The sequence below is a fragment of the Populus nigra genome, chromosome 7 (assembly GCF_951802175.1).
Source record: "Populus nigra chromosome 7, ddPopNigr1.1, whole genome shotgun sequence".
NCBI lineage: Eukaryota > Viridiplantae > Streptophyta > Magnoliopsida > Malpighiales > Salicaceae > Populus > Populus nigra.
In genome coordinates, this window is record NC_084858.1 from 6,619,348 (window position 1) to 6,680,442 (window position 61,095).

The 61,095-nt window shown below is 34.9% G+C and overlaps 6 protein-coding genes across 6 annotated transcripts; 4 read left to right on the forward strand and 2 right to left on the reverse strand.

Annotated features, from left to right (window-relative positions):
• The first annotated feature begins 12,379 nt into the window (after window positions 1-12,379).
• Window positions 12,380-15,978, forward strand: LOC133698428 (probable receptor-like serine/threonine-protein kinase At4g34500). The gene is made up of 7 exons (XM_062121338.1): window positions 12,380-13,131; window positions 13,834-13,938; window positions 14,042-14,164; window positions 14,640-14,810; window positions 14,922-15,051; window positions 15,148-15,357; window positions 15,729-15,978. Exons 1-7 carry the CDS (start codon window positions 12,539-12,541, stop codon window positions 15,849-15,851), a joined length of 1,455 nt encoding a protein of 484 aa, XP_061977322.1. The 5' UTR covers window positions 12,380-12,538; the 3' UTR covers window positions 15,852-15,978.
• A 6,514-nt stretch (window positions 15,979-22,492) lies between these two features.
• Window positions 22,493-26,417, forward strand: LOC133699915 (cyclase-associated protein 1-like). Its single transcript, XM_062123434.1, has 10 exons — window positions 22,493-23,133; window positions 23,720-23,888; window positions 23,994-24,058; window positions 24,498-24,789; window positions 24,875-25,022; window positions 25,127-25,236; window positions 25,357-25,412; window positions 25,514-25,570; window positions 25,708-25,851; window positions 26,093-26,417. The coding sequence occupies exons 1-10, from the start codon at window positions 22,861-22,863 to the stop codon at window positions 26,177-26,179; spliced, it is 1,401 nt and encodes a 466-aa protein (XP_061979418.1). The 5' UTR covers window positions 22,493-22,860; the 3' UTR covers window positions 26,180-26,417.
• Window positions 26,418-28,256: 1,839 nt separating this feature from the next.
• LOC133698239 (glucan endo-1,3-beta-glucosidase 7-like) lies at window positions 28,257-32,374 on the forward strand. The gene is made up of 6 exons (XM_062121101.1): window positions 28,257-28,546; window positions 28,659-28,954; window positions 29,126-29,494; window positions 30,620-30,943; window positions 31,302-31,590; window positions 32,057-32,374. Exons 1-6 carry the CDS (start codon window positions 28,492-28,494, stop codon window positions 32,092-32,094), a joined length of 1,371 nt encoding a protein of 456 aa, XP_061977085.1. The 5' UTR covers window positions 28,257-28,491; the 3' UTR covers window positions 32,095-32,374.
• A 2,907-nt stretch (window positions 32,375-35,281) lies between these two features.
• Window positions 35,282-39,567, forward strand: LOC133699851 (guanine nucleotide-binding protein subunit beta-2-like). Its single transcript, XM_062123344.1, has 6 exons — window positions 35,282-35,716; window positions 35,824-35,918; window positions 36,885-37,309; window positions 37,677-38,034; window positions 38,597-38,710; window positions 39,230-39,567. The coding sequence occupies exons 1-6, from the start codon at window positions 35,611-35,613 to the stop codon at window positions 39,263-39,265; spliced, it is 1,134 nt and encodes a 377-aa protein (XP_061979328.1). The 5' UTR covers window positions 35,282-35,610; the 3' UTR covers window positions 39,266-39,567.
• Window positions 39,568-40,164: 597 nt separating this feature from the next.
• Window positions 40,165-42,639, reverse strand: LOC133699852 (putative proline-rich receptor-like protein kinase PERK6). The gene is given in 8 exon segments (XM_062123345.1): window positions 40,165-40,725; window positions 41,104-41,265; window positions 41,365-41,509; window positions 41,627-41,703; window positions 41,773-41,843; window positions 41,931-41,970; window positions 41,972-42,021; window positions 42,124-42,639. Coding segments are annotated over 8 exon segments (1,215 nt in total). The 5' UTR covers window positions 42,524-42,639; the 3' UTR covers window positions 40,165-40,455.
• Window positions 42,640-42,743: 104 nt separating this feature from the next.
• Window positions 42,744-43,792, reverse strand: LOC133699432 (proline-rich receptor-like protein kinase PERK9). The gene is made up of 2 exons (XM_062122672.1): window positions 43,113-43,792; window positions 42,744-42,807 (listed from the first exon to the last, which is right to left on the reverse strand). The coding sequence occupies exons 1-2, from the start codon at window positions 43,733-43,735 to the stop codon at window positions 42,744-42,746; spliced, it is 687 nt and encodes a 228-aa protein (XP_061978656.1). The 5' UTR covers window positions 43,736-43,792.
• Window positions 43,793-61,095: the final 17,303 nt, after the last annotated feature.

The following is a 61,095-nucleotide window of genomic DNA, read 5'->3' on the forward strand; positions in this document are numbered from 1 at the left end:
TATCCAACCACAACAAATTGGTCTTCTTCTTGTTTGAATTTCAAGACTAGCCCAAGATTCAATTTGTCAACCAATGTAAACAACTAGAAATATGGTTCCTCGTGCTTAAAACTGTAATCTAGGGCAGCGATAAAAATAGTCAAGACAACCATATGTTTCACTTTATGATGATATATGGCCAATATAGTTTTCAAGAAACCCAAGGTTTCTTAAAAGTCTTTGTTAGTTGGCACTTCAAGTTCTTCCATATTAGTTGTAACTCCGCTAGATATATTAAAGTCTATTTTCTTCTTATCACCATTAAAACACAGAATAACTTCTTGTATGGTCATTGGGATTTCCAAGTTCTACAAGGTAATTATTTTTTGGTGAACTACATTATTCATTTCTTGAAATGTTATGAAGCTTGGAAGGTTGGCCTTCAATGGGTAACAACTCATGGCCTTAAAGGTTCTGATCTTCAATTCGAGAGGATGCTCGCTTTTAAGGAATTGTATTATAGGGATTTTGGAGGTTTCTTTTGTGAAAAAAAGGTTTCTTGATATAATATCAAAGACAAAATTGTTTGTGTTAGAACGAATTACTTTTATTTTATTTAAAAAAAAACTTAAAAATATATCTTAATTTATTTATCCAAAAGGTGGGGGTATTCTTAACTCTCTTTTTTTTATAACCAAGTAAAACTATAAATGCAAATTAAAAAATTTATATATATATATATATTTAATAAAATAAATTAAAAATTATATCTGTTAATAAATCATAATAATTTTTTATTTTAATAAAAAATTGAGTCAGATAATTAAGAAAAAATAATATTTTTTAGAATAAAATAAAGAGGCTGAATATTGTTTTAGTTTGAAACTAATTTCCTAAAGTTTTAATATAAAATAAAATTTTATTTTATTAAATTCAACTCAACTTAAAAAAAAAATTATTAAATATTTGTTACCGGTGTGTTCCAGACACACCAGGCACTCTTCCTATACTCGTTCAATCTAGTTGCTGATTTGGCCAAAATGTTGTCATTTCACTTCTGGTGCTGTTTTTTACACTTCCCCAGCCGCAAAGAGAATGGATGACTCGTTGAGTTAAAGGGTCTGGTAATGTCATTCGTTGATTTAATCGTTTGAAGTCCTTCAAGCGGCATAAGGCATTGATAAGACCTTTTTTCCCCAAATTATTTGGCATTCCTTGTGTCATTGGATTCGGGAAACAATTTTTTGACGCCTGTGTAGATGGGAAGTCTCCGATGTAGCTCAAATTACCTGTTTTTTCCCGTTTGCAAGTGTTGTGTCATTCCCGTTTGGCCCAATAAATCCTCCGACTGGGCTTCTTCTAGGGCACCCAGTTGCGCTTTGGCGTTTATAACTTCTGTACTGTCACAACTCAATCTTTGAAACTTTTCGTTGCACATCTCAGTAGTTTGTTTCTCCTCCTCTTAGCTCTGGTGCGTGCGTGATGCCTGGATAAGGTTACCCTTGTGAGACGACACTTGAGCCCTATCTCAAATGCTTCATATGTTGTGGTTCTGCTGTTGTGGCTACAGCATGAAACTTATACTTGTGTGCGGGAATGATCACAGTAGTGTTTGTCATCCTTAAGTTTTCTTCTCCTAAAACCATAGATTAAGTCATTTGATGATTAATTCATTGGATGAGGACTCAAATTGGGGGTAGCATGGATGATTGATTGGTCCTTAGAGACGCTTATGCTGAATTCTACAGCATCCAATAGAGAATACAAATGCAATTCCATGACAAAAAAATGACAAACCATTTCATTTCATATTTATTCCTTTCATCCGGTAGGAGGAGATCACCCTATTACATTATTGTTCACTTTCTCCTCTCAAATCGGAATTGTCTTTGCCTTGCGGTATTTCTATTTGGATTTTTTGTTTTTATCGAGCTAGACTAGAGGTAGTTTTCTATTTTTGCATAGATAAGAAATTATTTAATATAAAAAAAAGGTGGTGTGTGGGGCTAACACAAGCGGATGTGGGTTCTCTCGTTGTTTTCAGACAATGCTTATGACACCTTACAGAGGCCAAACTCTGGCTTTTACGACAGCATTTTAATCCTCATGGCTTGACCTCTACTCTTGGGTGGCACGTGTGACCAAAATATATCAGGTTTTGCACTAGTAGCTGTTTTCTTTCTTTTTTTCTTTTCTCTTTCCTTCTCAGTTTCAGAGCCAACCTTACACATTTTCAAAGTAGTCATTCAATTTATTTTTCTTTTGAATTTTATTCATGTTGTTTTTAATACTATTTATTTTATTTTAGATTATCCATAGAATTTTTTTTTTCAATTTATTTCTCCTTTAGTTTTTTCACCTTTTAGATTTAGTCCCATTTCTTTTACTTTTGGTTTTTTTAAATTATTTTCTTAATTACATTATCTTTTCAATTACATTCCTCAATATTTTATATCATTTTATTAATCGGATAAATTTTTGAATTGCATCCCTCAATATTTTTATATCATTCTCTTAATTCTTTTTAAAATTGCTTCCCTCAATATTTTATATTATTCTTTTAATTGAATTTTATCTTCAATTGCATCCCTCAATATTTTAGTTCATTTTATTTTATGTCATACTTGGTTCTTATTTTTTTTATTGTTATTTGTTTTGTTCTTAATCCTTTTTTATCGGAACTTTTATTTTTTTATTTTAACCTTCAATATTTTATTAATCGGGTTTTGTTAAACTTTCAGGTCATCGGTTTGAAAGATTGAACCAGATTGACTTAGATTTTTTTAGGTTCTCTTTTACAAATGATTTTTGTTGATATCATCGTTCTATAAAATTATCACTATATTATCACTATCTCATATGTCAGACCACGAGTTTTATGTGTTAACCCAGCTTTGACCCGAACAATACTTTTTAAATTTTATTTGTTATTGTTGTTACTGCAGCTACTGTTGTCTAATTTTTTTATTATATTATCAAATTAAACAATTTTTAGCCCAATTATCAAATTTTGTCTTATTTTAAAAAAAAACACAACCGTCTCCTAATTTATTTATTTTTTCTTTCGAGTTGAAGAACATTTAATACAATTCACGGCTCGATCTAATATATGACTAAGGGCACACTTTTTTTTTCATATATGGAAATGAGACATATGTGTTTACTAGTCTTGCTGACGTTACGGACATGCAAGTTATTTTAGGCTAAACTAGGTGGATTGTCTTGCAACTCGGTGACTCATTCTTAATCCTAAGGTTCACAAAAAAAAAAAAAACCATCAACCCTGCCACCGAATTCACAGAGAAAAAAATCACATTAGTGTAATTTATTTGGTAGAGAAGTTATTTTAGGCACATGCCTTGGTTTATCTCTCTTTTGTTTTAGATAACTCACTTATAAGGAATTTGTTTTATATAAAATATTTTTTAAGAAGTATTTTTCTATGTTTTTTAATATTCTATAATTAATTTTTAGATTTAGTTCATTCATAAAAAGAATTTCAACTCCTAAAATATTTCACAAAAATAATAATAATAATAATAATAATAATAATATAATTCAACAACCTCCATCGATCATCATTATTGTTGCCATAATCGTGACTGCCATCAAGACTATCATTGTGTCATCACCCCACCCTCATCTTATATCTACCATCATTTTTATTTTATCATTGTAACACATTATCATTAATATTATATATTTTTTACTTTATTATTTATTAAATATCACAAAATATTTTTATAAATGCAAATCTTTTACTCAAAATAATAAAATATTTTTGCGTACGTAAAATACTTAACTCAAAACAAACACCCCTTAGCGATTGAAGTTTTTGTCTTTTAAGAATACACCAATATTGCTTGTTTCTACACAAACGTACGTGTGTTAAAACTAAATTTAAAATTGATTTTTTTTATTGAAATAATATTTCTTTTGTTAATCTAATCAATGTCAATGTGTTATTGATTTATAATTTTTTTTAAATCTGCGATAAGTTATTTATAGATTTTGTTTGAAATTTTACGTCAAGTAATAGTGAAAACATCGACTATCAATTGCAAAAAATCATTAAATTTAGAGATAGTCAAGATGATAGTTATTCCAACGGTTTCTATTTATCGTTATCATCATAACACAATGCTTTTTCCACATTCCGAGCTGTTAGAATTTCTTATTTTCTAGATGTAATAGAGTTGCTCAACATGAAAATTCTTTTGCTTCAAAAAATTATTACTCATAATTTATTTTTTATTAATATGGGTGTTCGGGTCAGTTTACGCGTATCTCGACTAATCTCACAGACCCTAAAATTAATAATTATATAAATTTTTAGTGGTTTTAATAAGATTCGAACTCATAATTATTGTAGAGCTATCGTAAAACCTGACCAATTATGAGAGTTAATTATCACCCATGATTGCTGACACACATTGATGGTACCCAAAAAAAATTCATGTACTTTTTTTTTCAGTTAAGAGGAGTCATAATAGGGCATATTTATAATTACAAACTTTTAGATAGAACAAGCATAACATTTATATAAATAATCGTAACGCAACATGCATAACATTCTATGTAAATCAAGCTCATTTGTTCTCGATCAATGACTTTTTTTAGTTAATGAGTCGCTGACATTCACTAACCTCTCCTCTAATGACAATGCGAGGCACTACAGATAATGGCAGTACTAATTTTTTTACCAATCAACTATTCTACAACATCCCAAAATGAGCTAACATGATTTAAGTATATAAATATCTTGAGTTATGAGATAAATAATAAGTTATCATATTAAATATTTTAAATTTCATGCTTTAAATTTCAGTTAAAAACAATGTCATATGAAGAAGATATAATTTTTTAAATATGATAACTGAATTCTGTTAATAAACAGGTTTCGTGAAGAAACGAGTCCAAATTACGTTCCGAAGCTTCTAAACTAATATCCAAGTTTTTAATTCAGCAATTTAGTTTTTCTAAATCAAAACTTGAAGATTTCATGCAATTTATATATTTTTTCAATATATTTTCTCTCTCGTACATTAATTTCCTCTTAATGATACGTGAGAATTTGAGATAAGAAGAATTAATAGAGGGAGAGAGGAAGCTGTTATGGTGTTTTAATTCTCCATATCTTATTGAACTCATTTTGGCCATATATATAGCCTTACAACTGATAGGAAATAACAGGAAGATCATGAATGCTGGAAAATAAGTAAAAGACCCATTAGGCCACCTCTAAACTTTTTTATTAACAACTCTATAAATTAGACCAAGTCTTATATAACTAACTCAACAAATCAAGACTAGCAAACTAGACCAAGTCACACGATGTCTTTCTTGCTTTTGTGCTTCTGCCTTGCAAGACTTTGCTTAGCTTGCATGTTCTATTTTAAATAGCTTAATCCCAATTGTGGGATTAGATGATGCCCTCGGTATCACTAAGGCTGGTATAGAATGTATTGGCTAGTGGGGTTTTTTGTAGCTGGTTTCTTTCCTTAATTAGTCTAGCCACTCCTATTATATCACAGCCAAGTTAATGGCTTGTTTGATTTTGACATCTAGGCGAATGTCATCTTGAAGCTCTGCAATGAAACAACCAGTTAAGAAACTCTCAAGCAAGCCATCAACTTGGTGTGAGAGCCTTTCAAAAGCTTCTTGGTAAGCTGACACGATAGTATTTTGTATAAGACGAGTCAAAGATTCTGATGGGTTGTCATAGTCGATTGGACCAAATCGGAGTCGCGTAGCCTTGGTGAATTCATCCCATGTGAGTGGTCCATGAGATTTTGAATTCATCTCTTGATGAACTAAAAGTATTATTCTACCTTGTAGATCTACCCAGTTAAATCATTTCCATTGAAATTTTAAGAAGGATAACTTGAGGTGTTGATGGGAATGGTTAGTAACAGGATTCAATTGAGTTGTATTTTGGTGCAAAGACTCTTCATGAGCAAAAAAGTTGATGTCAGAGGTGCTAGTGTTTGGGTTGCGTGTGGTTCAGAGAGCTTGAAGCTCTGTCAACACTGCTTGTAAGGCAACGTTCACCTTATCAAAGCTTGATTTATGTCGTGCCAAGATTTTGTTGACTTCATTGTTGAACTCCATAGTTGTTTTGCCATGAGTGTCCACGATTGGAACTAGGCTCTGATGCCACTGTTACATGAGAATTTAAGATAAGAAGAAGAAGAAGAAGAATTAATAGATGGAGAAAGGAAGCTTTTTCGGTGATTTAATTCTCCATATATCTTATTGAACTCATTTTGGCCATATATATAGCCTTCCACTTGATAGGAAATAACAAAAAGATTAAGAATGCTGGAAAATAAGAAAAAGATCCATCATGCCACCTCTAAGCTTATTTAATAACAACGCAACAAATTAGACCAAATCTTATATAACTAGCTCAAAAAATCAAGACTAACAAACTAGACCAAGTCACACGATGTCTTCAAGCCCAGGTTTTTCACGACTCCATCACACACACAGAGGAGCCAGGACAAAAAGGCGAGTGTGTGGTAAAGAATAAAGGGCAAGCTCATCCAAGCATTGCCCTTTTAATCTTAGCTGGTGAAATTGTTTCTTGTCCTTGGTGCAGTCAGGGTTAAGGATTTGATTGGATCTATCTAAACTCTAAATGACGAGGCAAGTAGATGAGAGGCCATGTGTAATACGCATAAACAAGTTTATTTACAGTGCTCGATTAACTAATACAATTGCAGATTGGATCCATAACTGCGGGAACAGATTTCAAATCCATGATTAATAATACATGTGTGTGTATCTACACATGATACGTGCAGCATATACACTACTTAAAAAAAAAACCACAGAGTTTAGACCCTTAATGCAATGTCTACTGGGGTTCCATGGAACTGAACTAATGATGATGTGTCTCGATTGAAACTTTTTTTGAGGATGAAGGCAATGTGTTGGTTGATCGGTTGAAGAGAATGTATGATGCGTGAGTTTCAATATCAGAGTTTTGAAAGTTGAAGACTGTTGATTTACGTGGTGTCAAATGGAGAGCATAAAAGTGAGAGTAAGTTGCCTGACTGCGAGATCACTGTCTTCTCAACGTCACTTGCCGATATCTTTATCAGATTCACGGCACTTCTGGCTGGCTTCCATTCTTTAGAGCCCTTGTTTTTCATTCTAAATCTCTGCTTTCGGTTTAAAAAGGTCCAAATTTGAAATGGTCCTATGTCTATTCTATGGGCTCGATGTTTGTCCAACCCAGCAGTAAATGCTTGGGTCCTCAAGAACTCTGTTGGCAAGTCGAAATCTTGGCCGAAAAGCAACATTTGCCGAACAAAATCAATTCGGTTGAGTAAGAGATTAGTTGAGCTGTGTAAGAAAAACTCAACGCATTCAGGTAGTTGAAACAAAGAATGTGATCATGGCATACCAAACTCAATGTGACAGAGCCCAAAAAAAAAACGATGGCAGGTATCTTCTTTACATGCCATGGCACCTACTAATTGTGCAGAAACCAAAAAAAGCAATACCATGGCTCGAGGGCAGGGCATAAGCATTCTAAAATCATCATTTAGTGGCCACATTTTGTTGAAACAGATCAAGTGTGGATGGTGTTAAACCCTTTTTTTGGGTCCACTTGAAAACAATGTCGAATAAATAGACAAGGCCCATGACAACGTGTGCCTGGATATCCACCTTGTACACAGGAAAGCAACTACCAGGGGACAAAGTTGACGGGCCTTCCAATGTCTCCCGTGCAGAAGCACTGCATAGCTGCATCTGCTATGGGTAATGAGCATGGTCCCATATTCAACGGCCTCGGGTCCCGTTGTCAGATTAAACAGTCTGGTTGATGGCTCGAAACTCTGTTGCAGGAGGGAAGCAGTCATTGTCTAGCCTGGAATTTCAACTATCGCTGTGAACCTTCGCTGTCTAGCAAGTCTTGAGCGTTAACGCGGTTGTAGCCGGTTTCAAAAAATTTAAAAATTATTTTTTTTATTTTTTATTAAAAATTAATTTTTTTATATTTTTATAATTTTAATATGCTGAGTTTAAAAATAATTTTTAAAAAATAAAAAAATATTATTATAATATATTTCAATATAAAATATAATTTAAAAAACAATTGTAACCACACCAAGCCAAGCTTACTGTTTGAGTTGCGCTTGCTTCTTGTACAAATAACTGAGATTAAATACCCACCCAAAAATAATGATTATAAATTGAATAATTGCATCGTCGGCAGGCGTTTGACATTTCATCTCCTAGCAAATTCTACCATGCTCTGTCGGATCATTCCGAGAGCAAATGAATTATTTTCGAATTGTTAACGCATTTTCAACACAGATCTTACAAAGATTTTGAATCAACACACGAAAACTCGCTCACATGTTATGGATAATTTTTTAAACAAGATATTGCATTTTTCACTATTTCTGGAATAGATTTTTCGACACCCATTGTATAGTTTTTCAAGCCATGACCGAATGGAGCTGTGCTATAAAACATGAATAAATAAATAACGAATTTCTCAACGAATACACTCAAATAGCAGATCTTTGATGTTACCAAACTCGCATGGCTTATACTTCTCCCATAATTTTTTTTTTTTTTTTTAGATTTGAGGAAACCCCACCCCCGGAAAGCGCACTTTGTGGGCTCAGGTGAGTGAGTAAACCCCGGCTGTCCCAGGCTTTTACAAGAGGTGCATGCCCTGACTCGAACTCGAGATCTGCTGTGCAGATCTCAAACCCTTTGCCACCACGCTACACTTGTTGGGCAACTTCTCCCACAATCGTGACTGTGTTCACTGTGTTTATCATTTCTCGACCGAATGTTTCTAGTTGTTGCTGAATGTGTTAACTTCTAGTCATGCCATGACCGACAGACACCACAGATGCCATCGACCAGTTTAAAAATTTGAATTCAGCCAAGGGATCTTGGCCCCATAAAGGGCCATTGGTATTACTGTGGCGCTCCTTCCTTGAATCAATACAGTACAACTCGTATAACTCCGGTGGCATGTAAAACTCACGATTTTTCTCCTATGAACATTAATGTTTACCCAATGGGTCCCTTGCCCCCACTCTTCCTTGTCCACTGATTATGTTGGCTGTTTGCAAGAGATACCCCTCTGGAAAACGTAATATACAAAAATCGCCTCCATTGGCCTCCAAATTTACAAGCCAGCCAATCTTTGCCAGCAAGTTTTTGAATAAACTGTAGCTGTTCCTATTGGACCTTCACGAATTACTAAATGACGTTAGCTGATCTGAAGTGCAAAAAAACCATATCATAGGAGTGACAATGATTCAAAGAAATAAAGAATGTCCATGGCGGGAAAATTATGTTAGATACAACACAAATAATTGGATATTCGAACATATTAATGATTTGTGTCTAAAATGCTAAACCAAGTAGGAGCGATGATGCATGCGTTTTTATTCCCTCTTAGGGTCCGAATATCCTTCCTCACCCCACATTTATTCAATGGAAATCGTTTTTGCGTAATTTTTCTTTAGATTACAGCGATACGAGAGATGAAACTAACTTGATGGCTACATGAGCCAAATATAGAAGGAATAAATGAAGTAGTGTTGGGAGAAGAGAGAATCGATTTTCACTCTATTGCTTAAGCGACCTGTGCGACCTGCCTGCTTAAAATAGGGCTGAAGCAGCAGTCTGTAAGATATTTGGGGCTATGAATAGCTAAAATCCAAGACTGGCAGGTGGAAATAACTTGTGTTTCTGGCAAGAAACGTCTGCCATTTTCGGTGCATTCACGTGGTATTGTAAGCTTTCTCCGTAGAAAGCAATAAAAGTTTCTGGCGATCCAATACTTCTGGATAAATCCCACTTAACAATTTTTCTAGTTCAAGCTCTATTTACCTACCCAAATAAAACTTGTATACTAATGGGAAAGTTGTGTTAAAATATTGACAGCTTCGTATTAAATGTTATTTAAGCAATCCTATGAGCCTTCGAGGGGGCATCGATCCGAGAATGTATTAGGTGATATGTTACATTGACACTCACGTTCGACCTGGTTAAGACAAATGATGTGGGATTCGGTTGAAATTCATGAGAATTTCTTGATTTAATTTGTGCTCTACGTAAAGGCCTCATTGGCCATGGTCAACAGAAAGTTTGTTGAAACTTGTAACCAACCTCGGATGGCATCCCCAGGTTGTCTCAACTAAGTTCGACAGTACCATTCTGAATCTTTGTTCCAAATTAAGGAACTTCGAAACAAAGAGATTCATAAGTTTTCCAGTCCTAATGATTTTCTCAAGATGGAGACTTGGGTTCTAAAGGGTTCTGTGCTCATTTTTTGCACTGCAAGCACCCACTAACAAGCATGTTCTGCAGTGATTCGAATGGTTCGTTGACTTCAACTTTCGAATTCAAGCTTCATTTTTCTTTGACTTCCATGCACGATGCTCGCTCTAATAATTCCTCCTTCTAGACTGCTAGTTAGCCAGAGTGCTAATTTATTGCTAATTTATCAATTAACACACAAACTTTGACCAAATTAAGGCTGGAGATCTTGGTGATAACACCGAGTTGAATATGGTAATATTTAGTCTATAAATATGAAAATAAAATTTGTCCAGTTTATTCTATCAAGAACAGACACCGTGGATGCACAAACCAGGATATATCTATAATTGTATCTCTAAGAAAGTTGATAATTATAAGGTGTCACGAGTGTCTTGGATGAAATGAATATCTCATTCCATGCCAAAGGAGGGGGCATAATCCCAAAGTAGTTGACATAATCTTTTCATATTCTACAGTCACAATACATGCTTTGCTATGACGCATACCAGAATATAGAATACAAGGATTGTTACTATTCAAAATCTTTCAAGATCAAGAACACGTAAATATAAAAAGACTTTTACAATATTCAATTTTATTATTGTTTGACTTGGTTTTGGGAGAATAAACCATGCACATGCTTGGTTAATCATGAGTTCTCTGAAGATTTTACTAGTAACTCGTAGAAATAACTCTATTTTATATTTATATAGATGATTTCACTGAAAATTAAACACTATTTATATAGAAAATAAAACTTATTGACATCTTTTTAATTACAAACTAGCACTATTCTCAGATTACCAAAAAAAATAAACTTGTTTTGTAGGACTACATAATTGCAAATAACTTTATTATAGGTCAAAATCCTCAAAGGTTAATAACATCATAAATATAAAAAGATTTTTAAAAGACTTAATTTTATTCTTCGTACTTTTACCTTGTCAAAAAGCTATTGTAATCTTTTATAAAAAAATAAAAAATAAAACTCTAATAATAAAGTAAAATATATATATATATATTTTTTATTCAAATAAAAAAATCTAGAAAAACATCATCATAATAATAAAAACAAAATAATAAAATTAACTAATAAAAATATCTATTTTAAAAAAAAAAAACTATTACATCACCATCGCATGATGCGACGAAGTTTGGCATTGATGAAATATAAAAGCATGCATTATTAGATGCATCCAATCTTGTTCTACAAGGGAAGAGAAAAAACAGACCAGCAGTTAGCTGAAAGAAATAACCAGAAAACAAACAAGTTGCAATCACGCCATTCATTAATCCACTTCTTGTAATCTCTCCTCCTAATTTCATATCAAAGTATGAATGCACCTTTTAATACAAAATTAAATCGTGTCCTTTTCAACCTAGGGTTTGGGTTTTGTCTCGTTTTTTTTTTTTTTTCGCTTTCCTTCGGATTCGGTTGGCGTTGAGTTAAGTATTGTATAACCCTGTAATTTGTTGGATCAAAAACTGTGTCCTATTTTGAAAAAAAAATTTATAAATTTTTTTTTATTTTAAATATTTTTTAAACATTTTAGATTATTTTGATATATTTATATTAAAAATAAATATAATATTTAATATATTTTTAAATAAAAAATACTTTAAAAAATAATAATTATTATAATACAAATAGGTTCTTAATAGATTGGATTAAGATGGTGTTAGTTTTACTAGAACATTGTTTGTTTTTTAATGAAATTTATTTTTATTTTAAATTAAATTTTTTATATTTTTAAGGTTATTTAGATGTGATATATGAAAGTAAATTTTAAAAATAAAAAATATAATTTTGATGATTTTTTTAAAAAAATAATTTAAAAATAAAACACTAATTTCTTTGACTTTTATACAATTTGCTATTCGTATAGCTATTTTCTATTAAAGTATATATAGTGGAAAAAAAATTATTTATACTATTTAAAATGTAATTTTATAGATTTAGCTCTTCAAAATGTCTCCTGCCCGTAATCTGTCATCAGTGGCATTATCGTGATAAAACCCTTTACCCAGCCCAAAAGTTATCGGCTAATCACTTAACGTCTCTCTCCTTTGCCTTTCACTTTTTCTAGTCTGTATCCGTTAAAACACCACACTGTCGTCTTCTATCCTCACTCTCTCTCTCCCTCTCTCCCCTCTCTCTTACAGCACCAAGAAGTAAACTCTCAAATTTTCCTCAATTTTCCCAGCAACCAAACACCAACGTTTTCTTTCTTTAACATTCCCTAGAAATTTTAAATCAATGTCGGATTTCGACACTGAAACAAAAACCAACACCACCACCACCAACTACAATCTCCCTCACAAACTAACCTCAACAACGCCATTTTTGAATCTTAAACTCTATGTTTTAATTGCAATTCTCTTAATATGTCTCCTCTTAGTTTCATTCTTAATATTTCTCTGTGTTCACCTACGCCGCGCCTCTAGAAAACGCAACAAGATGCGAGTGAAACACAGTTCGGGATCTATCCCTTTAGTGTCTAAAGAAATTGTGGAGATTAAAGATTTGGATTTTAAGGAAAACAAAGAGAGAGACAAGGGCAATGTAGTGACTGTGGGTTTTGTAAAGATGGAGAGTGGTGGTGGTGGTGGTGGTGGTGATGTGGAGATGGGAAAGAAGAGTGGAGAGAGTAGCAGTACTATTAGTGACGACATTTCGTCGGTGGAGGAAAATATAGGGTGGGGTCGATGGTATAGTTTGAAAGAGCTCGAGATTGCGACACGTGGATTTTCTGAAGAAAATGTGATCGGTGAAGGAGGGTATGGTGTTGTCTACAGAGGAGTTTTGCAAGATGGGTCTGTCGTTGCTGTCAAGAATTTACTTAATAATAAGTGAGTTTTCAGTTTTGTTTTAATTATTTCTAAGGTTCTGTGTGTTTTGCTTTAATTGTTATAGTTTTTGTTTTCCTTTTTGTTTTTTACTGTTTCGTTTATGATGGCAATTAAAGTTTTGGTCTATTAATTATGGGATTAAAGTAGAGGGTTACTTTGTTCCTTTATTCTTTTTCATTTTAATTGTTTAATGCTTTGTTCTTCTTCCTTAACATTATCCTCATACCTTTGAGCTTAGGTGGGGTTTTTTTTGTTTGACCTTTCTCTTTCTGTCCCCCTTTGATTTATGAATGGGAAGGCTTTATTTTCTTTTTGAGATGTCGAAGGATTGATCTCATTAAACTATATTTTTAGCGTTTAATTCCTTTTTCTTTTTTTTATTTCTGATTTTCACTGGATTTGGGAGTTGCAAAAGCGATGCACCGCCCCCCGGCGCCCCCCCCCCCCCCCCCCCCCCGCTGTTGGGAAAACTGGAAAGATAAGAAATCCTGAAAAATGGCTTGTGATGAAATCAATGTTTAAATACACACTATTGCCCTGATTCGTTACAGAGGACTTTTGAGAATTCTTTTACTTATTATTGTTACAGCGTGCTGGGATTAGTTTATGAAAATTCCCATCAAAAGCTCAAGTCTTTGAATATTTGTGCACTAAAATATTTATCTGGATGGACTTAACATGCTGCGAACTTTGTATTTCTAGGGGTCAGGCGGAGAAGGAGTTTAAGGTAGAAGTTGAAGCAATTGGAAAAGTAAGACATAAGAACTTGGTGCGCCTAATTGGATATTGCGCAGATGGTTCTAGCAGGTATTTGTCATATCCAGTCCAACCCGTTTATGAGAAGTTGAAGGAAGGAAATACCTCTTGTTCTTTTGCTTTTTGCTCATTTGAACTGTTACTGGCCTTGCAGGATGCTTGTTTATGAATATGTTGACAACGGAAATTTGGAGCAATGGTTACATGGTGATGTAGGTCCTGTTAGTCCTATGACCTGGGATATCCGAATGAATATTGCAATTGGGACAGCAAAAGGGTGCGGTACTCTAGGCTCTAGTTTCATGAGTATTAATCTTCTTGCCGGTGATTGGTGATTGATTGGTGAAAAATGAACCTAATTACTTACTGTTCTTTCATGGTTATTGATTTTAATAAGTTGCATCTCTTCATATCTAAGCACCTATATAAGTGTTCTTTCATGGTTAATTGATTTTAATCAGTTGCATCTCTTCTTTATCTAAGCACCTATAAAGTTCAGACCACAGAATTGCAGTCATTTTTATCATTGTTGAAATTTAACGAGCGGGAATACACATTTAAGTCTAAATGACTGGGTTTCTAATATTGGTTTTTCCCTGAGAAAAGGTTCAGAAATTGTAGTGATTGTGAACTGACAAGAACATCAGAGCCCAGACTTTAAATCTCTATGAACTCTATTGTTTTATTTTTTCTAATTGAAAGATGCTTGTGATTTTTGTGTTTAATTTTTATGGTTCCTCCCTACGCTGCAGGCTGGCCTATTTACATGAAGGTTTAGAACCTAAAGTTGTTCATCGAGATGTAAAATCCAGTAACATACTTCTGGATAGAAAATGGAACCCCAAGGTCTCAGACTTTGGATTGGCCAAACTCTTGGGTTCTGAAGCAAGCTATGTGACCACACGTGTTATGGGGACATTTGGGTGCGTATCTTTTCAAATATTAAAGCTATAAATTTCAAATTAACTTAAATGTGGATGACTTTCATGTGTTCACTTTTCACTTACACCTCTCCTTATTGTCATCTGCTTCAGATATGTATCACCTGATTATGCAAGTACAGGCATGCTTAATGAGGGGAGTGATGTATACAGTTTTGGTGTTCTTCTTATGGAGATGATTACTGGAAGGAGTCCCATTGATTACTCCAGACCAGCCGGAGAGGTAAAAATTAACCCCCCACCCCCCCCCCCCAACCGTAGCATCTGTATTAAAGATTATATTAACTATCATAACACTGCTTCAACGGAATTTTGTCAGATGAACTTGGTTGATTGGTTCAAAGGAATGGTAGCAAGCCGTCGTGGAGAGGAGCTTGTAGATCCCCTCATTGAAGTTCAACCTGCTCCAAGGTCTTTGAAACGAACATTGCTGGTTTGCCTCCGATGTATTGATTTGGATGCCAGTAAGCGACCAAAAATGGGGCAAATTGTCCATATGCTTGAGGCAGATGAATTTCCTTTCCGGGCGGTAAGTCCCCCCCATGCATGCTATTTTCCATGTATCATTTTCATCTAAACTGCTTGATGTTATATCCAAGATGTTATATCCAACTAATGTTACTTGTAATTAAATGAACACTCGGTATTGCTTACATAAGCAATACAGTTAGCAATTAGCATATTCTGCAGATTAGATTTTGCCAGCCTAATTGGCAAATAAATCATCGAGATTCTAGAAATTTAGAACAACATATTTTTTGGACCAACTACAAGGCAGAAAGGATGTTTATATGAATTTTAGATTGGCTAAACATATTTATTTGCCAACAAGAAATTGCAAGAATTTCCAAATTCTTGTTTTTTCTTTCAACTGCTTCAAGTTGCTATTTGTTTGTGCAGGAACTTCGAACAGTTCGCGAGAAAGATCCTCCTCCTTCCCATGCTGTTATCTCCAACAAACTTCAACATCCAACCAAGCATGCTGGCAGTGGTGCTGATGTTGAGATATCAAGGCGAAGATGATTGTTCGCAACCTGAAGCTTATTGTGCTGGATTCAGATTATTTTGTAGCATAATTTTCCACATGTATACGAAAGAAGTGATTACATCTTCAATGTGCATATATCATATTTACACGTTTTCTCCTCCACCTTCTGGGTCGTCCATGTTCGCTGATATATTGAGGCAAGTTCCATTTAAGTGAGCGTTGTAAATACTGACTCGGATTCGAATATGTGAAAAAAATATGAATGGCATCTTGGAATGGGTGCGGGATGGTTTGGCTCAAACGTGGCCTGTTTTTAACTCGTTTGGGTCCTTTAGATTCAATTAGAGATTATCGACTTCGCTAATTATGTTAAAATCCTTAATGCGGACATTAATCTTCAAATTACTTGCGCTGGAAGATGCCTCTGAGTCGAGGAATCTGAGGATTGTGAACTTGGTCCGGTGGTGACAGGTTTAACAAAGAACAAAACCTGATGCCCCCAAGTTGAACCTGTCAGCTGTGGCTCAATTGCCAAATCCCATGCTTAGAGAATGAAACCATCACGGTTATTTGTTGATCAAATTTATCACAAGTTGACCTGTAAAAAGTTAATATTTATTTAGTATGTAAAATTAGACTCAGAAAAAATAAGGAAAATTAAATCATATAATTTTAGAAGTTAATAAACATGATCGAGATTATTATTTTACTAAATTTGACTTGACTTTTAGTTATAAAAAAATTATTATTTCTTTTTACAATAGTTACAAATATTAAAAAAAAAGACTCATTTAAACCAAACAATTTATATCATTTCTATTCTTGCCTACATTTTTTATTTTCTATCATTCGACATGTAATTTTAATTCTAAAATAATAAATTACATTAAATTTAAAATATTATTAAATTAGATCTTAGTATTTTTTTTTAAAAAAAAAAGACATTTAGCCTATAAGACATTAAATTATTTATTTCGTTTAAGAAACTCTTCTTATTAAAGAAAACCTATGTTAAACGATATCATAAAATTTTTATGTTTATATTTTTTATATTTTCTATATAATTATTAAAAAGATATAATTATATTACAATTCACCTAACATAGATAAATATCAAACTAAATATAAGAAATGTTTAAAGATATGAGAAAAATCTTGAGTTTTATGGAGTTATATTGTGTGCTTCTTTTTAAATTTAGGTTTCATTTAACTTGAAGCTTATTAATTGGAAGCTTATTGTGATGGAAATAATTAAATTGTCACTAAATTTTTTTGTATTTTTTATCATTAAGTGATTTTCTTTGAAAATTTTATTCTTATTCATATTATTTTTATTTCATTTTATTTAAATCATTTATTAATTATAATATTATTAACTTTTTTTATTTAATTTTATAAGTGTAGTTGTCGATATATAATTAATTAAAAAATATACTTATAATTTTATAATTCAAATTTATATTATATTTTCCATGTGTTCCCGGTCACCATCATCATGGTAGCAATTATGTTGTTTTCATCCTTTTCTGGCAGTCACAGTGTTGTAGTTTTTATGGTTGTTGTCAAGTCTTCCAGAGCTGCAATTGCCCACTTCTGCTACAAGAAACCGCGCCGCGGTAATTTGCGCGTGCTGGAATGGTCCATGGGCGGTGCTGAATCGGAGTTGCAGTGGGATTCAAATTGGAACCAGGCCGAAGGTGGTCTTCATGCTGTGAGCCCAGACAAAGAACAAAAGGCAGATCTAATCCACCATAGAAACTCATTTCTTCAACCCAGAAACTCAGCGTTTAGTGGGTAAGTGGATTGGACATGGCGAGACTTGACGGGACATGATTATCTGTGAGAGAAACTGGGATACAGAGATCCTATATTTTACACGGCTGTTTGGTTGCTGAAATTTAATTTTTTTTAAAAAAATAAATTTTAAAAAAATAAATTATTTTTTGATATTTGATAGTGTAATGAAAAATAAATTGAAAAATATTTTTCAGTATTTGGTTATATCATGGAAAATAAGTTGGAAAATAACTTATTAATGTTTTATTTTTTAAAAGTTTATTAAAATAATAAGAACAAATCTTACAGATTAAAAAGTTGAATGAGAATGAAATTGAAAAAAAAATATAATTTCATAAATCATCTCAAATAAAATAAATAATAATCAAAATAATAGAAATTAAATCTAAAAAATAAAAAATTTAAAAGATGAAGAAATTAAAATAATAATAATTAACTTTTCATAAATTATTTCAAATAAAATAAGCAACAATCAAAAGAATGAGGATCAAATTTGATAGATAAAAAATTTCAATTAAAAAAATGATAAAGAAAAAGCAAATAATAATTATAAAAATGAAGACCAAACTTAATATAAAAATTAAAGTTTAAGGGATGAAATTGAAAAATAAATATTCAAAACAAAATATATATAGCAATCAAAAATTTAAGGATCAAATTAGATATAATCAGAAAATAATATGACATTTCTAAATTTTTCATAATTTTTTTAATGACAAATAAATATAAAAAAATTTAAAAATTAATTTTTTAAAAACCACTTTTTGATGAGAAACAAACCCTATTATTTTGTCTCGATTCTATTCTTTGGTACCGTGGGCTGCATTGTACCATATGTCTGTAATTTTATTCGCCTTGACGCCTCTACTTATATGTATATATATGTGTATATATATATATATATGTATGTATATATGTATGTATGTAAAAGTAATCTCCATCATCTTTACTGTCGCCTAGGGCAGCAAATGTTATTTCTCTTGGTTCTTGCGTTGGAATATTTGGTATTTATCACTGTTAACAAATCTTGTCCCTCCCACGCTGTAAGCATTGTTAGCAGTCCCTCTTAAGACACAAAAGAAATCAATGGCTCCCGCGTGCGGAGTGGACAAACCAATTGTAGCGAGCGGCAATGATTATGTTTCCATGTCCTCTGTCAAACGGCCGATTAGTTTTCAAACATGGAAAAAAAATACCTTTACACTTTCATCCACGCAAGATTGCATATTAAAACAGAATTCGTGATTAGTTATTGCTATATTTGTTGCTCCTGTGTTGTAGTGGGTTGAGCAAAAAAAAAAATTGTTATAAAACAAATATTAGGATAAAAAATCCAAGTTTCAAGTCATTAATTCAATTAATAATTTAAATAATATGAAATAAAAAGTAAAACAATAATAAATTAATTAACAAAGAAAACAACAAAGAAAAAAAAAGCAAACAAAATCAGACCTGAACCTATCCAAATTATTAAACAACTCAGTGTAAACTTAATATAAGGTAAACCAAAAAAACAAAGCAAAACTCTAAATTATAGAAAGTTGACTCAATAAAATAAAATCACAAATAAAAAAAGAGGATACAAATAAAAAAAATAAGCAAACTCGGACGAACCTCGTAGATCCGGTCTAATATCTAAAACCTGAACCTCGTAAATCTGGTTTAATCTTTAAAACCTGCAGCTTGTGAAATCCTGAACCTGAGTTCAATTAATAAATTTAGCTTTTAAGAAATTTAATCTTGAGAGATGAAATTGAAAAAAATATATTAATTAAAAAAATTTCAAAGGATAAAAAAACAAAAAGAATGGAGATAGAATTTAACAAAAAAAAGCGTGAGGATGAAATTTGAAAAAAAAATGATCTCATAAATGAATAGCAATTAACAGAATGAGAATAAAATTTAAAAGATTAAAAAAATATAATAAGGAGTGAAATAAAAAAAAACATCTATAATTTGATAGATAATTTATATATTAAAAAATAATATGAGTGAAATTAAAAAAACAATAGGGGGTCAACTCAAGAGAAGGCAAACCACAAAAAATACAAAACAAAACCCATAGAAAAAGAAGAATAAAAAGAAGAAAATATCATAAAAAAATCAGACAAACCTCCTAAATATGATCTAGCCTCTAAAAATTGCATTCCGTGAAATCTTGGATCCAGATTCATCCAAGAAGCTCAATCATCAACTAATTTAATTTTGAAGAATGAAATTGGTGAAAAGATATTATTAAAAAAACTTGCAGAAGCAAAGAAAAAGAGCAAAAAAAAAAATAGGGATAAAATTTGATAGAAAAAAACATCAGAGGTTGAGATTTGAGGGGAAAAAATTTAAAAAACAAATCCAAAAAAAATAACAATTAAAAGAATTAAAACTAGATTTGAAAGATAAAAAAAACCATAAGGGGGTGAAATTAAAAAAAAAACATTATAATTTCATAGATTATTCATAAATTAAAAAACGGTAGGGGTGAAATAAAAAAAATAGTAGGCAAACCACATAAAATTACAAAACAGGATAAACAAATAAAAAAAATCACCTTAAAAAACTAAAATAAAACAAGCGAGTTTAGGTGAACCTCCTAAACCTTGTCTAACATTTAAAACTCACAACTTGAGAAATCTTGGACCTCAATTTAACCAAGAATTTTAATCATTAACCAATTTATTTTTTAATGATGAAATCAATAAAGAAATATCAATAATAAAAAAAAACATCCAAATGCCAAAAAAATAGCAATAAAAAAATAAGGATACAATTTGATAGAAAAAGAATTTGAGGATGAAATTTGAAAAAATAATTAAAAATGATGTAAAACAAAACAAGTAGCAATTAAAAAAGTAAGAACCAAATTTGAAAGATTAAAAAATCTTAGTGGGTGAAATTAAAAAATATTTGTAATTTGATGGACTATTTATTTACTTAAAAATGGTAGGGGTGAAATAAAAAAAATATTTGTGATTTAAAAGATAATTTATAGATTAAAAAGTAGTAGGAGTGAAATTAAAAATTATTTATAATTTCATAGCTTATTCTAAAATAAAAAAATACTAATAAAAAGTATTGAGACCAAATGTGAAGGGGAAAAAATTGAAGGGGTTGTTCAGAACTTTTATAAAAGTTGGTACAAAATTTGAGGAGGAAAGAGAGAATAAAAGGAGAAAAAACAATCGTCAATACCAAACTAGCATTTAGAAGGCTATGAGATCTTCCAAGCTTCATCCCAAATGGCGATGTTTGGTGGTCGAATGTCCTCACACGCGCCACTTGAACGGCACGGGGCTCATCCACATGTTAGGGCGTGAAAGTCTCAATAAATAAAAGCATGTATTTCCAGTTTAAGAAGAGAGAAAGTTTAATTCCATTAGAAAAACTAGAAAAAAAAACTCTTTTATATGAATTCAACCAACTCAAAAATAGTGGCAGGAAGCATCACACCAAGAGGTGCGGGACAAACTCCTTCTTTTAAATATTACAAATATTTTTTTTAAAAAAATTATATTAAATATATGACTATTACAATATTACCCCTAAGCAACCTCAAAATCTTTAACAAAACCAGTGTAAAATGACCAAAAGTCTTTAGAAGAAGAGAGTTGCATTATTCTTGTTTTTAAGTGTGCCAAAGTAATTGCATTATTTTGAAGAAATAAAAAGAAAAAGGCACCCATGAGTCAAAGAGCATTAGAATTATTTATTCCAAGACTAAAGTTGTAATAAGGAAATGACAAAAATAACCTTATGCAATATGAAATAAATTAATGAATGTGTAGAAATGATGGATAGTAAAAGCACAAATATAAAATAAATTAATGAATGTGTAGTCGATGCAAAGTGAGTCCGTAGGCATGGAAATGGACTCAAAGAAATCCAAAAGGATTGATTTAAAGCATTTCCTAAGCTCATGAATAATTAGAAAAATATTTGTATGTGCTATGAATGGACATGAGGAAGAGGAATAATAAAAGGGTAATAGTTTGTATGTTTCATAATTGGACATGAAGAATATATTAAATTGAAAAATATATAAATGAGTCTAATTGGTAAAATAAGTATTGAGTTTGGAAAGAAATCTATGTTCAAGAAGCTAAAATGGTATATAATATGAGAAATTAAAATGAATATATAGTTAAAATGGAAGTAATGTTAAAGAATGAGATAAGATATAAATTAAATATGATTGCGAGATGAAAAAAATAATATTAATAAAATAAAGTTGAAATAATGATCTAATTAATTACACATATGAGGTGAAATGAATCAAATGAATTTGCATTGAGATGAACTAAAGAGTGGAATGTAAATCAAGGACTTGTTATGAAAGCAGCATAGATAGTTAATGCATGGTATGATAAAAGGAGAGTTCATCGGAGGTTGATGGGCATGTATTTATTATAAGGAAATTAACTTGGCTTTGCTGTGTTTATAAAAAAGATTAACGGAATTGTTTTGTTTATCATGGTTTTAATTTTTTTTTAAATAAAAATAATAATTTTAAAAAATCAAAACAATATCATTATCAACCGGTAGGGCCTCGTGTGGGCTGAACTAGGTGAAGCCATCGAATTATTCAAATTTATAAAAAATTCTGACCGATCACGTAATCAACTCGTTAGCCGAGTCAAATTAATAACTATAGTTTATAATCTAACCCCGAATTGACAGGCATTTAATTCTTGATTCGCTCTTCTAATAATCTTGGAATGAGATAATTTACTGCTATCAATCACGCGAGAGACAAAAATCCAAATCTCCTGACCCTGACCCTGACCCTGACCCTGACCCTGACCCGCACTGGTCATCTTCCTTACTTCAATTAACCACGACCTCTTAATCATTGAATTTGAAATAAAACACTGAGTTTTACGTAAAATTAGGTCCTTCAATATTCAATTTCCCGCAACAAAAAGTGAAGCCGTAATTCATAACTAGCAGCCTAGCAGGTCTTCCTGCTTCTTACAACGCAAAACCAGCCAAGTTGCACTCTGAAACTAACACGTGTCACTCAGATTCGCATAAACTCCCTAAAATAAAATCCGCCAAGAACTCCAAATTACCATCGCCACCCATTTTATTTGTTTTTTGTGTGTCGTTGCCTAATAGCGAAAAAGGCAAAACGAGCTCTTATTTAATTACATCCACCACCAGATCTACTCTATCTGAAACCATCACGGCGCCGTTTTATAGAGAGAAACATTTGCCAAGATTTAGAGAGAGAAAGGGGAGGATTGGGAGGGGGCGATGGAGGAGAGGCTAATGGCTAGGCTAGAATCGGCGGTGGCACGATTAGAAGCACTTTCGTTGAGAGGGGGAAGTGTGGCGGGGAGTGGCGGGGATGATGCTTCAGCGACGGATCCGTCGATTGTAGCGTTCGAAGATTTCATGGGGGCATACTTCGGTAGGGTTTCGAGCGCTGGAGAGAAGATTGGAGGACAAGTTTTAGAAGTCACGAAGATTCTAGAACAAGCTCTTAACATGCAAAAGGAACTTCTCATTAAGATCAAGCAAGCACAGGTACTAAATTTATTTAATTTATTTATGTTTTTTGAGGTTTTAATTTAAAATTAACGAAGTTGGCGCCATGACAATTCATGTGTTTGACAGGTCGATTTTGATTTAGTTTTTAAGTATTCGTTTTCTGTTGAATGGAAGGTTTGTTGAGAAAGTGTAAATGCTAATGGCCCTTTGGAATGGGAACTTGAAATGCTATGAGAATGTATGAATATTTCATGGCTGTAAGGAATTATTTGAGAAATCACTGTTAATTTCAGGTTTTTATGAAGTGTCATCTTCGGTGACAATCTAACTGAGAACGGTCATTGTTGCACGATGAAGTGAAATTCATGTTAGAATATTTAATAGGAAAAGTATATCTTCGTTATTTATGGTATCATTGTTCTCTGGTGGTCAATGTAGTTGACGTTGTAAATATTGAACGAGAACCTGAAGACGGGATAGAAATAATGGGTTAACATAGAAGCAGTGAAGGGTTCAAGATACTGGTTAGGGGCTTGCTGTCCGCTTTTGATTTCCTTAGCAATTTCCATTGATAGAGAAAATGAAATTTCGTGATGTTGAATGGCTCCTTCTATTGGTGCAGAAGCCTGATCTTGCAGGATTGGCTGAATTTCTCAAGCCATTAAATGAAGTGATCATGAAAGCAAATTCAATGACAGAGGGAAGGAGATCTGATTTCTTTAACCACCTGAAGGCAGCTGCTGACAGTTCCACAGCTTTAGCCTGGATTGCCTACACTGGAAAAGATTGTGGTATGTGAATTTCGTTGTCTATTCTATATTCTAATAGCATATAGGTCTTGATTCTTCCATGTAAAACTCTGATATTGTTTTCTTTTTTTTATTTTTTTATTTAAGGTATGAGCATGCCTATTGCGCACGTGGAAGAAAGTTGGCAAATGGCTGAATTTTACAATAATAAGGTACTTTATGATCAGCTGGATCCTTGCAACTCACTACAAGGAGCTGCCACTAAGTAGGGATGTTCTCTGTAATTGTTAGCTGTAGGAAGAAAATAGAACTGTTAGCTTGAAGAGGATGTTTCTGAACCAAAAAGGAAAGTTTTGCATTAAAAGCACACCTTGATTAATGTATAAAGCAGCGTCTTTCAAGGAGTCCTGTGACTTTCTATATTAAAAAATTAGCCACCAATCCTGCAATTTTTTTTTTTTGATTTTGCCATATGACTTTATACAAATCTTTCTTCTGTAAACCTTTGTATAATTGTATTCTTATTTGGTGTTTGATACCTGCATTGAACCACCCTGTATTCACATTATATCGTTGTAAATGAAAATGAGTTATTTAGTGAACAAGGAAACTATATTAATCGTTGCTAACATTTTGTTCTGTAAAATTCAGATTCTTGTAGAGTACAAAAGCAAAGACCCAAATCATGTTGAATGGGCCAAGGCTTTGAAGGAGTTATATTTACCAGGTTTGAGGGATTATGTAAAGAGTCATTATCCCTTGGGTCCAGTGTGGAGTGCAACTGCCAAAGCAAAAGCTGCTGCACCAAGCGCTCCTGCTCCTCCACCTCCTCCACCAGCTTCTCTCTTCACTTCTGAATCTTCTTCTCCTTCATCATCAAAGCCAAAAGTAGGGATGGCTGCTGTTTTCCAAGAAATTAGTTCTGGGAAGCCTGTGACTTCAGGTAATCTTATGTTTCACTTTCTCCACAAAAAAAAAATTCGTCAAAAGATATCTTGGGTCATTGTTTTTGCTTTCTCATGTCCCAGGTCTTAGAAAGGTCACAGACAATATGAAGACAAAGAACCGTGCTGATAGAACTGGTGTTGTTGGTGCTAGTGAAAAAGAAAGCCGTACTAGTTCACCCTCTTTCTCCAAGGCAGGGCCTCCAAAACTGGAGCTTCAAATGGGTCGTAAGTGAGTGTTTGTAATTTTGAAAATGGTTTTGATTTTAATTTTAATCATCAAGTTGACATGGAATGTGATTTGTATATCGTGTCTTTGGTTGCCCCCTTTTGCAGGTGGGTTGTTGAGAATCAAATTGGAAGAAAGAATTTAGTAATTGATGACTGTGATGCAAAACAGTCTGTGTATATTTTTGGATGCAAAGATTCAGTTTTGCAGGTTCAAGGTAATTTTTATACTCTGTAAAAATATACAAATGCAAACCAACCATCTATGGATATTGCCCAATATCATGTTCTCTGTTTAGAAATCCACAAGCAGCTTAGTTGATTCTCACAATCTGCAGGGAAAGTTAACAATATAACAATCGACAAATGCACTAAGATGGGGGTTGTATTCACGGTTAGTATGAGAAATTCTGAAAGAAAAATGCAAATATAGTTTACTGCTCTGATGTACCATTACACCTTTTGAGTTGAATGCTTATTTTATTTGATAAACAGGATGTGGTGGCTGCTTGTGAGATTGTGAATTGCAGTGGTGTTGAGGTGCAATGCCAGGTATCTTATTTCAAATTATATTTGACTTTGTTATTACTGTTTTTTTAATTGGAGATAAATAAGTATTAATGCTTATTCTATGGATCATGGATTACAAGCATGATCTAAGTTACATCTAAATTTATCCCCTGCTCTAGGGTTCTGCTCCAACAATTTCAGTGGACAACACGGGAGGCTGTCAATTATATTTAAGCAAAGGTTCTTTGGGGGCATCGATTACTACTGCTAAATCTAGCGAGATCAATGTATTGGTACCTGGTGCAGAACCTGATGGAGATTTGGTATGCTTTCAACTTTCAGATGTTTTCCTTCTACCCTGCTTAATCCACAAAGATTTAGTTCGCCATCCCTTGTCTATGTCACTTTTCTTGTCTTGTGGTTGGGTGGGGGGTTTGAATGTTCAAATTCCATCACTCTCTTAATAGCACGCTCAAATCACAGTCATATTCCTTTTGTTGCAGTTTTTTTGAAATTTTACATTCCAATTTCCTCAGAAATGGCTTCCCGTGTCTACATTTGTAGGTGGAGCATGCCTTGCCACAACAGTTCATTCATATGTTCAAGGATGGCCAGTTTGAAACTACTCCTGTCTCCCACTCTGGAGGGTAACTGAATCAAGTTTCTATCACCTGATGCTGATTTCTACTTTCCTATTTTTTTTATTTATTTTCTTGATGGCTGAGGGGTGGCTTTAATACATGTTTTTTTTTCCTTGATTCAATTTGCCATCGATACATGATTGTGATGCATGATACATTGTCTGTTCATGCCCTTCTTTATTGCTTGGGTATATTCAGACTTTTTGGAATTTTCTGCATGATTTTTATTTGCAGGGTTTGTCTCCCCATGCCTGTCTTGTTGTGAGGTTCTTGTAACTGCCATTTTTGTTGCAATGAGAATGAATTTTTGTATTATTCTGCGTTGTCGAAGCCTGGTTTTAATCTCTATCCATACTTCTTTCCCTTGTCTCTCGTGTTGATAAACTGAATTTGTCACCATCCTGAAAATTTAGTCATCGAGTTCAGGAAGTCGTTATACCTTCTGTATATAAACATGTCGATTGCATGAAATAGATGCTGTAAATTCAATGAGATGCGAGTCTCGTCCAGGTTAATCCTTTAGCCCATTGGCAGATTAGCTTGATTAAACAGTAATTCCAACAACGTACGAGATGAGCAATGAACTGGTGAGTTGGGTTCAAATTTGAGACACGACCTGGGTTCCATCCAAGATTCGTTGTGGTCTCGTTGCTGGTACGCTGAATTATTGGCTCCACTTGTCTAGGAGTGGTCTCTCGTAAATTTGACTTGTGGGTGGGTTGTTAGGTCTTGTATGGGAGTCATGAGAGGTGAATTAGTAATGCTCTGCTACTATGGTGGTGCATTGTTTTGCTGCTGCACATGAATGGTGGATGTGGGGATAGTCATCAAAACATGGTTTGCATTCGCACCGGATGCTGTACATATTCAATTATTTAGGTGTGACATCCGTCCCCGAACGTCACTCGCTCTTACAGAGGAAGTGGGGCCTAAATTTCTACTTTCAACTGGGTAGGTGGCTGAGGCCAGTGGAAGTTGCCTGCCTTTTCCAAGTAACTTCTGGCCCAACCAGATCCATCTTGATTCTTGATATTACGTTTATTGATAATCTCATGTTTAAAGTATATTTTGGTTTAAAAATATATTAAAATATATATGTTTTTTTAAAAATTATTTTTTAACATTTGAACATTGAAAATATTAAAAAAATTAATCTAAAAAAAATCAAAAAAATATTTTTTTTTCCAAAAACATTTTTAAAACTCAAAAGTAATCATGCATGAAAATTTATAACCATTACTGATTGATAATCTCATGTTTAACAGATAAAATTTATAGTAATATTTTTTTGGAAATATATTAAAATAATTTTTTATTTTTTTAAAAAATTGTTTTTGATATTAGTATATTGAAAATATAAAAAAAATAAAAAAAATTATTTTTTTAAAATTATTTTTAAAATACGAAAGTAATCATGCTTGAAAATTTATAACCATTAATGACCGTTGCTTTCAGCTCGGGTTCTTGTCTAAAGTCGGGCCCATCATAGTCGTTATCTCAAATTCACATTATTGCTGGGAATTATTTTCTTCCCATCGGACAAGTTATGCATGTGACTTCATGGTAGGATTTGTGCAGCTTACGAGAATTCAGACAATTCAGTTAGGCTTTTTTGGGTTTGGGTCCTTTCACTTTTGAGCCACGTGGTGTAATATAATAATAATAATTAAAAAAAAACAGTTAGAAGGGAGACTTGACCCTGGGAAGTCACGACCCACCCCACTACAGGGGCTCTCATCCAAACTTGACGACGAAGACTTGTATTTTTAACCGGAGACCAAATTGTGGACGAACGAACATTAAAAACTGGAATGGTTTACAAAAGACATTCAGGTGGAATTTACCAATTACATTTCTCATCCGAAATTTTACAGAAGATCGCTGGAACACTAACAATGGGGGCTGATAATGCAAACTTTTTTCGAAACCCATGAAACCGTACTTCACAAAAAATATTTTTACTATTAACATCGTGCGAATCATCCTAACCAAATTATCAAACACGCATGCATGAAGAAATCTTAATTTCTTAAAAAAATTTAAAATTCCTCCAAGCAAAACATAGATCACAACAAACACATAATACTTTTCGCATCTCCGAGAAAAAGAAGATAGTTTCGGTACTGTGAAGCGTGGAAATCAAGGCTAATAAAAAGTTCGAAAGGCATTGGTGCATCAGTTGACTTCAGTTGAATTTCACACACACACAAACGCGCAACAGAATCGAAACTGCTCCGCTTCTTACTCAAAAAGTTGCAAAAACCATTGAACTCCATCCTTCACCCCTCCCCTTCCATTTCTTTGTCCCTTCGCATACCAAACATGGCGCTTTCAATCCTCATTTTTCTCTATCTCCTTCAATCTTTCAACCTTGCAAGTAAGTTTGAATTTTGATTATGTTTTTGGCCTTTAGAAGACATAAAATTAAAAGGGGCACCAATTTGGGTTTTTTTTTTTTTTTTTTTTTTTTTTTTTTTTTATGGTCACAGGCTCAGAGTCTTTTATCGGGGTCAATTATGGTCAAGTTGCTGATAACTTGCCATCACCATCTGCCACAGCGAAGCTCCTACAATCTACTACTGTACAGAAAGTTAGGCTCTATGGTGCTGATCCGGCGATCATCAGAGCACTAGCCAATACTGGAATCGAGATCGTTATTGGTGCGGCAAATGGAGAAATCCCTGCTTTAGCTTCCGATCCCAATTCTGCAACTCAGTGGATTAACTCGAATGTTTTACCTTACTATCCTGCTAGCAAGATAATTCTCATCACTGTTGGTAACGAGGTCATATAACATTAACACTATCACAATTCGTCATTTTTAAATTATTGATTTCTTATGTTCAATTTTTATTTTATGAGACACTACGAATCTAGTACATGCACGGTTAGAGTTTTACAGCCTTGACATTGCTTTTATAGTGAGCTAAATTATGCAGGTTATTGATTTTGACAGGTATTGTTATCAAATGATCAAAACCTGATATCTCAGCTTTTACCGGCTATGCAAAATATGCAAAGAGCACTTAGCTCTGCCTCACTCGGTGGCAAGGTTAAGGTCTCCACCGTGCATTCCATGGCCATACTGTCTCAGTCCGCCCCGCCATCTTCAGGTTTGTTTAACCCAGCTTATCAAGACACTATGAGAAGGTTATTGCAGTTCCAGAAGGACAATGGTTCGCCCCTTGCCGTTAATCCGTACCCGTTTTTTGCTTACCAGAGCGACCCGAGACCGGAGACTTTAGCTTTTTGCTTGTTTCAACCCAACTCGGGACGAGTTGACTCGGGTAATGGGATCAAGTACATGAACATGTTTGATGCTCAGGTAAGTACATCTAAGTTCTTTCTTATTACTTGGAACATTTGCAGTATTGCTGACTTGCTGGTGTGGTGACCAGTCAATTTCGGCCGTGCCTGCGTTACGGGCAGTGAAAAAAATCCACCACGGGTATGATTGGGCAGTGGCTATATATACATAAACGCGCATCCAACATTTAAGTTTTGATTGAACTTACTTGTAAAAACAATTAAGGTTGGCGTACAGAGATAATCACTTGAAGATCGTCTGTGATCTAGATAGATGTGGATTACGGACGGCTAGATCGTTCTTAACCGAGACTCAGGTTGAGCTCCGTCTCGGAACCTTGTGGGGGGAGCTGTCGCAATGTTCGCAGCTCCCAGCAAGAGTCCTCTAGATTTATTGGGTTTGGTAGAGGCTCAATGACACATTGACATGTGAGGTCGATAAACAAAAGGGTACGGGACAGGCGTGTGACATACCCTTTTGTCACGAATTGACGTGGGAATTCATGGGGGATTAGATTCTCTGTGCCTGAGTTAACTTTATGCCTCGCAGCTTTACACAAGGTCTAGAGCAATTTCGATCACTTAGCATTAGTTAAGGCTGTGTCCTTTTCATGTGCAGAAAAAATGATATTTGGTGAAAGAAATTTGGAAAGCATGTATTTGTTCAATGACTTAATGGAGAGCATCTGCAAATAATTCTTTCTTCTGTTGTATGCTCTTGCTTTTTTGGTGAGATGATTGAGGGCACTGAATTGCACTAATGTGACTTATTGTGCCTGATGACAGGGTGGCCATTGCTATGATTTATGCTCTGATCCTTCCAAGATTTGAATTATTGGGAATGTAAAAAATGTTGGCTAATTTGATCAGGGAACACCATATGTGAACATTATAATCATATTACTAGAATAATTGTTGAAGTTGAAATTATTAGCTCATCCATTGTAATTTTTGCATCTAATATGGAACACATCTGGGGTTTGCTAGTGTTTGAATTGTGGCTATGTAGATAGTGCATTCTATACTGATATATAGGCTCATAACTTTTATAATCCATCAGGTGGGAGCTTAAGCCCTTAATGATCAATTCTTTGGTTCACTAAAATGATTTTAATCAGTTCTTGAATTGGAAAATGAATTGCAGGTTGATGCCGTAAGGTCTGCCTTAAATGCTATGGGATTTATTGACGTTGAGATTGTGGTTGCTGAGACTGGGTGGCCTTACAAGGGTGACAGCAATGAGGTTGGACCAGGCATCGAGAATGCAAGAGCTTATAATGGCAATTTGGTTGCTCACCTCAGATCAATGGTTGGAACTCCACTAATGCCTGGAAAATCTGTAGATACATATATCTTCGCCCTTTATGACGAGGATCTGAAATCTGGTCCTGCTTCTGAACGATCATTTGGCCTTTACAAACCCGACCTTTCGATGACATATGATATTGGTCTTTCAAAGAGTAGCTTGGTAAGACAATCTTCTTTTTCTTCAATGCCTTGATGATGTTTCTTTTGGCAATCTACTGTGAAAGCTGCTGTCATGGTGACACAAAGTAACCTGCAATTCTCACACAATTGAGGAGTTTAGAAAATACCAGGACCCTGAAAACCTAACCCAGCTTAGTCCTATAGCATCGTGATACGTGCTAGTAAATTTATCGTAAAGCTAGTTATCACTGACATGATCAATAGAAGGGAGAGGGAAGCATTTAAAATCAACTTTCACTAAAATAAACAAGGCATGGTGGAAATGTTGTTTAAATGCGGTTAGTTTGATATTCTTGATTTGTGGTTCCTAAAATCCCCCATTTGGTCTTTTTCCTCAGACTCCATCTACACCAAGAACTCCAGTGACTCCGTCACCAAATCCAACAAAAGCAGGTTGGTGTGTGCCGAAAGCTGGTGTTTCCAACGCTCAATTGCAGGCAAGTCTTGATTATGCCTGTGGACAAGGCATAGATTGCGGTCCCATTCAACCAGGAGGTGCCTGTTTCGAACCAAATACTGTTGCATCACACGCTTCTTATGCCATGAATCTATACTACCAGAAGTCTGCAAAGAATCCATGGAACTGCGATTTCTCAGAAACAGCTACACTGACATTCAAAAATCCTAGTAAATCTCATTTCAACTCCAATGCTATTTCCTTGCATATATACTTGCAATTTTAACCGCAGAAAATAACCACATCATGGTTCCTAGTTGAGCATCTTCTGACTTAAAGTTGAATGGTGTCGTAAAGCAATTCCATAGCACTTGAATGAATAATCTAGAAACCATTAGGTGCCAGCTCTTATGGGTCACCTCCATATTAGTATGTGATTGGAAATGTAAAAGAATAATAGCTTTTGGTTTTTATGGCTGCTTATGCCATTAGGAATATAGAAGGGAGAACATTAGCTTTGATTCTTATGGCTACTTTGAGCATAAAAAAATTTTAAATTTTTTTAAAATGCAAAAATAAACGTATCTTTTTGGGTTTAGGTCCCCACGTTACCAGAAATCTTGATCTTGTTGCGGATCATATTCTCTGCCTTGGAATTATTGTTATGCTTCTGAACATATGTTCTTTAATTGTTAGGTTACAATGGCTGCACCTACCCTGGTGGGAGTGCCTGAAGATCAGGAGGAGGTTCATTTGGGTATCAAATAAAGAAGCTGAGTTGTTTTTATATCTGCAATTGTAAATGCTTTCTCCTTTAACTGGGCAGCATTGATCTATCTCTTTCGCTCTCTCTCTCTGTTCTCATATGATCTAATACTATTAAGGTAGCAGGAAGTATGCATAGGACTACAATTATGTTTAGAGGAACATTATAAACTCTGTCACATGGTTTCCGTACCATGTTTGTAATCCATCATCCGTGACTGTTATAGATCCTTTCTTCGTTTTCTTTCCCGCCGGCCTGTTGTAATCATGAGCCCATATGGTTTTGTGAAGAAAATGTCTTTGCTTGGTCCTCTTCTCTCTCAATGATAAGCACAATTTCCTTCGCATTTCCATGGAAGGATCTGGGTTTGGTCTCCCATGCAGCATGTTTGAAACATCAAGGATCTGGCAAGAGTTCAGTTCTTTAGATTTGGCCATATCTCGTGTTTGGAAATAATTGTTGAGCCCAACTACTTAAGAATTCGTACGGGAATCTTACCTGTTAAATCGCATGAAACATGTAAGGAGGTGTGGTTTAGTCGAGGAATTCTGACATGAAGACCGTTGAAAATCGCAGTACCTAAACTACCCCTCAATACAAGAATCTCACCCGCGCACAAACCTTTTTGCGTACACGACTCGCTTCTCCATGACCACTCTCCTGTTTGTGCTCGCATGTTTATTTTGTGTTTTAAATTTTTTTATTTTTTTTAATTAATATTAATTTTTTTTATGTTTTTAAATTATTTTGATATATTAATATTAAAATTAATTTTTAAAAAATAAAAAAATACTTTTTTAATACTTTTTTAAATAATTTGTTTTTAAAAAAACAACTCTCGTCTTGGTTGGTGCTTGGGTGGCGGTAAAGGAGCCCATGAGGAGGAAAATCTAAATTGGTGGTTGGGCTTGGGCCCAAATTGATAATTCACGACAATGTTGTTTACAGTGAACATCACCAAAGTATATGGGCTTGATCTACCTCTCCCAAGACCAGACCATGAAAATGTAACTACTGGTATGCAAGCTCTCCGAGACTACCACATGGATTTTCAAACAGAACAGGAAGAATGAGAACACATGTTATACGGCGTGTCAAACCGATCCAGTTTGACTAGGGGTGGCCCTCAATCGAGCGACTTCTTTTTCCGGCAGACTTTGTAAAATGGGCTTCTGTAATTTGACCAAGAACAAATATTTTTTTTATTTTTTTAAATTAATAAAGTATTTTTAAATGCATCAAAACAGAGTACGGCCATTATATTCTCGCGACGACGATTTGATATCCATGAAATTTTTCTGGGGGGGAATTGTTGAACTGGTCTTTTGTAGACTGGTTCTTCTCAATGATTAGCCTAACCAAGGCCTCTCTGCGTCTGGAACAATTCGAATGATGCCCGAAGCTTAAAGTCGTAGGTATAGATAAGCTCTCCGAAGCGTGTGTGGTCCATCGATACCTGACCATGTCAACCCCTCTTGGACGTCGGATTGCCCTTCCCTCCAGTTCAATGATCGATATGGTTGGACCTTGAAATGGCACCATTTCTAAGCGTCAAAATGACAAATATTCTGTAGAAAACACTTGAAAATGCGCTTGCACGGCGGCGGAGGAACTACCCATTCTTTGTGATTGAACTGCGTTTTAACAAAAAGAAAAGGTGTTTACATGTTTTGACCTCTGGGTCAAAAATATTTCAGCTTCTATTTCATTAACTCATTAATAAGATATTTTTTAAAATTATTTTTCATATTATTACATTAAAATAATTTAAAAACATTAAAATAAATATTGATTTAAAATAAATTTTATCAATAAATACTTTTAAAACAGATTATCTTATTTTCTTCTTCTTCTTCACATGTTCTTTTTTATCAACTTGTATCATTATATATTTTTTAAAATTATTTTTAATATTAATATATTAAAATAATTTGAAAACACTAAAATAAATATTAATTTAAAGTAAATTTTATCAATAAATACTTTTAAAACAGATTATCTTATTTTCTTCTTCTTCTTCTTCCTATGTTCTTTTTTATCAACTCGCATCATTATCATTATATATGCGGGTGTTATTATGTCATCAATTATGAACCAAAATCTTGGAATAAACACCGTCCATGCACTTCCCTTGATGGTGAAATTATTTCCATCTAGCAGTCATCTCTATGACGCTACCTGGCTGAAATTATTGCATTAATTGGAGTCAAAATAGAAATTTATATTCAATTAATTATAAACTTGCTCAACGGCATGATATCAATCAAATAAAAATAATATCATCTTGTAATATAATAGCATATATTATTAAAAACATAAAACAAGACACCAACGGGATAGTTTTTTTTTTTTTAATGAATTGAGATAATAAGATCTGAACATTATTTTCTTGCAACTAAAATAATAGTCTAATGCGTAGACTGTAATTTGTTTCAGTCGTGAAAAATAATTTATTGATTACCAAATTAATTAACACAAATTGCCACGCCAACCAGCACTTTGGCAGGCTTGGAGATCCGCAATAATCAATATTTTTGAAAAACCAATGCTTGGTTTTAATATGATAATTATTGTAGAAAAAAAAAGAGAGAGAAAAAATAACAGTAATAGTCATAGATATTAATAGTTTGTTTATTAAAAAAATATTGTTTTTAAAAAAATTATTTTTAATATCAATACATTAAAATAATTTAAAAATATAAAAAAATTTATTTGAAATAAAAAATAAAAAAATCTTATTTTTTTTAAATATTTTTAAACACAAAACATAATCAGACTCTATATGAAAATCTAAAATCTAAATAAATAAAAGATAAAACTCGAATTCAGCTCCCAATTTATTATTTTAGTACTAATTAAGTTTTAATAATTTTTTTTATCTATTCTATTTTATTTACGTCCTTCCACTACAGTGATTAAAACATATATTCAATTTATACACCAAGTAGTAATTTTATTCAAGATAACATAATAAATTTAATTTGCTCCAAAGGACAATTCCAACATTAAAGGTTTTCAATATTATATTTAAGATAAAATATAAAATATAAAAATCACCTGAAAATATAATTATAAATTAAAGTCCCCCCCCAAAAAAAAAAAAAAAACAGCACGACACGTAAGATAATAATAATAATAAAAGAAAGTGTACCCGGCGGCTGCAGTAAAAAAAATAAGCCTCTACTTCCCTTCTCTCCTGTCTCTGTTAACCTCTGCAAAAAACATGAATTGCAGTATCAGTCCATTACCACCTGCACAGCCTCAACCTCCTCTCAAACTAATCAAAACTATATATCCCACTCTCTCTCTCTCTTAAATTATTGAATTTTTAAAACCTTTCTTTTTTTTCTCAATCCTTTTCGAGTCATGATTTATGATCATTACTAGGACTTTAAGAAGAAATATACAATTGCAAAAGCTTAAAACTTTGATGGCCAGTGCTTTTTAGTTCACTTTTTTCTTTTTGGAAAAATTGAAGATAGTAATGTCTGTTTCGGAGCTAAAGGAGCGCCATGTGGCGGCGACTGAGACGGTGAATTCTTTGAGAGAACGATTGAAGCAGAAACGCCTTCTTTTACTTGATACAGATAGTAATAATCATTTCAATTTTCCTTCTTTCTTTCCTCTTCGTATTTGATAAAAAATAAATAAAATAAAAGAAAGTGGATCTGATTGAAGTTGTTATGGGTTGCTGCAGTGGCGAGATACGCAAGGGCGCAAGAGAGGAGTCCGGTGAGTTTTGGGCCCACCGATCTGGTTTGTTGCAGGACTCTTCAAGGACACACTGGCAAGGTGATAACCACTATTCTTGTTCTTTTAAATTTAATTCTAATTTGTTTTCATCGTAGATATAAGATAGAGGCAATAGATGGAGTTTTGGGTTTTGATTTAACTGGCGAAGGAAGCCATGTAGTATTTGGTAGTTGCAATTACTAGAAGGACTTTTTTTTTTGGTGGGCAGATGCGATATAGTTCATGCAGAATTTGTTATCTGCCACTAACTTAGGCGAAGGAATGTTATGGAAAACGGAGGGTCCCTATTTTTGGCTTGGCTTCCAAAAACGAAGTCTAGTGAAGATTGGGTGACTTATTATTACTTTTAAGATCTTTTGCTCTCTCTTTTGTAAATGGGGGCGTGTTTATGAAAGGGCAAGAAATATTCATCTGGATGAATTTATTATTAAACGAGAAAAAGTTAATGCATATTATGGACAGAGAGCACCCAAGAAACAGATAGTTTGGTTTGTTAGAGAGGCCCTTTGAATGGGAGAAATTAGAAGTTGTCAATTGATTTATCGAAAAAGCTGAGAGTTAGAACATCAACATTTTATTCAATGCTCTGTTTGTTTGGGGGGGGGGGGGGGATTGAGGAGGAGGAATGAGATGCTTTCTAAGCTAGTTTGTTGGATGGAGACCCAAGAAAGGAAGGGAAGGATCCCGAATTACCTTCCTGTCATGTAATTCACAATCCATCCTTTCCTCTCTTGTTATCCCAACAAGTAGATAGACGGGTTAATATCCCTCCTTTCTATTCTCAATTCCTCCCCTTTACCCTTTCCATCCCTCTTAATGAACAGAGTGCAAGCGAAATTATGAAGGTTTGCATAGGTATTTTGAAGCAGTGAAATGAGGAGATGATGCATAAGATCTGCAGACTAAAGGGTGATTATGTTGTATTGATCGCATGTTAATTGTAATTTGGCATGAGTGCTAAACAATGGGTTTCAAATAGAGTTTTAATACCCGTGACACTTGCAGGTATATTCGTTGGATTGGACCCCTGAAAGGAATAGAATAGTAAGTGCTTCTCAAGATGGGCGATTAATAGTGTGGAATGCTCTAACAAGTCAGAAAACTCATGCCATAAAGCTACCTTGTGCGTGGGTGATGACATGTGCTTTCTCTCCTACCGGACAATCTGTTGCTTGTGGTGGTCTTGATAGTGTTTGCTCAATTTTTAACCTGAATTCACCAACTGATAAGGATGGGAATCTACCTGTATCGAGAATGCTTAGCGGGCATAAGGGCTATGTATCATCCTGTCAGTATGTTCCAGATGAGGATACCCACCTGATAACAAGTTCTGGCGACCAGACGTGTGTTTTGTGGGATATTACAACGGGCATTAGAACTTCCGTGTTCGGAGGAGAATTTCAGTCTGGACATACTGCTGATGTGCTAAGGTAAGGCATTCTCCAAGTTTTCTTCGAGCTAACCTTGTTACTGCTAGAAAAACTCCTCACATGCGTGGCAAACTGCTTACCTGCCTACCTTTTGACTTCAAATTCAACAGGACTAGCTACCTAGTTAACCTTCGGCTGCTCTTGTAGTGGTGCCTTCTTTTACAACCCTATATTTACTCTATGTCGACATTTATATATGGTGCATCCTGTGACAATCGAACCTTATAGAATAGATGTTTTCTTTTTGTCCTTTAAATCACTCATAGCATTACATTATTACATTCAAATTTTATGATTTTCTCCTTTGTCAGGGAGCAATTAGCACTTTTGAATTTTGACCTCTGTGATACTGATTTGTATCCTGCAGTGTCTCAATTAATGGATCAAACTCTAGAATGTTTGTATCTGGTTCCTGTGATTCAACTGCCCGGTTATGGGACACCCGAGTTGCAAGTAGAGCAGTGCGCGCATTTCATGGGCATGAAGGAGATGTCAATGCTGTAAAGTTCTTTCCTGATGGTAATAGATTTGGAACAGGCTCGGATGATGGCACTTGCAGGTTATTTGATATCAGGACTGGGCACCAGCTCCAAGTTTACGATCACCAGCATGGTGATAATGAGATCCCACATGTAATCTCCATTGCATTTTCAATATCAGGAAGACTCCTCTTTGCGGGATACTCAAATGGTGACTGTTATGTTTGGGACACTTTATTGGCAGAGGTACCCTTTTGCACTTTGAATTAAGTTCATTATGGTACGATCAAAACATCTTTCGAGGAATTGGATTTGCTTGAATTGATCAAGTTATTTAATACTATTTATGGGAATCTGAACTCGATGGGGGCATTTTCTAATCCCAACCTTGGCTTTTGTTTCATAATTTGAATGTTGCTCTAATGTCATCTGGTTGGGCATCACTACCACTGAGTTATGAGGTTTCATAGGTTTTGCATTAGATCCCATTTGCAAGTGCCTTTACTCAGCATAGGTCTAAAGCCTTGCTATGCTCATGATAGAAAAAAAACCCGAAAACAAACTTATGTAAAGAGTGGCACTGGAGTTCCTCCACTTTGTTGGTGGCTATTGTTTTTCCAATTTGTGTCATATGAATTATCAGAACTCCCAATTTTTTAACCTTTAAGAGAGAAAAGCTTGAACATTATTCTTTTGTTGCATGCCTTTTTGGCTGAGTAGTTCTGTGCATGTGTATAAGTTGTGGAAGATTTGAGGTAGGCCATGATATTGCATCCATCGACCCTGATTAATTTTGTATTTCTGGCAGGCTGTTTTGAACTTGGGATCTTTGCAGAACTCACACGAGGGCCGGATAAGCTGTTTGGGTTTGTCAGCTGATGGAAGTGCCTTGTGTACAGGAAGTTGGGATACAAATCTAAAGGTTAGTCTCCATATAAACAATGGCCTTATTATTTCTTCTGATACTGTCCGATTTGCTTGAGATACATCTAGGAAAAAGTTCCATATCAAATATACAAACAAAAGATTGTATTGATCATGACATACATTTGAAAATCTTAGTTATCCAGTTCTGTCCTTCTCAACATACATAATCTGTTATGTTTGTTCTAAATGATTCTATTTTAGGTAATGAGGCACTTGTTATTCTTAGTTTTTGGGTTCTAGAAGTCCTGCCTATTCTAACAACAAAGCACCTTTTATTCAATTATTAACTTTATGATATATAGGATCCCATTCACCCTGCATTGATAATTATTTATGTCAGAATGCTACTGCTTATTCTGGTGTTGTGCATGTTGGAGGTGTCATGCTTAATTAAATCTATTGTACATAATGTTATCCAGTTTCACTTTGGTCTTCTGTTACATTTAGTTACAGATGAATTAGTTACCAATTCGGAAAGCTGATAAAATTTCTCTCCTTCTCCCTCTCTCTCCAGATTTGGGCTTTTGGAGGGCACAGGCAGGTAATCTGATTCGAGCAGAAGGATCGAATCAAATGTCTTGTTTCCTCTCAGGTTCATGCTTCTCAAAGCCTTTTCAGATGCACTGTGCTGTTGGTAGATTCCTTCACATTCTCGTCAAGTTTATGTGAACCATATCTCTGTGCTGCTGCCTGTAATTCTCATGTGAAAATGGAAAAATGCATGATCTTACTTGGTGAAATTGGCTATTCATGTTATATCTGGCCACAGTATCAAAGTTGCCTGTTTAATTTGTACGTACCAATTACTGTATCCTGTACCTTTATTTAATGAAAAATCTTCGTTTTCTTTAATCAATCCTCCACCTCCCCATACCAAGCCTCTTTTTCTCCTGTATCATACCTCAAAACTAATGCCCTGGATCACCCATTACCTTGTTAAATGTTAGATAACAAATGGAAGTGACTGCATGCTGTTTCTATTTTTCTGAAGTTCAATCCATGGAATCTTTTCATGAACTTATGTCTCGTGTTGGTGTTTGCTTTGTCTACTAATCTAGATGTCTGGGGGAGGGATCAGTGCCAAGGACCCCTCCTGCGTGCCCAGGTTGCCATTGCTAGCTACTAACTATAGTTTGAACTTTGAAAAGTTTTTGCTCAAGGAAGTTCTGAAACACTTTTAGGTGATGGAAAGTTTTCTTCCCATATCGAGTTACATGGTCGACGAAGCTTTTTAACCAGTACCCTTTCTAATTTCTATAGGTCTGCAGATTCAATTTCTTCTCTGGTATGGATTGGCCTTGCCTAACGGAGCAGTCGTATATTTGCTGGAATCTTTGTACTCGCTCCCTAAAACACCAGTCCCTACACGAAATTTCAACTAAAGTAATCTACAAGAACTCCACAGTAGAATATACAGTAGAAAATACAAGCAAAGATTTAATGGTCCAATTGTGCCATAACCCGTCATCATTTAAAAAAAAAATTATATCAATAGCCACACCTAAAAAATTACATCAAATCTTGCCATCACCCATCACCTTTTTTTCTTTTTTTTTTCAATATTCATGGCCACGCCTGTATAATTACAGTCATGCATGGTAAAAGTCTTTCACTCGTGAAATAACTGAAAACATATAGACTAAATTCTACACAATCCTGCTCTTAATAATATTGTATATACTATAAACTCAAATTGAAATGATTTTCGATGGTCTTGGAAGTTTGAAATTTTGAGAATTCTCAAGGGCTACGTCTGTGACTCCCTGCCCGACTCTTGGTCATTTGACTCATTTCTTCACTGCTGGAAGAGGAAGGATTCAGCCCATATTCGCTCGTGTGACCAAATTCGCTGCTTACATAGTCGTTGCTGTCTAATGCCGTCCTCCTAAACCTCCGCATATCTGTACTGTATGAGCTATGGTCATAATCAGAACTGGAAGCGGAGCTGAAGATTAGGCCAGCTTTCCTCCCTTCTTCCAAGGAGACTTCACCTTCAAGTGCTCGTACAATCTGTTTCATGTGTACTTATTAGCATCTCTTACGATTTTTTACAATTTCCATTAACTAAAGTGATTATGTATTATGATCAGCTTATCCGCTATCTTGGATCTTTTATTTTCCTCCTCGCTTTTTTATGTCTGTTGCGTGATCTGGAGTTCCGTGAGGAAAACTAATCCACCAAAAGTTAGTAAAAGGTTGGGAGTGGCTAGCGATTAGATTTTCTTTGAGAGGAAGAAACAGGGAAAATTCTGTTTCTTTGAAGAAATACATCGATGACACATTTAAGTATGGACTAAGATTTCTTGAAAATGCATGGTGGTCGCTTGATCAAAGCTTTGAATTTTTTAAACAGAACCAGAGATCACCATGGTAATTAAAATATCATACCCGGCTCATTTTCGGCCTCCTCTTTGCTGAATGACTAACTGATGCACCAGCGCATGCTACCATGCATGCCATCTCCTGGAGATCGTAATTGCCCTCCAAAGCTGGATCAACCAACTCATCGTAGTTTCCATCTTCTAGTGCTTTTGCACATAACGGTCTAGCCTGTAGATGCATAAACCGAAAATTCAATATAAGCATTTACTTGTGTTTCAGAAGCTCGATTAAACGCAGTTATGAGGCTGCAAAATTAAGGATCCGCACCCAGTCTACCAAGCTGTCATCCATGTCCCCGGAGAGATCCACAGGGCGACGTCCAGTTATTAGTTCCAATAGCATGACACCGAAGGAGAAAACATCAGATTTATCGGTAAGCTTGCCGCTCGAAGCATACTCTGGAGCCAAGTACCTAAATGTATGGATCAATGATAATCACATATCAATATCTGCCAGTCAAATTCTATTATAATTTGGTGCTCCAGCAGAACACATGATCCAACAATGAAATGGAGCAAAAGTTTCTTACCCGAATGTTCCCATTATTCGAGTAGATACATGAGTATAGTTGTCTGAAGATAGCTTAGCCAAACCAAAATCTGCCACCTGATATTTAACATAAATCATCAGCTGAAATAGTTATATCTAAACAGAGGTAATTTGTTGCCTGAATACCATAGCTTCGAAACTGTTGTCAAGCAGAATATTTGCTGCTTTAATGTCCCTGTGGATAATGCGTGGGTGGCCTGCATGTATCAAACAGATTACCCCAAGAGAAACAGATGCCGAAAGGGAAAGGGGGAGGGGAGGCAGATCGAGAAGTGGTAATTGACTTACAGTCTTCATGCAAGTATGCAAGTCCTCTGGCCGATCCCAGCGCAATTTTGAGCCTAGTAGGCCAGCCCATGGTCGGATGACCCTTACCTACAAATTTGACGACAGTATCATATGATCAGGAATAAAGAATGCCATGAATGAGGGGAATTTATCAAGGAAAATGGAGAATTCAGGATTTTTGGAGCATACCATGAAGGTGAAATTCAAGGGTGGAATTGGGGACGAACTCATAAACCAACAACCTTTGACCTCCTTCAATGCAATAACCAACAAGGGACACGAGGTGGCGATGATGGACGCGGCTAATAATCTCAACCTCAGCCTGAAATTCTCGATCTCCTTGTCCACTACCAGTTTTGAGACTCTTAACTGCAATTTCCTTGCCATTAGGCAACACCCCTTTATGCACATAACCAAAACCTCCCTGGCCTAGTAGATTAGCTTGAGAAAATCCTGCAGTTGCTGCTGCTAATTCACCGTAGCTGAAGCTGCTCTTGGTGAACCCAAGAGTCAAGGACGGGTGTGATGGAGGCAATCCTGACGAACTGTGTGAGCCGGAGTAATTGGAACTCATTTCACTACTTGACATAATTGCAACTTGAGGTGGTGGTGGTGGTGGTGGTGGTAGTGCGGGTGACCAAGCTCCATGTCCTCCACCAGGAGGTGGAGGAAGATTTACAACTTGCTCTGCGAGCTTGCTTTCATTGTGCCCGTTACTAACAGGTTGTTGAAGAGGTGTTGCGTTGTAATAAAGACCACCTGCGGCTGCACATTTAAGCAGTACTCAAAATTCAATCTGGCCAGTAATCTTAGTCAGCTTGAATAAGTATTAATATCATATCATTCAAAATCAAATGAGCAGGGTTAGCACCACTGCAACAGGATAGGATTTCAGCGACAATTTTTGGAAATGCCACTATAAGTACATTTTGTAATAATATTTTATGCAATTGCTTTTATCATATCTTTATCAACATTTATTTAATTTAAGAGATTTAGCTTTGATGCAATTATGATACATTTTTACCACATTAAATCTGTTTATGAAACTCAAATCCCGGTAAACATAATTAATAATAGCAATTATAAATTTTCACTGTGAAAAATATATTTTAGGAAAATGCCACAAAAAGTTAATTCTACTATCGTGTATATGGCTCAGAAAGGCTCTTGCTTACCAGACGTAACTTTCATTCATAGTGTGATATGTACCTTTGGGTGCAGGGGAGTGATCTCTGTAGTAATCATGATGTGGCGATCTCTTCTTTTTCGTTCTGCATGTACATAAAAATACAAGCAGGGCAAGCAGCAACAATAACCCTACTCCAACCACGGCTCCTGCTATAATTGGTACAAGGTTAGCTTCATCCCCATTGCCTGAAGATGTTGCAGGGGTATTGTTTGGTGACGAATTCCCTGATTGTCCTAGAGATCGTGGTGGAGGTGGCGAGTTGCGAGACTTGGATGATGATGGAGGTGGTGGAGGCGACCAAATATTACTACCATTATCTTTTGTTGTTGGGGGAGGAGGTGGTGAGTTATTTTCCTTAGAAGAGGAAGGTGGTGGTGGTGGTGAAGAATCCGAGTTTTCTGGTGGTGGTGGTGAGGGCGAGCTTTGATCAGAGGGTGGTGTGAACTCTGTTGGCGGTGGTGGTGATGGAGAGACCTCTACCGGGGGTGGGGATGTGGATGGAGGTGGCGATGACTCCAATGGTGGTGGCGGTGGCTCTTGTAATGACGGAGGTGGTGCAGATGATGGTGGTGGAGAAAGTGGAGATTCTTCAGGCGCGGAGGAAGACATGGTAGGAATACTTGCCAAACAATATTATCGTCGAAGCTTCCCGGACAAATCCCACCCCTCTTCCAAACGATATGAGCCCAGATACTCTAACGAGAAAGATGCATTAAGAAAACGAATATCCAACCAAAATGATTTTTGAAGAACAGAATCTAACGTTTAGAATGATAAAATCATTAAATGCAATCCTAGAGGATATATATATAATTAATTAATATATATAATTCCTAACAAGATCAACAATGCATGAAAGACCAATAATGTGTAGCTGCGATTATCATGATTTTCAAACCTTTTACATGTCTAATTAATCATTTGTATTTGATTTAGCCCAAGAAGTCTCACGAAAAAGTAAAAGGAGAGGAATTATAATACCTGGGGAAGAAGGGTGAGTAAATTCTCAAAGGATGGAAATTAGGAGGCAAGGTTGCATGGTATTAGTTTTATGGACTGTGGTACACAGAATCCCCTCCTACAAAGGAGGTGATTTTCTGTCATTTTCCTATATTTGGGACCCCGCATTACCTCTTTTTATATATATATATATATATATATATATATATATATATATATATATATAAACAGAACCTAATTTTAGTGTGTCCGTATAGTTTTCCTATGCAAGGTGATGAAGATCTTGTTGACTCTTTGTCGGAAAGCTACCACTTGATTAACGGTTTATGTGGAACTATAATAACGATTCTGGTATATAAAGTAATTTTTATTTAAAAATATATTAAAATAATATTTTTTATTTTATAAAAATTATTAAATTAAATTTGAGGAAAAGTCATTTCCATCGCGTTACCAAATATACCTTGAGCTCTTTATAAGGATTAAAAGTATTATAAAGATTTGATGTAAACCTCATAATTACGTGGTCACGCAACCCACATGCAAAGATATTAATTCTCAAAAAACTAAATAAATTAGGTTTAATAGTTGTATAACACAAAAATAATTTATACCTAAACACTAGCACTATTGAAAATAAAAACTCCACCTAACTTTTATTATCCGGATCGTATCAGGATTAGTTTTTCAATTAATTTTTTATTTAAAATTTTATTTTTAATATTAAAAAAAAAATCAAAATTGTGATCGCAATTTCAAATGACACCGACGTTCACAGTACAGATACAATCTAATGGGCATAACAAACTTTCTGTAATTTTTGTTTACAAGACGATTAGTTGAACCTGTAGACTCATAAGATTTGTTATTCTGTCCTTCCCTAGCTACTGTCTCTATAATTCTATCTTTAGGGTTGGCAACTGGAGATTGAAAACTTCTCTTGTTATATATATATATTGTTATTATTAAATCTAAATAATTGTAATGAAGCTTGGAAAAACTTCATTGAACTTGAGCTCTTTAAATGGACGATTGTCCTTCCGATGGGATTAAGTGTTAATCGTCAAAAAACTTTCCGATACTAAAATTAATTTAGTGTTTTTTAAATAGCGATAATATAAAAATAGCGAGTAGAGAGAATAAAATATTTTTATATATTAAAAAACTTGAACAAATCTCTTAAATATTAAAGATGATAACTCTATTCCTCTCTAGTACCTCTATTCAGAGTTATGATAGGCTTGTAGCTTGTAATAATAAAAAGATAGTAGAAAAATCATCTAGTAGGTAGCCTAGTGGTAAGAGTTTGAGATTAAGAAGTTTGTTTTTCCTGTGGTATCAGGTTCGAACCCTGTATTTGCTAATATGATGGTCACTGGAAGCTTACATGATGGTTAATTTCAGGGCTCGTGGGATTAGTTGAGGTGCGCGCAAACTACTTCGACCACCCATATTAATAATAAAAAAATGATAATAAAAAGAAAGGGGAAGGGAGGGGAGGGAGAACACAGCTTGGCCTTAGCCCAACCTAGTGTGGAGTTGGGCAACTGAGTGTGAGACTCGACCTAATAGAATTTTTTTTATTTTTTTTATCTTTATCAAACTGATTTCGAATCTAATAAACATGACTAAATGTATAATAAAAATAACAATAATTTAACTCATTATTTCATGGTTGGTGTTATTCCCATTGTATAATTTATTTTTATAACTTACTAAATGTTAATATTACATTTATAGATAGAGCTATAGCTAAAAGAAAGCATTGTTTTGTAATTAATTAGGATATTTAGATTTTATGTTTTCTTAATCACTACCCATCTCCAAGTTTAATTTCTACAATTTGTTTTTTGGTCAGACTACATTTCTTTTATTGTTTAAGAATAACAATTCATGGATTGGGAATAACAAAGACAATTCTATTTTATTTTTCTCACCTAATTCAAATAGTTTTATTCAAAATTAATAGTGCAACTCAAGACACGATGGATGACAGGTGGATTGCATAATTGTAGAAGTTAACCGTTTCTTAAATGTTTCTGTTAGGAAACTATTTCTGTTAGCAACTATAATGCTAACACAACATTCACGTGATATTTCATTTGCTTTCTGTTACTACTGTAAGGCTATATATAACCAAGTTCATTCAATAAAAAGATGTGTAGAGAATATACAATTACAGAGCCTTGATTTTGTTTTATGACCAAAGGTTTCTCAATAATTGGTATCAGAGCCGCAACTTTGAACTATTCTAAACACAGAGTGCGAGAGAGATGTCTAGCGAAGGAAATTATGCAACCGTCCATTCCTCGATTTGATGGTCACTATAATCATTGGAGCATGCTTATGGAAAATTTCCTGCGTTTAAAAGAATTCTGGGGACTGGTAGAGCTTGGCTATGATGAGCCAGCAAGTGGATTTATGCAAACGGATGCACAAAGGAAGAAAATGGATGAGTTGAAACTGAAGGATCTCAAAGTGAAGAATTATCTCTTCCAAGCCTTAGATCGCAAAGTTCTTGACATGATTCTAAAGAAGGATACTACCAAAGATATTTAGGATGCCATGAAGAAAAGATTTGAAGGGAATGCGAGTGACAAAATATTTTTCTAGAGTCATGACAGTGGCAAACAAGATGAGAGTCTATGGAGAAGAAATAGGGGATGTGAAGACTGTAGAGAAAATTCTTCGTACCCTCATAGAAAAATTTAACTACATTGTCTGCTGTATAGAGGAGTCAAAAGACATTGATAATCTTTCTGTGGATGAACTTCAAAGCTCATTAATTGTGCATGAGTAAAAGTTTCGGAAAAATCATGGTGAAGAATAGGTTTTGAAGGTTACACTAAAAGAAAGGAAAGGCAGAGGACGAGGTAGGATTGCTTATAGGGGTAGAGGAAGAGGTAGCGGTAGCAACAATTTCAACAAAGCTACAGTGGAATGCTATCGGTGTTGTTGCTACCCAATTTTTGACCCATATTTTGATAAATTTTCAAATAAAATAATAAATAAAAAAATAATAATAAGGGTTTACATGTGGCGATAACATAAAGCATCAAGGCTAATATCAAGGAAGCAATATGTCAAGGAGATAATTACTGAATCATATATAATTATTACAATATAAAATACCATAGATATATTCGTGCTGGTTATGGAAAATAATCAATGCAATATAAAGTACTATATATATGGGATTTGTTGGTGATGGTTATAAAAGACAATCTCTGCAATAATTATTGCAGTATTTCCTTAAATAACACACATGTAGAGATTTTCTATATAAATGAATCAAGGCTAATATCAAGGAAGCAATATGTCAAGGAGATAATTATGAATCATATATAATTACTGCAATATAAAATACCATATATATATATATGATTTGATTCGTGCTTGGTTATGGAAAATAATCATACCATAGATATATGATTTGATTCGTGCTGGTTATGGAAAATAATCACTGCAATATAAAATACCATATATATAGGATTTGTTGGTGCTGGTTATAGAAAACAATCTCTGCAATAATTATTGTAATATTTCCTTAAATAGCACGTGTAGAGATTTTCTATATAAATAAACCTCCAGCCATAATAATGAGGGGAGAGAAAAATATTGAGAATGGGGTAATTTTTCAGAAAAGAGAGAAAACACAAAGAAAAACCTAAACCTATCCTCTCTAACAAAGAAGCCGTAGCCCTCCCCCCTTCTCATCTTTTTAAAAAACAAAGCAGCCACCCCCTGATTTTAAAAAGAAAACAGAGATCTCTCTCTCTGGCCGGACACTGTCCCCTCTCCCTCTCATCAACATAGACCTTTTGCCCTGCTGGTCTCCGCTCACTCTGCTCTCTTGAGGACATGGCGTCCCTGAGCATTTTAAGTTAGTTGGCTTTTGAATGGGTTTTTATGAGTTGTTTTAAGTTTTTTTGTAAATCTTACAATATATATGATGGCTTGCTATTTTTTATCGTAATGTTTGCGTTAAATTGCGATGCTTGTGATTTGGACCAAATACAAAAAATGTTTTTTTGTGTGTTGCATACGGCCAATACCCTAACATGTTTTAAATATTTTTCTTATATACAAAAAATACTTGAAGTTTTGAAAATGTGTTTTCGCATGGATTTCTTAAACACAACAAAAATTATTTTCTTGCATTTCTGGATTTTACAACATGTTTGTAAAACTCCAAAGGGTATTGGCCAATATTCCAAAAAAATACAAAAAATCTTATTTTGGGGGGAATTCATCTATTATTCACCGTTAATGTTTGGATAAAGAAATCCCAAAGGGATGAATATCCAAAATATTATTGGGAATAACTTGTTATTATTCACCTTTAATGTTTGGATAAAGAAATCCTTAAAGGATGAATATCCAAAATATTATTGGGAATAATTTGTTATTATTCACTGTTAATATTTGGATAAAGAGACCTGAAGTGGTAAATATCCAAAATAATTTTCTAGGAATAATAAATCCACACATATTCTTGAAAGAAGCCTTGATTATAATCGAGGACATTTCAATTTTTTACTCCAGGTTTACAAGCCGTGAGAGTATAAAACACTAAGAAAAAAATAGGTTTTTTTAAAGCGCTCTAAATTTCCTTAGATTTCTAATTTTTTTGTCTTTCCTCCTTGCAATTTACGAGTCGCAAACTCTTGAAAAACTAAGGGGAAAATGAGCTTTTAAAGCACATGGAACTTCCTTGGATTTCTATCTTAATAAATTTAGTTTGAATCAAACCTAGAAAAACTGATGGGATTAGAAAACACCAACACTATAGCAATTATAAAGCAAACCAAACACCAAGCAGCTTACCTTAGGTAGGGCGTACTAGGGGTGCTAATACCTTCCCTTTACGCAACCAGTCCCTTGCTTTAGAATCTCTGAAAGACCAGTTAGGTTTCCTAGTGACCATAATACTAGGTGGCGACTCCCTTTATCCACAATAAACAAACAAAGATCCCGAAATCAATCGATGGTCGCCGCGATGCCGCGCTCCGCTCGCGAGGGTGCGACAGGATGGCGACTCCACTGGGGACCCTTGGACTAAGCTTGGTAATTGTTTTTTTTATGCTATATGTTGTTGTTTTTTTTCTCTGAATGATACTTGGTTTAAAAGCTTTAGCATGCATCTTTACATTCTGTCACACATGGTATTATTCATCCATCACTTTATTATTATTTTCTTTTTGAGAGCACACATATTAAATTTTAAGTTAAGTGGGGGACTAGCAGCTTGCCTTATGACTTGAGTCAAGGTTTAAGTTTGTGTAAACCCCAACTCTTTGCTGAGTGTTTAGACTGATAGTGATTGGTACATGTATCATCCCACTATCTGCTGAACCCCCATATTGCCTTTACGAGGGTGATCACTAGGACAACAAGAGACCCTTTTTAGAGACCGAGTAGTAAACCTACCCGATGTCTCACATAAAGGAACTAGAACCTATCATTAGGATGTATGCTCCATAATATTGTTTTGCATCTAAACAAGCCTAAGCTCAAAGCATCTTGAATCTTAAGACCTTCATTCAAAAGCTAGCTAAGGGAGAGATGTTCCAGAGTTGGGAGACCTAAGAAGCTCCATAGGTGTTCAAATTTAATCAACAACGCTTGTTTGATCATGATATTGTGTTGTTTGCTTTTTTCACTTTTTTAAATCGAGGTTCCAAATGTCAATGGAATTTTATCCTTGTTTTTTTTTTAGCCAAACTTTTCCTTTTAATGAGATCATGCATTTTCAAAAGTTCATCTTTATGTTTTTACTATGCATTTACACATCACTTTCCGCTTTTAAAAACCCTAAAAGCAGATCTTCCATAACAAAACTTGCACTTCACACTGAGAATGAATGGCCGAACTTTAAAGAATACATATTAGTTGAAGAAGAAGAAGAATAAGAGAAATAACATTTGGGGATTCACAAAATTAATAAAGCAGCATGGACAAGCTTGGAAACCTGCTAGAGAGGAAACTTGAAACCATAGATGTGGGCAATGAAAATTAAGAGAAAAACTAAGGATAGGGATTATGATCACCCCTAAAGAAAGAGAAGAGTTGATTGCACTACTCCAAGATTATGTAGATTTTTTTTCCTGGTCCTACAAGGATATGCCTGGTTTGTATAGGGTACCACTAGTAGAAGGATGCAAATCGGTTAAGCAAAGGTTGAGAAGGACCAATCTGAATGTCTTGATCAAGGTAAAGACATAAATTGAAAAGTAGTGGAATGCTGGTTTTCTAGAAATAGTTAAGTATCCGCAATGTGTGTCCAACATAGTGGTAGTACCCGAAGAGGAAGATAAAATCAGAGTTTGTGTGGACTTTAGGAACTTAAACCGAACTAGCCCTAAAGACAATTTTCCTCTATCACACCTAGATTTGCTAGTTGACAATGCAGCACGTAACTCCATATATTCCTTCATGGATGGATTTTCTGGCTATAATAAGATAAAAATGGCGCAAGAGGATAAGGAGAAGAAACCTTTGTAACACTATGGGGAACCTTTTGCTACAAGGTCATGTCATTTAGGTTAAAGAATGTCGGGGCCACCTACCAAAGGGCCATGGTGGCTCTATTTCACGACATGATGCAAAAAGAGATTAAAGTATACGTGGATGACATGATTGCTAAATCTAGAGAGGGAGCGAATCATGTCCAAATATTGAAGGAATTATTTGAAAGACTAAGGAAGTACAAGTTGAGGCTTAACCATGCAAGGTGTTCATTCGGGGTGAAATCTAGGAAGTTGTTAGGATTTATGATGAGTGACAAAGGGATAGAAGTGGACCCTGGTTAAGTAAAGGCTATTCAATCTATGCCAACTCCCAAGGTTGAGAAGGATGTAAGAAAGTTCTTGGGAAGGTTGAATTACATTGCTCGGCTTATATCCCAATTAACCATGACTTGTGACCCAATCTTCGATTGTTAAGGAAGAATAATCTTGGAATTTGGAATAAGAGTATGAAGAAGCTTTCGCGAAAATCAAGCAGTACCTACTGAATCCACCCTTATCTATCAAGCCAAATGGCAAGTTCTAATGGCTGAGTACGACATAGTATATATGACAAGGAAAGCCATGAATGTCATCGCCGATCACCTAGCTGACCATGCTATGGAATATTATGAGTTGTTAAAATTTGATTTTCCTGATGAAGATGTGTTTTCAGTCGAGGAAGGGAAATCAGATTGGTGGATTATGTACTTTGATGGTGCTATGGTAATGAAGTGGGGGCAATGCTAATCTCTCCTGATAAGAAACATTATCCGGTTTCATTTAAGTTATAGTTTAGGTGCACTAACAACATAGGAGTATGAAGCTTGCATTCTCGTTTTAGAGGTGGCATTGGAGCTAAATATTAGAAAGATAGATATGTATGAAGACTTTATTTTTTATTATTTGCCAAGTGAAAGGAAAAGGGCAAGCCAAGGACGATAAGTTGAGACCTTACCAAGAATACCTGTCTAAATTGGCTAGAGAATTTGAGGAAATAAAGTTCACCCATTTAGGAATAGAAGGAAAACATTTTGTTGATGCTTTGGTCACATTAGCTTCTATGGCTAGAATAGACTTTGGACACAAGGTACAACCGGTACACATTGATACCAGAAATAACTCAGCTCATTGTTGCTCAGTTGAAAGAGAAATAGATGAAAACCTTTGGTACTATGATCCAAAACTAGACATATCCCATGGGGGCATCCAAAATCAACAAGAAGACTTTGAGGAGGTTGGCAATGGATTTCTATCTTGATAGGGAAATTTTGTATAAGAAATCATCTGACAGAACTTTGTTGAGATGTTTGGATGACGTGGAGGCAAAAGGTGGTAAAGAAATTTATGGAAAGAGATTTGATCTGTCGATATGGTCCACTAGAAAATATTATAACTAATAATGTCCAAAACTTCAATAGCAAGATGATAATAAAACTCTGCGCTAAATGGAAAATCAAGCATTCCAATTCCTCGCTATATAGGCCAAAGATGAATGGTCCAGTAGAAGCTGCTAACGAAAATGTCAAGATTATGTAGAAGATGGTGGTCACCTACAAGGATTGGCATGAGATGTTGCCATTTGCCCTTCACGTGTACCACACCACAATTAAAACTTCAACAGGAGCCACCCCGTACACTTTGGTATATGAAATGGAGGCGGTGATGCCTTTAGAAGTGGAAACCCCCTCATTAAGAGTATTGGTAGACTTTGTGTTTAGAAGAGGTGGAATGGGTAAAAGTTAGATATGAATAGTTGAATCTGATCGGTGAAAAGAGGATAGCTGCAATTTGTCATCATCACGAGTGGCCAAATCATATGATAAGAAGGTTTAACCTCGAGGATTCCATAAAGGAGATCTTGTACTGACAAAAAATATAGCCTTTACCAGGAGAAGATCAGAGTAAATGGGAAGCAAACAATAAAGGCCCTTACATGGTAAAGAAAGTGTTCTCGGGAGGAGTTTTATTGTTATCTAGAATGGATGGAGAAGATCTAGTTAGACCTGTGAATGCTGACTCTATAAAGAAATACTATGCTTCTCGATCCATAAAATAAAGTTCGACCATGAATTCTCTCTGTAAGGAACCTTTTCTTCATAAAACGCATGATCTCATAGCATTCAAAATCTTTTACTGTTTTTACACATGACTAAGGAGATGACTCCATCAATTCTCAAATTTGAGGGATCCAAACCAAATTTAAACCTGATAGGTATTGCACACCACACTGGGGGCAAAAAGTGCACGTAGGGGTCTATAGTGAACCAAAGCCCAAAGTGGTATCATCATAGAACTTCTGAAACACCTTTTATGAGAGTTACTTAAAACAAAATATGATGATTGCATTGAAAGTTTTAGTTTTCATGAACAAAACCAATTTTTTTGAGTTTTCCTTTTAAAAATAATTTCTCGAAAAAATGGAAAAGACAATTAAAACATCGGTAAAAGTATAACACAAAGCAACATTCAATGGAGCAAGAAAGGGCCCCATGAGGAACTGGAGATCTCTTCATCAAGCATGAAAAGGATAGGAAATATAGCGCGTGGAGCATATTCCAGTTCAAAAGGATAGGTCGAATAAACAAATGGAAACAGGAGCTCGAAGAAGTCCACAACGGAAATGAGGGACCTATATTTCCGAAAATAGGTCAACGGAACTACGGAAAAGGATAGTAATTGTGAAGCGGCACTGCTTCATTCCTCGAGGTAGGATGATTTCTTTTGAAGTTTAAAACGGGCAGGTCACCCGATATTGAGACCATTTTTTTTGAAAAAAAAAAACAACGTGAGTTTTTCTAAAATTTTTGAAATAGGAAGGTCATCCGATTTTGAGACCATTCCCTAGCAAAAACGTGGAGTTTTTTTTTTTAAATAAAAATAAAAAATAAAACGGGCAGGTCTCCAGATATTGAGACCCCTTTCTAAAATCCTTTTCTCTTACATCTGGGTAGGTCACCCATCATAATGAGACCATCATTTTCCACTTGGGTAGGTCACCCATCACAATGAGACCATTTTTTCGGGGCAGGTCACCCATTAGAATGAGACCATTCTCCCTCTTTTTTTTACTTGGGTAGGTCACCCATTATAATGAGGCCATTCTTCCCCCTGGGTAGGTCACCCATAAGAATGAGACCACTCTTCCCCCTTTCCACTTGGGTAGGTCACCCATAAGAATGAGACCACCCCCTTTCCACTTGGGTAGGTCACCCATCATAATGAGACCATTTTTTATGGGTAGGTCACCCATTAGAATGAGACCATTCTCCATTTTTTTTTTTACCTGGGTAGGTCACCCATTATAATGAGGCCATTCTTCCCCCTGGGTAGGTCACCCATAAGAATGAGACCACTCTTCCCCTTTTCCACTTGGGTAGGTCACCCATCATAATGAGACCATTTTTTAGGTAGGTCACCCATTAGAATGAGACCATTCTCCATCTTTTTTTTACCTGGGTAGGTCACCCATTATAATGAGGCCATTCTTCCCCCTGAGTAGGTCACCCATAAGAATGAGACCACTCTTCCTCTTTTCCACCTGGGTAGGTCACCCATCACAATGAGACCATTTTTTGGGTAGGTCACCCATTAGAATGAGACCATTCTCCATCTTTTTTTACCTGGGTAGGTCACCCATTATAATGAGGCCATTCTTCCCCTGGGTAGGTCACCCATAAGAATGAGACCACTCTTCCCTTCTCTCCACTTGGGTAGGTCACCCATCACAATGAGACCATCTTGCATTTGGGTAGGTCACCCGTTAAAATGAGACCATCTTGTATTTGGGTAGGTCACCTGTCATAATAAGATCATCTTTCGGTTGGGTAGGTCACCCGTCATAATAAGACCACACACACATTTTTGTATTGGTTTTGGTTAAAGGAGATCGCCAGATGGGATCTCAGGTTAACCCAACCACACACAGAGTTTAGCTTTGGTTAAAGGGAATCACCAGATGGGATTTCAGGTTGACCGAGCTACACACCGACTTTACTTCGGGGTAAAGGAGATCGCCAAATGGGATTTTAGGTTAACCCCCTCAAAAGGGCAGGTCGCCCGTGAAAATAGACCAGCGTGAGTATGTGGGCAGGTCGCCCCTGAAAATAGACCAGGTTAGAGTGTGCGTGGGCAAGTCGCCCGTAAAAATAGACCAATTTTCTTTTTTAAAAAAAAGGGGGCAGGTCACCCATGATAACGAGACCATTTTCTTTTAAAAAGTGAAGTCCTTGGATGAGTGAATCACTCAGCAAGCAAGGAAGATTTTTTTTTCTTTCTTTACAAAGCTTACTATGCAAAACATTGAGGAATTTTGCTTCGTAAGCATTGTAAAGAGGGGGCATCTGTTGCTACCCAATTTTTGACCCATATTTTGATAAATTTTCAAATAAAATAATAAATAAAAAAATAATAATAAGGGTTTACATGTGGCGATAACATAAAGCATCAACGCTAATATCAAGGAAGCAATATGTCAAGGAGATAATTACTGAATCATATATAATTATTGCAATATAAAATACCATAGATATATTCGTGCTGGTTATGGAAAATAATCAATGCAATATAAAGTACTATATATATGGGATTTGTTGGTGATGGTTATAAAAGACAATCTCTGCAATAATTATTGCAGTATTTCCTTAAATAACACACATGTAGAGATTTTCTATATAAATGAATCAAGGCTAATATCAAGGAAGCAATATGTCAAGGAGATAATTATGAATCATATATAATTACTGCAATATAAAATACCATATATATATATATATATATATATATGATTTGATTCGTGCTTGGTTATGAAAAATAATCATACCATAGATATATGATTTGATTCGTGCTGGTTATGGAAAATAATCACTGCAATATAAAATACCATATATATAGGATTTGTTGGTGCTGGTTATAGAAAACAATCTCTGCAATAATTATTGTAATATTTCCTTAAATAGCACGTGTAGAGATTTTCTATATAAATAAACCTCCAGCCATAATAATGAGGGGAGAGAAAAATATTGAGAATGGGGTAATTTTTCAGAAAAGAGAGAAAACACAAAGAAAAACCTAAACCTATCCTCTCTAACAAAGAAGCCGTAGCCCTCCCCCCTTCTCATCTTTTTAAAAAACAAAGCAGCCACCCCCTGATTTTAAAAAGAAAACAGAGATCTCTCTCTCTGGCCGGACACTGTCCCCTCTCCCTCTCATCAACATAGACCTTTTGCCCTGCTGGTCTCCGCTCACTCTGCTCTCTTGAGGACATGGCGTCCCTGAGCATTTTAAGTTAGTTGGCTTTTGAATGGGTTTTTATGAGTTGTTTTAAGTTTTTTTGTAAATCTTACAATATATATGATGGCTTGCTATTTTTTATCGTAATGTTTGCGTTAAATTGCGATGCTTGTGATTTGGACCAAATACAAAAAATGTTTTTTTGTGTGTTGCATACGGCCAATACCCTAACATGTTTTAAATATTTTTCTTATATACAAAAAATACTTGAAGTTTTGAAAATGTGTTTTCGCATGGATTTCTTAAACACAACAAAAATTATTTTCTTGCATTTCTGGATTTTACAACATGTTTGTAAAACTCCAAAGGGTATTGGCCAATATTCCAAAAAAATACAAAAAATCTTATTTTGGGGGGAATTCATCTATTATTCACCGTTAATGTTTGGATAAAGAAATCCCAAAGGGATGAATATCCAAAATATTATTGGGAATAACTTGTTATTATTCACCTTTAATGTTTGGATAAAGAAATCCTTAAAGGACGAATATCCAAAATATTATTGGGAATAATTTGTTATTATTCACTGTTAATATTTGGATAAAGAGACCTGAAGTGGTAAATATCCAAAATAATTTTCTAGGAATAATAAATCCACACATATTCTTGAAAGAAGCCTTGATTATAATCGAGGACATTTCAATTTTTTACTCCAGGTTTACGAGCCGTGAGAGTATAAAACACTAAGAAAAAAATAGGTTTTTTTAAAGCGCTCTAAATTTCCTTAGATTTCTAATTTTTTTGTCTTTCCTCCTTGCGATTTACGAGTCGCAAACTCTTGAAAAACTAAGGGGAAAATGAGCTTTTAAAGCACATGGAACTTCCTTGGATTTCTATCTTAATAAATTTAGTTTGAATCAAACCTAGAAAAACTGATGGGATTAGAAAACACCAACACTATAGCAATTATAAAGCAAACCAAACACCAAGCAGCTTACCTTAGGTAGGGCGTACTATGGGTGCTAATACCTTCCCTTTACGCAACCAGTCCCTTGCTTTAGAATCTCTGAAAGACCAGTTAGGTTTCCTAGTGACCATAATACTAGGTGGCGACTCCCTTTATCCACAATAAACAAACAAAGATCCCGAAATCAATCAATGGTCGCCGCGATGCCGCGCTCCGCTCGCGAGGGTGCGACAGGTGTCATAGACTGAGCCATTTCCAGTATGAGTGTCTTTCTTGGAACAAAGAAGCCAACTATGCTAAGGATATTGATGAGGAAGATGAGATGTTGCTGATGTCCTATATAGAAGAAAACAAAGCCAAAGGAAGAAATGCATGTTTCCTCGATCTAGGATGCTCAAACCACATATGTGGAGATAAAACCATGTTCAGTAAGATTGATGACAGTTTTCGACAATTAATAAGGTTAGGAAACAACACTAGGATGAATGTGATGGGCAAAGAAAGTGTGAAGCTGCATTTAAATAGAATCAATCTTACTGTGACTGAAGTATACTATGTCCCAGAACTCAAAAATAATCTCTTGAGCATAGGGCAGTTTCAAGAGAAGAGTTTGGAAATTCTGATTCAATGGGGGGTATGCAAGATCTACCACCCTCACAAAGGTTTGATCATTATGACAAACATGAGTGCCAATAGAATGTTCATCCTACTAACTACTAACTCAATCACAAGAGACATCTCAGCAACAACATGATGAGTGTCTTCACACAAGCTCGTAAAAACAGCAGAATCTGTCATAACTTTGGCATCACAGATATGGACATCTAAGCTATAAAGGTTTAAGGACCCTGCAGAGCAAGAAAAAGGTGTGTGGTCTTCCCACATTTACCATCTCGGATGAATTGTTCACAGACTGCATCATTGGGAAGCATCACCGTAATCCTATACCAAGGAAGAGTTCTTGGAGAGCAAGTCAAGTATTGGGTCTCATCCATGCAGACACCTGCAGACCAATTACCTCTATGTCCTATGGCAACAAAAAATACACTCTGTGTTTTATAGATGACTATAGTAGAAAGTCATGGATATATTTCCTGCTCGAAAATCAGAAGCACTAAGTCATTTCAAGTGTTTTAAGAAGATGGTGAAGAATGAGACAGGCCTACCTATCAAGTGTCTCCGAATAGATAGAGGAGGCGAGTTCACTTCACTTGAATTCAACAAACTCTGTTAGCAAAATGACATAAAATGGCAACTGACGATTACTTACACCCTTCAACAAAACGGTGTAGCTAAACAAAAGAATAGAATAATAATGAACATTGTTCGTGGAATGTTATATGAGAAGAAAGTTCCAAGAACACTTTGGGCAGAGGCAGTGAACTGGAGCAACTATATGCTGAACAGATGTCCAACCTTGATGGTCAAAAACATCACACCAATAGAGGCGTGAAGTGGAATTAAGCCTTCTGTTGATCATTTTCATGTCTTCGGGTGCATAGCACATGTTTATGTGCCAGAGGTACAAAGAACTAAACTTGACAATAGAAGTGTTAAATGTATATTTTTGGGTGTTAGTGAGGAATCCAAGGGCTATAGGCTATTCAACTTGATTACAAAAAGAGTAGTAGTAAGTAGAGATGTGATATTTGAAGAGTAGAAACAATGGGATTGGGATGAGAGCTTTGAAGGGCAGATGTTGGTGGATTTAGAAAGGGGAGATGGCAATGGAGAAGGAGTAGATGGTATCAATGATAATAACACTGAACATGAGGATAACTGTAGTGAGGATAATGAGGGAAATGCATGTGTTGATCATAAAGACAATGAGGATAATGATGGAGATGTATGCACTGATAATAGAAATAGTGAGGATAATGAAGGAGGTGCGATAATGAGAAAACCTCCAGCATGGATGAAGGATTATATTACTGAGGAGAGCCTTGGTTCTTCTGAAGATGAAGAATTGGCTCTGATAATGTCAAGTGATTTGATGCATTATGAATAAGCAATGAAAGATGCAAACTGGAGATTAGCTATGGACAATGAAATCAAGTCCATAGAGAAGAACAAGACATATACATTAGTTACGTTGCCTGTTGAAGTCAAGAAAATTAGGGTGAAATGGATTTATAAAACCAAGTATAATGAGCATGGAGAGTTTGAGAAGCACAAAGCATGTTTAGTGGGTAAAGAGTATACACAAAAACATGGAATAGATTACATAGAAGTATATGCTTCGGTGGCAAAGATTGAAACCGTGAGGATGATAGTGGCTCTAACAGCTCAAAGAAACTGGGATATTTCCCAGTTGGATATGAAGTTAGCTTTCCTTCATGATGAACTTAATGAAGATGTGTATGTTGAACAACCAAAAGGCTATGAGATCAAGGGAAGTGAGGACAAAGTCTAAAAGCTGCATAAGGCTCTATATGGCCTAAAGCAAGCTCTACGAGCTTGGTTCAGCTGCATGGAAAATTACTTTGTTAATGAGGGCTTTGAAAAATGTTCAAATGAGCAGACACTCTTCACCAAACAGAGCAAAGAAGGTAAAATACTTATTGTAAGTGTTTATGTTGATGATCTAATATACACTGGTGATGATGAAGAGATGATGAGTAGTTTCAAGTGTTCAATGATGCAAGTTTTTGAGATGACTGATCTGGGAAAAATGAAGCTTTTTCTTGGCGTTGAAGTATCACAACAAAGTGATGGTATCTTCATCTTCCAAAAGAAATATGCACTGGAGATTTTGAAGCGATTTGGAATGATAGAAAGTCGAGAAGTCAATAGCTCGATTGTTCCAGGTTCCAAGCTAAGCAAAGATGCAGATGGAGTTACAGTTGATGAATCGTTTTACAAACAAATCATAAGGAGTCTCATGTATCTCACTTCAACTCGTCCAGACTTAGTTTACATTGTAAGTTTGATTAGCAAATACATGGCTAAACCTACAGAACTGCATTTACAAGCTGCCAAGAGGATATTGAGGTACCTAAAAGGTACTTTTGATGATGGAATCATGTACAAGAAGAGGAGCTCAAATAACTTGATTGCTTACACCGATAGTGATAATGCTGGTGACTTAGTTGATCAGAAAAGCACTTCCGGTTACATTTTCCTATTAAGTTCTAGGGCAGTGTCTTGGTTATCAAAGAAACAACCAATTATTACATTATCAACCACAGATGCAGAGTTTGTGGCAGCTGCAGGGTGTGTAAGTCAAGTGGTGTGGATGAGAAGAGTTTTGGATTAGCTAGGACATGTTCAGAAGAAGAGTACCGTAGTTGTATGTGATAATAGCTCCACTATTAAACTGTCAAATAATCCTGTCATGCATGGGAGAAGCAAGTATATTGATGTCCGTTTCCATTTCTTGAAAGAATTCGCTAACGATGGAATTATTGAATTGTTGCTTTGTGGATCAGAAGAACAAACTGCATATGTGATGACAAAACCATTGAAGTTGGAATCTTTCCAGAAGTTTAGAAGTCAGATGAGAATGTAAGCTAAACTAACTATGAATCATGGTTAGTTTAGGGGAAATATTGACAGATGGATTGCATAATTATAGGAGTTAACTGTTTCTTAACTGTTTCTGTTAGGAAACTGTTTTTGTTAGCAACTGTAATGCTAACACAACATTCACATGATATTTCATTTGCTTTCTGTTACTATTGTAAGGCTATATATAGCCAAGTTCATTCAATAAGAAGATGTGTAGAGAATATACAATGACAAAGCCTTGATTTCATTTTGTGACCAAAGGTTTCTCAACAACGGATCCTAGCAATAATAGTTTCAGCTAACTAGAACTTCTCTAGATTTTCGATTAAAATCTATGTTGTCGATGTCATTTCAGTAGACTCTTTATATCTCTGGTTGGAACGAAATTACTTTCAATATGGAAATGTTTTGGTGTTTAATTTTGAGTTTTTTATTTTATATGTACGATATAAATTTGTAAAAAGTATCAAAATGTTTTGGAGTGAAGATTATTATAAACACCCTCTAATTTGTGTGTAAGCACCTCGCATTCTAATTTTTTATTTAGTCAATTTACATATGTGATTTCACTTTCTTTCAAGTGTTTAAGCCCTTTATTAATTAGTCTTCATCCAAACAAAATGTCTAAAATATAAAAAGTAAGAGGTAGAAGGTATTCATATGTTTGAATTGCTTAGTGTGTTTGGAGTAATCTATCCTATTCCAATTCAAATTCCCTATTCCTAAAAAATTATTTTATTGCACTTTAATGTCATACCATAAAGCACCGACGATCAATAAAAGGCCAACTTTTATTA

Excerpts from the sequence above, each read along its gene's own strand:
- LOC133699851 (XM_062123344.1), top strand. The coding sequence starts at position 35,611 with ATGTCTGTTTCGGAGCTAAAGGAGCGCCATGTGGCGGCGACTGAGACG. Across the intron at positions 35,717-35,823 it reads TCTTTTACTTGATACAGATA|TGGCGAGATACGCAAGGGCG; the intron begins GTAATAATCATT and ends GGGTTGCTGCAG. Across the intron at positions 38,711-39,229 it reads GTTGGGATACAAATCTAAAG|ATTTGGGCTTTTGGAGGGCA; the intron begins GTTAGTCTCCAT and ends CTCTCTCTCCAG.
- LOC133699915 (XM_062123434.1), top strand. The coding sequence starts at position 22,861 with ATGGAGGAGAGGCTAATGGCTAGGCTAGAATCGGCGGTGGCACGATTA. Across the intron at positions 23,134-23,719 it reads TTAAGATCAAGCAAGCACAG|AAGCCTGATCTTGCAGGATT; the intron begins GTACTAAATTTA and ends CTATTGGTGCAG. Across the intron at positions 24,059-24,497 it reads CTGAATTTTACAATAATAAG|ATTCTTGTAGAGTACAAAAG; the intron begins GTACTTTATGAT and ends TGTAAAATTCAG.
- LOC133699432 (XM_062122672.1), bottom strand. The coding sequence starts at position 43,735 with ATGTCTTCCTCCGCGCCTGAAGAATCTCCACTTTCTCCACCACCATCA. Across the intron at positions 42,808-43,112 it reads ATGAATGAAAGTTACGTCTG|TGGTGCTAACCCTGCTCATT; the intron begins GTAAGCAAGAGC and ends ATCCTGTTGCAG.
- LOC133698239 (XM_062121101.1), top strand. The coding sequence starts at position 28,492 with ATGGCGCTTTCAATCCTCATTTTTCTCTATCTCCTTCAATCTTTCAAC. Across the intron at positions 29,495-30,619 it reads TGAACATGTTTGATGCTCAG|GTTGATGCCGTAAGGTCTGC; the intron begins GTAAGTACATCT and ends AATGAATTGCAG. Across the intron at positions 31,591-32,056 it reads ACTGACATTCAAAAATCCTA|GTTACAATGGCTGCACCTAC; the intron begins GTAAATCTCATT and ends TTTAATTGTTAG.
- LOC133698428 (XM_062121338.1), top strand. The coding sequence starts at position 12,539 with ATGTCGGATTTCGACACTGAAACAAAAACCAACACCACCACCACCAAC. Across the intron at positions 13,939-14,041 it reads TGCGCAGATGGTTCTAGCAG|GATGCTTGTTTATGAATATG; the intron begins GTATTTGTCATA and ends CTGGCCTTGCAG. Across the intron at positions 15,358-15,728 it reads ATGAATTTCCTTTCCGGGCG|GAACTTCGAACAGTTCGCGA; the intron begins GTAAGTCCCCCC and ends TTGTTTGTGCAG.